A 64746-nucleotide genomic window follows, 5' to 3' on the forward strand; every position below is an offset into this window, starting at 1 on the left:
AGGTTTCAAATTAACAATAATCACAAATCCAGGAGGAAAATGAATGCCCACAGATGATTTTGTAAAGTTCCAGGCAATATGAATAAATCCACACAAAGTGTTGTAATAATCCACAGATTGTAATAAAGTCACGATAACTCTCCCAATAGAATCTAATATGGCACTGTACAATTCTTGATATGTCTCATTACAGGTCTCATTACAGTTCTGATTAGCTTTGGACAGTTGGAGTATATATAGCTAAACCCTAATTCAAGAATATTGGAGAACCTTCTACTTCTAGAAATATCTAACTAAAAACAGTAAACAAATAAACACACAGAACTTTCTGGAAATATATCATTCTAGACCTCTAGTTATAATTAACATGTTTACAAACATATTTGTTTATACATGATAATATTCTAGAAAGGTCTATAACCTAAATCAATTATATGAACTTTATAGGATGTATCAATAATAAAGCTATAGGAGTTATCTCCCTTATCTCATAATTACATGTATTTAGTGTCATACATAACACACCCCTCCTTAAAGAAAAGAAAGCTTTCTTGAAAAAGGAAACTTTCTTGACATATCAAGTAATATTTAAATCCTTGATAAAGCATCAGCTAAAATATTGTCTTTCCCTTTGATATGTTTGATGTTAAGATTGTATTCTTGCAAAGTCAAACTCCACCTGAGAATTCTTTGATTTTTGTTTTTCATTTTCCCAATGAATGTTAAAGGGTTGTGGTCGGTGAAGACCAACACAGGCACAACTGTAGTGCAGAGATACACATCAAATTGGTTCAAGGCCAAAATCAGCGCTAAACATTCGTTCTCAATGGTGGAATAATTTCTCTGGTGTTTGTCAAACTTTTTCGAGAAATAACAAATTGGATGGTCAATTTTTTCAGAACCTTCTTGCATCAAAACAGCACCAACACCTACATCGCTGGTGTCAACAAACAGTTTAAATTGTTTATTAAAATCTGGAGCAGTTAGAAACTGGTGAGTTTGATAATATGGCTTTCAATTTCTCAAAGGCAGACTTACATTCGTCTGACCAGACAAATTTGACATTTTTCTTTAACAAAGCAGTAAGTGGAGCTGCTATAACAGAGAAATTTTGACAAAATTTTCTGTAATATCCAGCCATACCAAGAAATCTCATCAGCTCTCTCTTACTTCCAGGAGTTGGAAAATCTATAATGGATTCTACTTTGGCCTGAACAGGTTTAACCTGCCCCTGTCCTACAACATGGCCTAAAAATTCAACAGTTGCATGACAAAATTCACATTTCAATAAGTTTACAGTCAATTTCATAGTAGTGAGTCTCTCGAAGAATTCACGAATCCCGCGTAGATGGTCTTCCCACGTGTCGTGGTAGTTGATGACGTCATCAATGTATCCATCACAGCCTTCCAGGTCTGATATCACGCTGTTAAGAAGACGTTGAAAATGTTGCCGAGGCATTCTTCAAACCAAACGGCATAACTTTGTACTGGTACAAACCTTGTGAGGTTACAAATGCCGACACTTATTTAGCTCTTTCTGTTAATGGCACCTGTCAATATCCTTTCAACTAGTCAAACTTGCTTACGTACTTGGCTTTGCCAACTTTGTCAATACATGAGTCAATCCTTGGAATTGGATAAGAGTCTGTTTTACTGACAGAGTTTACTTTTCTGAAGTCAGTACAGAATCGGTATGTCTTGTCTGGTTTTGGCACCAGAACACATGGAGAGCTCCATTCACTTTTGCTTGGTTCAATAATATCATTGTCCAACATGTATTGAATTTCTTTCTTTAAATGTTCTTCTTTCAAAGGATTGACACGGTAAGGATGTTGCTTGACAGGTGTCGCATCCTCCACATCCACGTCGGGATAGATAGCATCTGTTTTGCCTGGTGTCTCCGGAAACAAATGTTTATACTCAAGTATCAAATCTTTCAGTTCATTGCGTTCCTTTTCTGATAGATGACATAGTTTCTTGTCCAAGTTCGCGAGCACATCTGAGTTCCGTAACTTAACACCACAGTATAAACCTACATCTTGTACACCACCATCTAAGTCTAATTTACAAATATCAGCTGTACTTTCACTTTGTGATGGTACAGAGGCGAAAGTAGCAATAGGTTGAGAGGTCTTGCTCTCTTCTCTATCTACATATTTCTTAAGCAAATTAACATGACATAATTGAGTTTTCTTGCGCCTCCCTGGAGTTTGTACAATGTAGTTAACATCATCGTCCTTTTTCTCAACAACATAAGGTCCAAAATATCTAGCTTGCAAAGGCTGACCCGGTATTGGTAATAGAGCCAAAATTTTGTCACCTGGATCAAAACTTCTTGCACGGGCATCTTTATCATACCATGTTTCCATTTTGGTTTGAGTAACGGCCAAATTTTCTTTTGCCAATTCACATGTCCTTGTCAACCTTTGCTTAAAATTAGACACATACTCTAAGAGATTCACTTTAGAATCTTCGTCCAAAATTTTGTCTTTCAAAATTTTCAAAGGACCACGTACAGTGTGTCCAAACACAAGTTCAAAGGGACTGAAACCAAATGATTCTTGTACAGATTCTCTAACGCCAAACAACAACATGTGTATACCTTCGTCCCAATCTCTTTTGTTTTCAAAACAATAAGATCTCATCATATTCTTCAATGTCTGATGAAAACGTTCTAAAGCACCCTGAGACTCTGGATGATAAGCACTAGACTTATACTGCTTGATCTGGAGCTGGTACATGACTTGTTGAAAAATACCAGACATGAAATTCGAACCTTGGTCCGATTGACCAAGCCTTGACTATGTTAGGGGCCTTAATATTCCTGAGTGGAATGGCTTCAGGAAAGCGTGTGGAAGCACACATATTAGTTAAAAGATACTCATTCCCAGACTTAGTTTTGGGTAGGGGACCTACACAGTCTATAATGACTCTACTAAATGGTTCCTCAAATGCTGGAATGGGGTGCAGAGGTGCCACAGGGATTTTCTGATTAGGTTTCTCTACCACCTGACAAGTATGACAAGACCTACAAAAATCAGCCACATCCCGTTTCAACTTAGGCCAAAAGAAGTGATCTAAGATCCTGTTATAGAGAGCAACCAACTAAATTATTTTACATAGACCACAGTGTTAAACTTTGTTTAAGTTTTGTACTGTATTATTAAAACAAAGGAATATTAGTTAGCTGTTGTGTTCTATGATTAAAGTCTAGGTTCTCATATAACACTAAATAGAAAAAAAAGTTTGGGTCCTTCTGCTCAAACTCCAACCAGGGTAGCTTTATTGAAATCAGGCGCATTTTGCACTAAAAAATCCTGAAATTCTAATGCGTTTACCTATTCATTATCAAAGTTGATATTTTGAACCTAAATCTCAATATGAATTTCCAAATTCATATCATGGTTATCTAGGAATAATTACCTACAGAAAACATTTTTACTTTTGAAATTGGCCCTGCAGATAGGGCGTTAGAATTTTACCTGCTGCCCCTATTGCATGATCGTAAAAGGCGACTAATTTTAGGATCTTATCTTTTCTCTTCTTCCTAACTGACTTTATCCTTCCTAATGCCTCCCTTGGCACCGCCTCACTTTTGGCCTTGAGTTGAGCGTTTGCCCCTGTGAGGAAGGCTCTGGTTTCTGTCCCCTGGCCGAGACACACCAAAGTCTATAAAAGTGGTAGTTTCTGCTCCTGCTTAGCGCTCAGCAAAAAGGGAGTGGGACGACTGGTTCGCCCGTTGCCAGTATAATGTGACCGAGTGGGGTGGGGTGTGTTGCTTGGTGTCTTCGGCGGCATGGTCCAGTGATATAGCACTATAAAAAGGGCAAAAGTTCCACTATACAAGAAGACACAACATGAATATACCGCAGTCTCCCGAAAAAACGCACCTCGCACAACATACACGCAACAACACCGCATACATGGGAGGCCGTCCTTACATGACACATAGCTGTTAATAGGACGTTAATTAATCAAACAAACAAACAAACAAAATAATCTCAACAGACACTTTAGAACCTTCCACAATATCACTAAGTTTCTGACTAGGCTTTGACATAGCTAACACAGAAGGAACTGACTGTTTACGCCTTTGCTCCTTACGCTGGAGAGAATAACATTCAGACATAGTATGCCCTACTTTCTTGCAGTAATTACAAACAGGACTAGAAGGATACCCCACACCTGCCCTATGATCTGTTTTAGAATCGGACTTAGTCTTATCACCTACATTAGGTTTGTCGTTATAAGGGCCACTAAAGGTTGGGTTCCTAGGCTGACCAAATTTACTAGCATCTGTGGTACTGTTTTTGTTTTTAGCAAATGAGCCTTTGTGGGTGAGAGCGTAATCATCAGCCATTGTAGCTGCTTCACTAAGTATTTCAACTTTTCTCTCATCTAAGTGAGTTTTTATGTTTGTGTGGACACAACGTTTAAACTCCTCTATCAACAATAATTGCCTTAATTGACTGAAATCCTCATCAATTTCTTTAGAATCACACCACCTATTAAATAATTGTTCTTTTTCTCTGGCAAATTCTACATGAGTTTGTTCATCTCTCTTTCTCGAGTTTCGAAATTTCTGGCGGTAAGCCTCAGGAACTAACTCATAAGCTTTCAAAATAGCTTTCTTGACTACTTGGTAATTTGAAATCTCATCTACAGACAAAGAAGAATAAATGTCTCTAGCTTTACCAATCAAGACACTCTGAAGAAGCATTAAGCTTATCTTCAGGCCATTTCATACTATCAGCTATTTTCTCAAAATGCATAAAATACTTGTCAACTTCTTTCTCTTGAAAAGGAGGAACTAACCTTATGTTTCTACTAACATCAAAACCTCTGTTTCCTTGTAAACCCCTAAAAGTTGGATTACTTGAACTGTCCTGAGAAGCTAGCTCTAATTCTTTAATTCTAAGTTCTGTTTCAGCTTGAATTTTCTGCTTCTCTAGTTCTAACATCTGATCTCTCTCGATCTCTTTTCTTTTTCTTTTAATTCTCTTTCAATTTCTTTTTCTCTTTACTCTCTTTCTATTTCTCTTTCTCTCATTGCCTTTTCTTTGTCTATCTCCATTTGTCTTAGTTTCATTTCATGTTCAAGTTCCATTTGTCTAATTTGAATTTCTGAACTGACTGTTTCCTCTATACTATCTAATGCACTAGAGTCAAATTTGCCATTGTCAACAAAATATCTTATAATTACATTCCGAATTTCAGCTTTCCTCAAATAGTTTTGATAGTAAGGCCTAAATGTTTACTCAATAACAGTAAATCCTTCTTATTAACTTGCAAAAGAACATCCAGGGATGGCGCTTTAACAAACTGTTCTACCTCCATAGTAGTCATGTTTATCTAGCTGTTGGTTTCAAATGTAAAATGTTTTTACACAAATTTTGAAAAAAAAAATTAATTTTTCAAAGTTAGAATTCACAAATTAAAATATCGATCTCGGACACGAGCCCCCAATTCTGTTACAAGCAAGAATAACAGAAATGAGAAACCAGCAGCTAAATTCAAAACACAATTTAATTATATATACAATATTATACAGAGATGGTTTACAATATCTAAAGTAATTGGTGGTGATACAAGAGTAATACGATGATTTAAAGTGTTACTTATCTGTATGCGAATGTCCTGGTATAATCCTTGATCCTTCCAGGTTTCAAATTAACAATAATCACAAATCCAGGAGGAAAATGAATGCCCACAGATGATTTGTAAAGTTCCAGGCAATATGAATAAATCCACACAAAGTGTTGTAATAATCCACAGATAAAGTCATAATAGCTCTCCCAATAGAATCTAATATGGCACTGTACAATTCTTGATATGTCTCATTACAGGTCTCATTACAGTTCTGATTAGCTTTGGAAAGTTGGAGTATATATAGCTCAACCCTAATTCAAGAATATTGGAGACCCTTCTACTTCTAGAAATATCTAACTAAAAAAAGTAAACAAATAAACACACAGAACTTTCTGGAAATAGATCACTCTAGAACTCTACTTATAATCAACATGTTTACAAACATATTTGTTTATACATGATAATATTCTAGAAAGTTCTATAACCTAAATCAATTTTATGAACTTTATAGGATGTATCAATAATAAAGCTATAGGAGTTATCTCCCTTATCTCATAACTACATGTATTTAGTGTCATACATAACAATATAATGTTGTTTTAATAAATAAAAAAAATAAGTCAAAATGTACCCCAATTCACATTGTCATACTTTCAGCATCTTTGATTAGAGGCCTTCATTGATAAACTAATATTGTAGTTAAGAAAATTGAGGATCTCGTTTTCTTTTCGGCCTCATTGACAAATTCTACAATCATATTGATATAACGTTTGATTCTACAATCATATTGATATAACGTTTGATTTAATTATCTAAAACCCGACCGATCGGGGGATCAGCTGACAAATTTGACACGGTACAGCAGATCCCGATTACGATTCCAAAGCTTTTAGACATAATAAATGGCCTAAGATGACGAACATTTTGCATTTAATACCACATAAAAGGATCATCAATGCGATCAGTTGGAAAAAAATTGAAGTGGGCGGAACTTTGCAATATAAGAAAGTAAGGAGTGATCTGATTGGCTTATAAGCCGGGCGATCTGAAATTACTCATTAAGACGAGGATTTCTGATAAATTGTAAGGGAATATACTATATGTATAGTTTTGCCGTTTTATTCAAGCTTTAATCTCCAGTAGATTCATGAAAAATAACATTATATCCCCAATTTAAAAACCAGAAATTATAACTGATTCCAAACGTTTCACATATTTAACACGAACCATTTAGAACATATGTACTTATGAGACCATTTACCAACATAGTAGGTTTCTAGTGAGCTTCAATCTGATAGAGTGAGCTTTTTCACACACAGAGATCGTCAGACAGTATCTACAAAATATTTGTAAACGCAGCAATAATGCAATATCATTAATATTAGAACACTGGAATAGCATCATCTCCTTGGTAGTGTGTCCCCAGGGAAAGTCACAGCGGGTAGGAAGTGTTACATTTGTATAGTGAACACTTCTACGCTAATAAGTGGACACTTGTTGTGTTTTAAAAAGGTCATGGGCATGTAACCTATATCTCACCGTTATATGAAACCTGTCTTTACTGTGTGTGGCGGAAGAACGGAAATAGACAAGATTATTTGAATAAGAAAACAGCTGCAATCAACGTCAATGTGGGATTGACATTAACCTATTTCTATAGTTTTCGTTACCGGAGTTATCTAACGATTCTATCGCGAATGTTAGCTGTACGAAATATGAATGTTAATGCTGGCTAGCGTTTACATGTGGTCTATTACAACGTGAGGAGCGTGCAGTAACGGGAATAGTTGTGTAAAGTAGTGATTGACTTATTTCAAAGTTTAAGCTGAATTTCCAAATGTTAACGTTTGCACCAAGTCGTGAAAACAACCAGAATTACCATAACGTCACATAATCTAGACATTTCGTCAGACATTTTAAAACTGTCCTTGGCGTTTGTAACGGAACATTGGACATAGAGAGGACGGGACCATATCGAACTAAGTGTATACTCAAGGGCAGACTTTGTGGAGCGAAGTCTCAGTAAAGATGAACATTTCTATGGATTATGTCCAGGCCGATAGCACCTACAACACTACCTTTAATCTAACAATATCTGATAACAGTGCAGACGTTTTACTGGAGCGAAACACAATTAACGGAACAAAAATAACTCTGAGTGGCGGATGTGCGGTAAGACTTCTGTTTTTGTATGATATTCTGATATTGTTTCATGTGTAATGAAATTGGCAAAAATATATCATTGGATTGCAACAGATATTTATTTTTGAAACTCTTGGTTTTAAACTTCAATCGATTGAGCCTACTTCCAGCGAAAACAGGCCGAATGTGATAATGTATCTTACCGCTATGCTAATTCACATTTCACAGTGTATTAACTTTATACCACTGTTTCATACTTCTTCTGAGTGTATGTTTGATCTATTTCTATTGGCGTGCTTTTGAGATCCTCGCTGGTAATATTCATGATAACGAAGCATAAGGTCTGCCTCTTATGTGTGCAATGTGTTGCGGTGTGTGTATGTTTGTTTTGTGGAGCTGTTTTATATTCTCGTCTTGTGTAATAGTGGACCTATTGCCCATGTTTTAGTGTTCTTCTGAAGAAAGCCACCAAGGACACCAAGCAAGCAATATAGACTGAAGGAAATACGCTCATATATAGAAATAGATCAAACATAATCTTGGAAGAAGTATGAAACAGTGTTATAAAGTTAATACAATGTGAATCATCATAGCGGTAAGATACATAGACACATTTAGCCCGTTTTGCTGAAAGTAGGCACAATCGAATATAGTTTGAAACCAAAAGTAGTAAAAAGAAATATGTTACAATATAATGATATAGCTTTGCCAATTGTATTAGTCTTTTATTGTGATTATCAGATATAAAATGTTATGGATTGAATAAAATGTAATACCCGTTTCTTATGGTGATATGAAATATTTTTGACAAGTATATTTTAGAAACAGTTATTAATAATAGCTTTAAAGGTAACAAATATCAAAAACCTTTTGCTCACCTCTATGTATATTTTGTATTTTTTTAATGACACGTAATACCGACATAGTAAACAAATATGTTTTATTAGCAACAATCATAGGAAAAACTGTGAATATAAGTGTCACAAATATTTGTAGTTTTAACTGCTATAATAAATGTACGCAATGTAAGCATACATTATCTTTTTATCATTAGAAACAACAGAGCGGAATCATGGACAATCTTACTTACTATTTATCACTTATGATACACCTTTAAGGTTACTATTTTCTGCAGGAGGATACTACTTCCAGTCTGTTTATCATTATTTAAATCAGAATTGTTCTTTTTAAAATTATGAAAACGAAATTAAGAAATCGCTTGTATTTTTGTGTCTTTTTATATATTTTTATAACAATACGCTAAAAAGAAATAAAACTTATTTTACAGTCAATTTTACGGACATACATGTATACTATATATTTTTTGTGCCCCTGTGATCCAGTCCCCAATATGCATGCAGCCTTTCGATATAACAAACAATACGTTCAATTATAACCCCAATAAATGCGGTAAAGTTACGTCATGGAATATGATTTAAATGGCAACTGATTTTATATGATGTAATATGAAAGTATCCACTAGCCTTAGTTATTTCATTGTAACGTTTGCAGCTCTCATCGACTTTTGTTGAAAATTCAAAACTTTATTTTTTCACAATGTTTAAAAAAAGAAACATTATCACTGTGACGAGAAGACGAGTTGAAAACACACTATCAGCTAATGTAACTTTTATTATTTAGTGGAAGGTGATTTTCTGCTGCTCTGTAGTCTTGTTCTATTAATTCGCTATTAAATCCCTATTTTATGCAGTTTTTACGATAAAATACTTTACAGCTAACAATCGTCTCGAGTAGTGTCAATTAAAGTTGTTTCAATGATACCTTGTGATGCCGTTTTTACAGTTTTCCAAAAACCATCGACCATTAAAATGCACTGCAGTTTGCAGATGTTGTGAATCTAAAACGGTGAATACCACCCAAGTAAATCTGATTAAAACACAGATCTTTTATATCACTGCGTTGGATGAGAGGATTTGACAACATCCCATTAGGGGTCATGTCCATGTAACCGTTGAAAATGGCCAATCAAACAATCTGATTAAAACACAGATCCTTATAACCACTACATTCAATAGTGGATCGGATCTGACAACATCCCACAAGGGGTCACGTTCGGATGACATTTTACAACGTGTACTTCATATCAAATGCATTTTCTTCACATTGCTACGTCAATTGATAACGTCATTTCGACCCAGTATACATATACATTTAGTTTCATTGTGCATTTTGGGCGAGATGACTACGTACACGAAAATAATTCGGACAGCTTTTTCGAACTATTTCGTCCCCAGTCAAGATTCTGGCAGTACAAATTTGATTGGCCATTTCCAAAGGTCATCTTGACGTGACCCCTAATGGGATGTTGTCCTATCCTCTTATCAAGCGTAGTGATAATAAGGATCTGTATTTTAATCAGATTGCCTGAAATTCACTGTCAAGATTTTGCAAGCAGCAATTTGATTGGCCATTTCCAAAGGTATGTTGTCAGATCCTCGTATCCAACGTAGTGATGATAAGTATCTGTATTTTAATCAGAAATTTGATGATAAGGATTTGTATTTTAATCAGATTGTGCAACTACCACACGTGGGATTCAATTTCGTGACCCAGAGGTGGAGGGCTTGCATTAAAATGTCGGGACATCTTAACCACTGGGTCACAAAATGGAGATATATTGATAGCATTTGTTTATTTGAAAGATTAAATTGACGTCTAATTTACAGGCAGTGTCATTTAATGCCAGTCTTCTGGGTATATAGTATAATGTGTGTAAATTGGACACCAGACAAGATATTAAAATCAAAACAAATCACCACATACCCATACTAGTGTTTAATTAAAAAGATGTTTGTAGCCAAAGAAGCCATCAAACAACATCTACAAGACACGACACAAACAAATTGTAGTCTCGCATAACACACCGCACATTTTATTCACGCTACACACTGCATGCATGGGAGGCCGTCCTTGCATGACCTTTGCTGTTAATATCACGATTATTAATCAAACAATGTCTTATCGGGATTAATATACTTGAGAACCATATGGTATATGATTTCCGCGGACAATTTTTTTTAGATCTTTTATAAAATCTTGAAAATAGATGAACAATATTACTGATTCAATCAAAACTACATTTCATCATTAGTATAAAAACTCGCGATACCAAAGGATATATGTCCCATGTGTCTAAAGCGAAGCAGACATTATTAACAATTTTATCAAGGCCAGCTGATCGTTTCTGTTTGAAATGTGATGTGATCAGATGCTGATGGAGTTACTATAATTGTATACGTATGAATCAGCCCTGTCCTTTAAGTCTATTGACATAAGATGTAAATATGTTTTTAATTTTTATTTTTATTTTTTTATTATAACTTATTGCCTTCTTTACATTTTAGGCTAAAGTTGGGTTTTTTTTTCAAAATTACAACACATCAACTTAACTAAGTGAAGTGTAATTTTCGATTCGAGAACATTACTATTTTGATATCCACAAAAAGATGCTGTCAAATTGAGAAATACAATAACTTTAAACAAAACAGAATAAGTTTAAAGTGTAGTACAATTAGATAAAACGGTTATCAAGTTAATGTTACAATATTGTATTTCAAATCTCCACAGTGTTTGTAAATTAAAGTCACTTACATGTATACAGATGTCTTCACCTAAGCTTATATAAGGCATAAAACTATTATTTTTACAATGTATCAACTCAATGATATAACAAACGTTTATAGGACATCGTATGTGATTGTACTTTTGAATAGTTTTCGCGGTTTAATTCACCATATCTCATGATTTTCATAATGCTGTATTACTACATTCTTGTTCGGTTATTGTACATGTGATCGATTTGTCTGTCTCAATGAGGTCTTCCATTCAGCATAAACTACATTCAAATGATTTTCATAAACATTTCATTTACAGTTTAATCGAATTGGGATTTAAAGTCTTCTCTGATGAGTGTTGAATATTCTTATGAATTTAATAATAATAAAACGCGCACGTCTAATAGTAGTGTATGTTGTACCAAAGAATTTGTGTGACATTTGTATGGTAAATATTCAATGGATAATTGTCATAGCTATCTATGTTTCTCTCCTATGGATTTATCAACCATGGCTTTGTTCACTACTTCCCTGTTTTGACAGCAAAATATGTGAACTGATCCCAGATTATTGAATATTCATGACTCAATGTTTCCGTTGTCACAATTCAGAGCCCGTGTGAGAAATTTAGCCTGCTGATAAGCGTGGAAATGTTTTCAGGTCAAACCTATTATGTCATTTAAAAATCATTCACTTTGGTAAATTACATCGTCACAACCCGGTACTGGTTGAGATACTAGACAAGCATTGTAATCGAGATTCCCTGTGTAAACCTATCTTAACTATATCATAATTAACAATAGAAATCAACTGACTTTAACTGTGCAGATTTTATATTGATCAGAGATGAATTTTTCAACGTCTCCGACATGTTAACTCTTTTTCATGTGGTGAGAATCTTTGTTATTTTTATGTATTTAAAAGAAATGTTTAATTAAGCAGATTATTTCAAATCGTCTACAAAGCACTATTATATTTCCCCAGCAGTTTCTGAGAAGCTTCCATAGTCGAAAGCCTTGAGGACAGCCTATCACAACAGGAGGTCACTCTTACACAAAGAGGATAGGAGGTGTAACAACAGATAGCAATGTTGACAATTATCAACATATTACTCTCGCTCAGCACTTTCAACTTTCTGTAATATCATCGCTTTGGTATATATACTACATTCCCTCTCAGACATTATCGACATTTATGATGGGGTTTCAATTTGACGTTTTTTCCTGACAAGATAACACTGTTTTATTTTTTTTAAATACTTCACAATCCAACAGACAGTCATTCAACAGGCCGGGTAACGAGTGACAGAGATTTTGTCATATCAGTTCTCTGATGTTGTGCGTTCAACCATTAGATAAAATGAAAGATCCCCTCCATGTCATATCGAGAGGAGCATGAGTAACACTATATGGTCGAATGATGTAGTGGTTAAACCATTCGCCATTCACCTACTAGCCTATCCGGCTTTTTAACAGCTGCGTAGATTGAGTATAAGTTCTGAAATACAACAGACATTGGTTTTTATTACTACTTGATGTGTAATCAGCTCTATCAACGTTTTTTTTTTATTAAAATTAACGTCCTATAAACATTCAGGGCCATGTAAGGACGGTCTCCCATTTATGCAGTGTGTAGCGTGTGTGAAGTGCGAGATGCGTGTTTTGAGATACTGCGGAATATTTGTTTAATGTCTTCTTGTAAAGTGGAACAGTTGCCCTTTTTATAGTGCTATATCACTGAAGCATGCCGCCGAAGACGACTCCCGGACACATAAAAGTGACAACGGGCGAACCAGTCGACCACTATCTTTATGCTGAGCACTATGTAGTATCAGGAACTACCAGAGGCTCGATCAACTGACTCTTGACTTATCATTAGATTGATTAAATGCATACCCTTATTTTATAGGGGGAACTTAATTCAGTTACCCTATTCCAACACAAACAATATGATAAAAAAACACAATTTACTAGAATACAGTTATTGAATGGGTATGATGGAAATAACACTTTTAATGTTCCCCGATACATAAACTAAACAACTAGTTTGTGTCGAGGGGGGATATAAAAGTATTATTTTCCCAAATAAACCCATTCAATAAGCGTTTCATTATACCGTTGAAAAACAATTTGTACTGTCCATATCGGTTACCAATTTTACGAGAGAATCCTCGTTTAAGTTGTCGAATCTGGATCACCTTTTCTGGTTTTTAGGTCATCTGACCGAAGGTCAGGATGACCTATTGTCATCGTGTTTCGTCCGTCGTCGTGCGCCGTCCGCCGTCCGCCGTGCGTCGTGCGTAAGACTATTTATACAAAAGCCTACTCCTCCTTCATCCTTTGATGGATATTATCCATATTTGGTTTGAAGCATCATTAGGGAAGGACAATCATATTTTATATAAATGAGCCTGGTCCGACCCCTAGGGGCTGAGATGTGGGCACCAAAAGGGCAAATTTACTTATTTTAAGCTTTAAAATCCTACTCCTCCTTCATCCTTGGATGGATCTCATCCATATTTGGTGTGAAACTTCATTGGGGAAGGACAATCATATTTTATATAAATGAGCTTGGTCCGACCCCTAGGGTCAGAGGGGCAGGGCCTCAAAAGGGCAAATTTTCTTAATTTTAGCTTTAAAATCCTACTCCTCCTTCATCCTTGAATGGATTTCATCCATATTTGGTGTGAAACTTGATTAGGGAAGGACAATCATATTTTATATAAATGAGCCTGGTCCGACCCCTAGGGTCAGAGGGGAGGGGCCACAAAAGGGCAAATTTTCTTAATTTTAGCTTTAAAATCCTACTCCTCCTTCATCCTTGGATGGATTTCATCCATATTTGGTTTGAAACATCATTGGGAAAGGACAATCATATTTTATATAAATGAGCCTGGTCCGACCCCTAGGGGCTGAGGGGTGGGGCCCCAAAAGGGCAAATTTTCTTATTTTAGCTTTAAAATCCTACTCCTCCTTCATCCTTGGATGGATTTCATCCATATTTAGTGTGAAACATCATTAGGTAAGGACATTCATATTTTATATATTTGAGATAGGTGTGACCCCTAGGGGCTGAGGGGTGGGGCCCCAAAAGGGCGAATTTTCTTATTTTAAGCTTTAAAATCCTACTCCTCCTTCATCCTTGGATGGATTTCATCCATATTTGGTGTGAAACATTATTGATGAAGGACAATCATATTTTATATAAATGAGCCTGGTCCGACCCCTAGGGTCAGAGGGGAGGGGCCACAAATGGGCAAATTTTCTTAATTTTAGCTTTAAAATCCTATCCTCCTTCATCCTTGGATGGATTTCATCTATATTTAGTGTAAAACATCATTTGGGATGGACAATCATATTTTATATAAATGAGCCTAGTCCAACCCCTAGTGGCTGAGGGGTGGGGCCCCCAAAGGGCAAATTTTCTTAATTTTAGCTTTAAAATCCTACTCCTCCTTCATCCTTGGATGGATTTCATCTATATTTAGTGTAAAACATTATTGGGGAAGGATAATCATATTTGATGTAAATGACCGTGGTCCAACCCCTAGGGGCTGAGGGGTTGGGCCCCAAATGGGCAAATTTTCTTAATTTTAGCTTTAAAATCCTATCCTCCTTCATCCTTGGATGGATTTCATCCATATTTGATGTGAAACATCATTGGGAACTGACAATCATATTTGATATAAATGAGCCTGGTCCGACCCCTAGGGGCTGAGAGGTGGGGCCCAAAATGGGGAAGTTTTCTTAATTTTAGCTTTAAAATCCTTCTCCTTCTTCATCCTTGGATGGATTTCATCCATATTTGTTGTGAAACATCATTGGGGAAGTACAACATATTACAAATGAGCCTTGTCCGACCACTAGGGGCTGAGGAGTGGGGCCCCAAATGGGGAAATTTTCTTAATTTTAGCTTTAAAATCCTACTCCTCCTCCATCCTTGGATGAATTTTATCCATATTTGGTGTGAAGCATCATTGGGGAAACACAATTATATTTTATATAAATGAGTCTGGTCTGAGCCCTAGGAACTGAGGGGTGGGGCCCCAAAAGGGCAAATTTTCTTAATTTTAGCTGGCTCACTTCCTGTTTTAAGGTTTCAGTCTCCGATCTCAATGAAAATTGGTCTATAGGGGTTTTAATTGATGCCGAACAACATGCAAACATTTTCGTAAAGATTTTGGTATTCCAAGATGGCCGCTGGCCCACTTCCTGTTTTAAGGTTTCAGTCTCCGATCTCAATGAAAATTGGTCTATAGGGGTTTTAATTGATGCCGAACAACATGCAAACATTTTCTTAAAGATTTTGGTATTCCAAGATGGCCGCTGGCCCACTTCCTGTTTTAAGGTTTCAGTCTCTGATCTTAATGAAAATTGGTCTATAGTGGTTTTAATTGATTCAGAAGGGGGAACTTTAGGTAAGGACAATCATAATTTATAAAGGACCGAGGTAAGACCCATGGGGATAGTATGACCGAGGTCCAAAATGGGAGCTTTGCTGAAATTTGGCTTTAAAATCCGACTCCTCCTTATATTAATCCTTGAATGGGTTTCGACCATATTTGGATGAAGGGCTACCAAGTTTGTTCAACAAATGACGTTTACCTTTTTCAGAAACTTACATATTCAACTAAGGAGTTCCTTGTATTGTTTATATTAATTGTTAACCAATACTTTATACTGTGACTTTGTTGTTTTGTGCCATGAGTCAGATGACCGTTAAGGCCCATGGGCCTCTTGCTTTTACTGGAAACGAATATACAGTCAGAGAGGTTCCGAATGAAGTACACCAAATGCGTTATACAATTAAATTCATGATTAAGTAAAAATCCGTGAAAAATTGAATGCAGGCAAACAGCAATCTGATTAAAACACAGATAGTCATAACCACTCCTTTCAATCTCACAATATCCCATAAGGGGTCACGTCCAGATGACCTTTTTACCACGTGTACTTCAGATCACATACATTTTCTACACATTGCTACGTCAATTGATAACGCCATTTCGTCCCAGTATACATAGGCATTTAGCCTTATTAAGTTAAGATTCTGGCAGTGCCAATTTGATTGGCACTCTCGAAAGGTCATTTGAACGTGACCCCTAATGGGATGTTGTCAGATCCTTTATACGTAGTGATAATATGGATTTGTATTTTAATCAGACTGCATTGACTTGGAATTAACTTTTGAGCACCACATATGCGAAAAAGTAAACAAAGCAAATAAGATTTTTGGACTTTAAAGAAGAACATTTCATGAGCTATAAAACTTTTCTTCCTTTATACAAAAGCCTATTAAGAACACATCTTGATTGTGCAAGATATGTGTGGGCACCAATCAAGATAAATTATATAGACAAAATTGAATCTGTACTTTAATTAGACTGACATAATCAGTATATATATAGTTTAATTAGACCAACATACTCCGTATATATATACCTTAATTAGACTGACATACTCAGTATATATATACTTTAATTAGACTAACATACTCAGTATATATATACTTTAATTAGACTGACATACTCAGTATATATATACTTTAATTAGACTAACATACTCAGTATATATATACTTTAATTAGACTGACATACTCGGTATATATATAATTTAATTAGACTAACATACTCAGTATATATATATACTTTAATAAGACTGACATAATCAGTATATATATAGTTTAATTAGACCAACATACTCCGTATATATATACCTTAATTAGACTGACATACTCAGTATATATATACTTTAATTAGACTAACATACTCAGTATATATATACTTTAATTAGACTGACATACTCAGTATATATATACTTTAATTAGACTGACATACTCAGTCAGTATATATATATACTTTAATTAGACTGACATACTCAGTATATATATACTTTAATTAGACTGACATACTCAGTATATATATACTTTAATTAGACTGACATACTTCATAGGATTCGAGCAGATCAGTTAGAACTGATTAAAATCACAAACAGCCTTTATGACAAGGATTTGTGCATATTTTTTTTTTTAATTTTGGAAAGATGTTGGATGCAGACAGGTCGGTCGAGGTCGTACAAAAATTATCTTCCAACAACACATAAGACAACAGTAGAGGAAACATCTTTACAATACGAACTGTCAAACGGTGGAATAGCTTAACAGAGGACACTGTGTCTGCTCAAATCATGAACACATGTAAAAACAGACTTGATAAATTCTTGTTTTAACATGATATTATATATTACTAAAGGACAACCATACCATAACCGGGAAATTAACTATAATGTAATTAATTGTTATTATATTTGAGTCCAGTGTAGAGGAGCATGTGTTACTGTACTAGAAAAATTACTATACTATTATACTATACTATTCGTCTGCTTTTGTTTTTGATAGACAAAAAGTATTGTTTGTCAGCGGTGAAACATCTTTAAGAAAAGTGATGTTTTCCATCACAAAGGAAGTCCCATAAAAGTAGTTCCTGCTAATATGCGAACCCAACATTCCGTACTGTACATGTGTTATTCGATTCAACATGTATGTGATAAATATACATAAACAACCTGTCTTTAAAGTGAAAGTAATGTGTTATGTTTGTTTTCATAGGAAATCGACAAGAGTAACAATCTATTCCCTTTTATCTCAATTTATGTCGTAGGCTTAAAGCAAGATTTGAAAAAAAAAGCGATGCCATCGGCAATCCGAGTCACGTAAAGCTGGAATATCTACTAAAAGGGTGATTAGTTGATCATCATATAATGTTCCGTCACTTTGACAGCAAATGATGATGGGTTCTCGATAACGTAAACTCTTGCGTGATAATACACCATTCGTATTTAAGGAAGTGTCACCAAATGAGGACATTATGTTACATATCAATTGTAATCTATGCGCAGGAGTTATTGCTACATACATGTACATGTTACATTTCGAATCGGTAAAATAAATCAAAGTACTGAGAGTACTTTTGTAAGCTTGACTGACATCAAAACAATGAATTGATACTTAAGCATTAAACTATCTTCCTATGGCTTCTATATAGACCATAGATGCAATAGGAAGGTAGTTTAATGTTTATATTTACATTATTTATTCATTTCAGGGTTTCTGATTAACATTGTTTAAGCTGGACCAGGAAAACCGTTTGTCAACGACGATTTAATCCACGATATGGAACAGCCATTTTGATGGTGATCGTCAACAATAGTGACGTCATAATAGTCAGGTTTTGGGTGTCAGTTATACCGTCCTATACTTCACTTTGCCTTGGTTAGTTTATATAATAGAAGTGACACGTAAATGTAAATTAGAATTTTTGTTTGTTAAGCTAATCTGCCACAAAGGTTCAGGATGACCTATAGTCATCATGCTCCGCCGTGCGTAAACATCTCACATTTTTTATCTTCTCCAATTCTACTAGTGCAATGTAGCTGAAACTTGGCTGAAGTTATCCTGACATAGTCTCAATCAGGTGTCATTTTTTTCCGAAATCCACGATGGTCGCCACAGCCACTATTTTGAAAAACCATTTTGAACTGGGGTTTTTTCAAACTCAAGATGGACGTCATAATATGTAATTCTGTCTAACTCCGTTACGCTATTACATAATCAAATTTATAGATATTAATTTGGTCACACTATGAGAGTGCGATAGAACAATTGAGAGTTTCGACAACCCTGTGTTAATTTTGTCGTTTTAACAAACATATTCAACAAAAAGTCAAATCACATTTAGATTCATCAACTATACAAGAAGACACAACATGAATATACCGCAGTTTCCCAAAACACGCATCTCGCACTACATACACGCAACACTGCATATATGGGAGGCCGTCCTTACATGACCTGTTAATAGGACGTTAATTAATCAAACAAACAAACAAAAATTCATCAACAAGATAACGAAAACTTATTATAGTTGGAGGTTGATGCTCGGGTCGTTATTGAATGTGGAATGATTTATATATTTGCAGTGGACGTTACCCATACAACAGGTGATACTTGGTGTGGAGCTGGTCCTGTCAGTGATGTTGAATGGAACAGTCATTTTCCTGATTCTAAGGAATGGAAAACGAAATAAGATGTCTTTCTTCGTCTTCCATTTAGCTATGTCAGGTAGTTCTCTGATTAATTCATTCATAATCCCCAAATATCCCTAAAATGAAGTGAAAGTATTTGTTGATTAATTAGTCTGCATGCCCTATGAACTTCTCAAACTGAGAAAATTGCAAACATGTGTTGGTTGGTTGATACTATTAACGTCCAGTCAGGGTCATTTAAAAACGGCCTTCTGTATGCGACGTGTTGATGTATGAATGTCTTTTATATTGGGAGGCTGCGGGATAATCTTGTTGATTTGCATGCTACATTTTTGTAACGATTGGTCAACAAGATGGCCACTGACCGCCATCTTGGATTTTGATAGTTGAAGTGTAATGTAAGACTTTTTAGACTTCTTATATGTAGATAATTAGAGTTTTTTACCGCTTATTCTTCAAAATTACTCAAGGGATCTGTCTCAAACATCATATGTAGGTTCCTCTAAGACCCTTATTACTCATCTTGCATTTTAGAACTGATCGATCAACAATATGGTTGACCAGCAACCATCTTGGATTTTGATAGATGAAGGTTGTTACCGTTATTTCTCAGAAAGTACTTAAGGTCTCATTCTCAAATTTTATATGTATAGGGTCTACATAGGCCCTAGATTTGCATGATACATTTTATGAGCGCTTGGTCAACAAGATGCGACAGAACGCCATCGACAGATCTCTGGGATCTGATCCTTTGGATCTGTTTTATTTCCGACTAATTAACAGCTATGGTAAGGCTTCCCGGTGACTTGAGTGTGTGCAGTGCAAGATGCTTGTTTTGGGGTGTGTTGTGTCTTCTTGGATTACAAGCCACAAACCCCACATTTATTTGAACACGAACAAACTAGTCCCAATTCCATTGTGCTGGCCGATAAGTAGGCTGATTTGTATCGGTGGCAAGGGACAGAACCGAGAGCCAATCTGATTACAATACAGAACCTTATTATCACTGCGTTGGATAATAGGATCTGACAACATCCCATTAGGGGTCATGTCCAGGTGACCTTTGGAATAGCCAATCAAATTGCTGCTGCCAGGACTTTAAAGGGGACGAAATTGTTTGAAAAGGATGTCAGAATTATTTTCGTGTGCATCTAGCTTTGTTGAGCTGTTTGGGCGAGATAGAAGCCTATCGCCCAAACAGCACAACAAAGCTAGATGTATATGTATACTGGGATGAAATGTCGTTGTCAATTGATGTAGCAATGTGTAGAATACGCATTGAATCTGAAGTACACGTGGTATAAAGGTCACCCGAACATGACCCCTTATGGGATGTTGTTAGATCCTCTATTGAACAGAGTGGTTAAAGGATCTGTATTTCAATCAGATTGAACAGAGAGCCTACCTCACAGGGACAAGCTGTCAAAATATTGTCATCATTATAATCATAATTAGAATAAGACGTTCAACAAATTGCAGTACATCATTCTCCGATATGTATTTACACGATTCTCTTTTCAGATTTCTCGATGGCCATATTCTTCATTTTACCGTTCTTCATCACCCGTCTGGTGGGACAGTGGTATGCTGGTTACGTGCCCTGTAAGATGTACATGTACCTTAACCAGCTAGCTCTGTACTCGTCCACGTATATGTTGGTAGTAATGAGTGTCGATCGAGTCTACGCCATCGCCAGGCCTCTGTCGGCCACCAGACGGGGGTTAATGTATCGTCGTTTTCTTGTCCTGTTGGCATGGGCAATAGCGGCTTGTATTGCTTTCAAGGACTTAATTTATTCAGATTTAATGGAAAACGGAAATCTAAAGATGTGTGAAACAGTTTATCCATCTTATCTGGTGAGTTATAGCACTTTAATTGATAAACAAAAAAAGATCAGTAAGCAAAATAAATGTATTAATATTACACTTATTGAGCCTTTATCTACTACCTACCACCTCTTTCGTCTACTATCATCAGTTTTAATTGTTGTTTACAGGTAGGAAGATTGCATTTCGTACGACGTAAGCGCTATTTTGTGACACTGATATGATTTTTGCTAAGAACTTTAATCTTGAGTTAAAACACAATGTCATATAGATTTTCAAGTTGAACATAAAAATATAGTATAGTGTGACCGGGTGGGGTGTGTTGCAGGTGTCTTCGGCGGCATGCTTCAGTGATATAGCACTATAAAAAGGGCAATAGTTCCACTATAAACAAGAAGACACAACATGAATATACCGCAGTCTCCCAAAACACGCACCTCGCACAACATACACGCAACACACCGCATACATGGGAGGCCGTCCTTAACATGACCATAGCTGTTAATAGGACGTTAATCAATCAAACAAACAAACAAAAACTATTTCTGAACACCCTCTAAAACTTCTGAGTGGCTAATATGAATATGTGTTACAGGTATACACTCAACAAATAATAAATTAACACTTACAATATTTAATTGTAGTACATTTTGAATAATTGGAATATGATTTTGATAATATTTTCTTATCAACAGTATCCCATTCATCGATTCTAAATGACTCTTTTTTTCTTATACTTCTTATACTGTAATGATGATCAAATCAAATATATTGGTTGAATTTCAGTTGTGTGTGGCGTCTTACAGTAAACAACAATATACTGGTACCACTGGTATCATTGACCTTAACTATTGGCGATCAATATGTATAATTCATGTGTTATATATCGTAAATATTCGGTAAACGCGTTTTGTGAAATATATTTTTGATTATTTTAAAATTAGTTCGGCTGTCGTTTTCTTTTAGAAAAAGCCCTTTATCACCCTAGAGGCTGTCGTTAATTTTTTTCTACCCGCCGTCATCGTGACGATCTGCTATGGATGGATAGTCTATGTTGTCTCTCGACGAAACAAATATTCTATCAACAAAGACCAACGTACGCAAAGTAAGTAGTGGATTTCTTGGTTTCCCCGTTATTCATGCAATAAGCAATTATTTTATAATTCTTCGCTCAATTTTATATTTTGCAAAAAAATGTAATTGATTATTTAATAGGTCGGATATAAACTTGGAGGTTTAATACCGTGAATACATTTTAACAAAATTTAGCTCTGTACATTATCTAGTGCTTCAGACAATATATAGCTTTATAATGGGCCTTCACAGTATTGTCTACCGTATGCGTTGGGCCAGTAATTTAAATCCATGTCATACTAGTCTTACTTAATATTTCGCATATTTACACAATATGAAAATGTGCAATCTGATTAAAATGCAGATCCTTATACCCACTCCGTTATGTGAAGGATCTGACAATATCCCATAGGGGGTCACGTCCAGATGACCTTTATACCACGAGGTCTTCATATCGGATACATTTTCTACACCTTTTCATATCCATTGAAATAATATTTCGTCCCAGTATACATATACAATTAGCTTTATTGTGCTCTTTGGGCGAGATGACTACGTAAACCAAAATAATTCTGACAATTTTTTCAAAATATTTCGTCCCTGAAATTCACTGTCAAAAATTTTGCAAGTAGCAATTTGATTTAATATTTTCAAAGGTCACCTGGACATGACCCCTAATGGGATTTTTTCTCAGATCCTCTTATCAAACGTAGTGATAATAAGGATCTGTATTTTAAGATAATGGTAATACTATGTATGTATTTGCTTAATTTCAAAGTAACTATAATATTTCCTAAACAAAACATACAGTTGATTCTTAATTGAGCTTAAGCGATCCCCATGTTTATTATTATATGTATGTCCTTTTAATAACCAGGTTCAAAGTTAGAAACAATTGCCATTTAAGTCGAATGCTAATGTTCAATCAACTCATACGGGGGTTTCGAGATACATACGTGACGTGGATAATCGCTGGAACGAGAGGCATCTGTATCTCGAAACCCCTGCATTTGTCTTTTTTATTTGTAGGGGATCGAAATAGACACACTAAACCTGTTGATGTTATCACGAGGGCTAAAATACGGAGTACAAAAATCATGTTTGTAGTAGTATCGGGTAGGTATATTAGCGCTAACATACGGAGTACCAAAGTCATGTTTGTAGTGGTATCAGGTAAGTTTACTAGGGCTAACATATGGAGTACAAAAGTCATGTTTGTAGGAGTATCAGGTAGGTATATTAGGGCTAACATACGGAGTACCAAAGTCATATTTGTAGTGGTATCAGGTAAGTATATTAGGGCTCACAGTCATTTTTGTAGGAGTACAGGTAGGTACCATATGGAGTAAGTCATGTTTGTAGGAGTATCAGGTAGGTATATTAGGGCTAAACATATGGAGTACCAAAGTCATGTTTGTAGGAGTATCAGGGTTTATTAGGGCTAACATAGGAGTACCAAAGGGCTAACAGGCTATGGAGTACCAAAGTCATGTTTGTAGGAGTATCAGGTAGTTATATTAGGGCTAACATATGGAGTACCAAAGTCTTGTTTGTATGAGTATCAGGTAGGTATATTAGGGCTAACATACGGAGTACCAAAGTCATGATTGTAGTAGTATCGGGTAAGTTTATTATGGCTAACAAAGTAAGTACCAAAGTCATATTTGTAGCAATAGAAAGGTAAATTTATACCGAGTACATAAATGATGTATGGAATGTGGAGTATTATGATTGTACCGAAATGATGTATGAGAATAAAGCAATCTGATTAAAATGCAGATCCTTATACCCACTCCGTTATATAAAGGATCTGACAATAATCCCATAGGGGGTCACGTTCCAGATGACCTCTATACCGCGTGGTCTTCATATCAGATACATTTTCTACACCTTGTCACATCCATTGAAAACGATATTTCGTCACAGTATACTTATACAATTAGTCTTACAGTGCTCTTTGGGCGAGATGACTACGTAAACCAAAATAAATTTTGACAGTTTTTTTTTCAAAATATTTCGTCCCTGAAATTCATTATAAAGATTTTGGAAATAGCAATTTGATTATGGCTATTTTCAAAGGTCCCTTAGACAAGACCCCCTAATGGGATTTATCAGGTCCTCTTTTATCAAACGTAGTGAAAATAGTCAAGTATCTATAATCACATTGCAGATAAAGGGAGTACTATGTAGATGTGACGGTGTGTGCTTAATTTAAATAAATTAATATTTCCAAAACATGTATGAGAATAAAGGGAGTTGGTTAATGTGACGGTGTGTGTGTGATTGAACCGAAATGTGTATTAGTGTATGGGATATGGTAATGTGACGGTGTGTGGGTCCTGTTGATTGTACCGAAAGGATGTATGAGATAAAGGGAGTTGGGGTGTTGAATGTGACGGTGTGGTGGGGTTTGATTGTACCGAAATGATGTATGAGATAAAGGTAGTTGGTTGATATGACTGTGTGGGGTTTGATTGTATCGAAATGGTGTATGAGATAAAGAGAGTTGTTTAATGTGACGGTGTGGGGTTTGATTGTATCGAAATGATGTATGAGATAAAGAGTTTGGTTGATGTGACGGTGTGGGGTGTGATTGTACCGAAATGATGTATGAGATAAAGGGAGTTGGTTGATGTGACGGTGTGGGTGTTATTGTACCGAAATGATGTATGAGATAAAGGGAGTTGGTTGATGTGACGGTGTGGGGTGTGATTGTACCGAAATGATGTATGAGATAAAGGGAGTTGGTTGATGTGACGGTGTGGGTGTGTGATTGTACCGAAATGATGTATGAGATAAAGGGAGTTGGTTGATGTGACGGGTGTGGGAGTGATTGTACCGAAATGATGTATGAGATAAGATAAAGGGAGTTGGTTGATGTGACGGTGTGGGGTGTGATTGTACCGAAATGATGTATGAGATAAAGGGAGTTGGTTGATGTGACGGTGTGGGGTGTGATTGTACCGAAATGATGTATGAGATAAAGGGAGTTGGTTTAATGTGACGGTGTTGGGGTTTGATTGTACCGAAATGATGTATGAGATAAAGGGAGTTGGTTATGTGTGACGGTGTGGGGTGTTATTGTACCGAAATGATGTATGAGATAAAGGGAGTTGGTTTTATATGTGACGGTGTGTGAGTGTTGATTGTACCGAAATGATGTATGAGATAAAGGGAGTTGGTTGATGTGACGATGTGTGGTTTGATTGTACCGAAATGATGTATGAGATAAAGAGAGTTGGTTGATGTGACGATGTGGTGTTGTGATTGTACCGAAATGATGTATGAGATAAAGAGGAGTTGGTTGAATGTGACGGTGTGTGAGTGTGATTGTACCGAAATGATGTATGAGATAAAGGGAGTTGGTTGATGTGACGGTGTGGTTGGTTTGATTGTACCGAAATGATGTATGAGATAAAGGGAGTTGGTTGATGTGACGGTGTGGGTGTTGATTGTACCGAAATGATGTATGAGATAAAGGGAGTTGGTAGATGTGACGGTGTGGGTGTGATTGTACCTAAATGATGTATGAAATAAAGAGAGTTGGTAGATGTGACGGGTGTGGGGTTTTGATTGTACCGAAATGATGTATGAGATAAAGGGAGTTGGTAGATGTGACGGTGTGGGGTTTGATTGTACCGAAATTGATGTATGAGATAAAGGGAGTTTGGTAGATGTGACGACTGTGGGGTTTGATTGTACCGAAATGATGTATGAGATAAAGGGAGTTGGTAGATGTGACGTGTGGGGTTTGATTGTACCGAAATGATGTATGAGATAAAGGGAGTTGGTAGATGTGACGGTGTGGGGTTTGATTGTACCGAAATGATGTATGAGATAAAGGAGTTGGTTGATGTGACGGTGTGGGGTTTGATTGTACCGAAATGATGTATGAGATAAAGGGAGTTGGTTGATGTGACGGTGTGGGGTTGATTGTACCGAAATGATGTATGAGATAAAGGTAGTTGGTGTTGATGTGACGGTGTGGGGTTTGATTGTACCGAAATGATGTATGAGATAAAGGAGTTGGTATATGACTGTGTGGGGTTTGATTGTACCGAAATGATGTATGAGATAAAGGAGTTGGTTGATGTGACGTGTGTGGGGTTTGATTGTACCGAAATGATGTATGAGATAAAGGGAGTGTGGTTGATGTGACGGTGTGGGTGTTTGATTGTACCGAAATGATGTATGAGATAAAGGGAGTTGTGTTGATGTGACGGTGTGGGGTGTTGATTGTACCGAAATGATGTATGAGATAAAGGGGAGTTGTTGATGTGACGGTGTGGGTTGTGATTGTACCGAAATGATGTATGAGATAAAGGGAGTTGGTTGATGTGACGGTGTGTGGGGTGTGATTGTACCGAAATGATGTATGAGATAAAGGGAGTTTTGTTGATGTGACGGTGTGGGTGTGATTGTACCGAAATGATGTATGAGATAAAGGGAGTTGGTTGATGTGACGGTGTGGGGATTGTATTGTACCGAAATGATGTATGAGATAAAGGGAGTTGGTTGATGTGACGGTGTGTGGTTGTGATTTGTACCGAAATGATGTATGAGATAAAGGGAGTTGGTTGATGTGACGGTGTGGGGTTTGATTGTACCGAAATGATGTATGAGATAAAGGGAGTTGGTTGATGTGACGGTGTGGGATGTGATTGTACCGAAATGATGTATGAGATAAAGGGAGTTGGTTGATGTGACGGTGTGGGGTGTGATTGTACCGAAATGATGTATGAGATAAAGGAGTTGGTGGATGTGACGGTGTGGGGTGTTGATTGTACCGAAATGATGTATGAGATAAAGGAGTTGGTAGATGTGACGGTGTGGGGTGTGATTGTACCGAAATGATGTATGAGATAAAGGGAGTTGGTTGATGTGACGGTGTGGGGTGTGATTATACCGAAATGATGTATGAGATAAAGGGAGTTGGTAGATGTGACGGTGTGGGGTGTGATTGTACCGAAATGATGTATGAGATAAAGGGAGTTGGTTGATGTGACGGTGTGGGGTGTGATTGTACCGAAATGATGTATGAGATAAAGGGAGTTGGTTGATGTGACGGTGTGGGGTGTGATTGTACCGAAATGATGTATGAGATAAAGGGAGTTGGTTGATGTGACGGTGTGGGGTTTGATTGTACCGAAATGATGTATGAGATAAAGGGAGTTGGTTGATGTGACGGTGTGGGGTGTGATTGTACCGAAATGATGTATGAGATAAAGGGAGTTGGTTGATGTGACGGTGTGGGGTGTGATTGTACCGAAATGATGTATGAGATAAAGGGAGTTGGTTGATGTGACGGTGTGGGGTGTGATTGTACCGAAATGATGTATGAGATAAAGGGATGTTGGTAGATGTGACGGTGTGGGGTGTGATTGTACCGAAATGATGTATGAGATAAAGGGAGTTGGTAGATGTGACGGTGTGGGGTTGTGATTGTACCGAAATGATGTATGAGATAAAGGAGAGTTGGTTGATGTGACGGTGTGGGGGTGTGATTGTACCGAATGATGTATGTTGAGATAAAGGGAGATGGTTGATATGACGGTGTGGGGTGTGATTGTACCGAAATGATGTATGAGATAAAGGAGTGGTGTTGATGTGACGGTGTGGGGTGTGATTGTACCGAAATGATGTATGAGATAAAGGGAGTTGGTTGATGTGACGGTGTGGGATATGATTGTACCGACATGATGTATGAGATAAAGGGAGTTGGTTGATGTGACGGTGTGGGGTGTGATTGTACCGAAATGATGTATGAGATAAAGGGAGTTGGTTGATGTGACGGTGTGGGGTGTAATTATACCGAAATGATGTATGAGATAAAGAGAGTTGGTTGATGTGACGGTGTTGGATGTGATTGTACCGAAATGATGTATGAGATACAGGGAGTTGGTAGATGTGACGGTGTGGGGTGTGATTGCACTGTGTCTTTGGTGGCATGCTTCAATGAGATTACACTACAAAAGGCAGGATTACAAGGGGGCACAACTCCAGCAAAATACTGCTGGCTCCTTTGATACACTTTATACACACAACACAACCCATTAGTCCTATCACCTAAACAACTGTGATAGGTCAGCACTGTTTCACTACGATAACGCTTTGTGAATCTATCCATTTGTGCCATGAGATACATCTATATCTATCAATCGGTATAATATTAATCCAATCTGATTAAAATACTGATGGTTTGTTATCTATCTTCACTACGTTTGATAAGAAGGTTCGCGACATCCCATTAGGGGTCACGTTCTGTTGACCTTAAAAATGGCCTATCCAAATACATTGCTGTTTGCAAAAGCTGTCAGAATAATGTCCGTGCCTGTACTGATACCGCCCATTGAGCGCGAAAAAATAAAATGTATATGCATACTGGGACAAAATGGCGATCACAATCGATGTAGCAAGGTGTAGAACATGCATTTGATCTGTTGTACAGGTGATATAAAGATCATCAGAATATGACCCCGTATGAAATGTTGTCAGATCCTTTATTTGATGGAGTGGTTGTAAGGATTGGTATGTTAATCCGATTGGGGTGTCCTGTACGATATCCATGATGGCATGCTTCAGTGAGATTATATGACTCTTTCTTTATGAAGGATAGGGATATTCTATCCGAGGGTCACAAAATGTACTAAAACCCGAGGCTTGATATCCATGATGACATGCTTCAGGGAGATAACACTATAAAAAGGGAAGGGTTTAGAATCAGATTAGAACAGTCTGTTTGTAACGGAGTGAGAATAAGCTTATTTACTTTAATCAGATCGCTATAACAATCACAATTATCATCATTAGAGTATAAAATTGTTTCTAGCATTAGCAGTACAGTTAGTCAAAACACAATAAGCAATGCAGAACAAAACTCATGGCATCGATAACCGTCCTTTGGGTGATGGGGAATAACTCTTTCCATGATGAAATCAATAGATTTAATGCTGCGCTCTCAGATAGGCTTTGCCTAAAACTATTTTACGTTGCATTTTCAGTGTTCCTGCTATGCTGGAGCCCTCACACATTTATCTTCATGCTGACGATATACAGAATAGTACCATTCACCTGTGTCCAATTCATCATATTTCCGTTCGCGCCACTGAATAGTATAGCCAATCCGATCGTGTTTCTTGCATTTAACTACAAAACTTTGCGTGGACAGATAAACGCAGGAAGTGACGTGAACAGAACCAGTATGAAATCAGCGTTTACTCTTTTATCACGTAAAAACACAGATGGTTCTCAATCTAAGTAAATTATAGATCCTTACTTCGTTTTATTCCGTCTTTGCATATTACAGAGTTAGCTCGCAAGTAGGTAGGTATCCATTGTCACATCATTATTGTTTTGAGCGCAATTCACCACAAAGTATTACATTGCCTTCGCAAATACATGACCTCACAATCAATACCTTCCCGCAAAGGTAGATAACTCTGTAATATGCATATACATTGTAGTTCAGTTCAGTGCATTTTTCAACTTGTTGCATCAACATAAAAGGTCATTTCATCATAGCATACATATGAAAAGATCAGGCGCTCTGTGCAATAATGTGCGAAATGATTGCGTATTCGTCAGGAAATTTGAAAGTAATATTCGATTGGTCAATTTGAACTGTTCAGAATGTCACGCGGTATGTGATGTTTTCAGATTCTCTGTGGAAAGGATTGAGACTTGGAGTGTTTATTTTAACATGTTAATGACATACATTATTTTCCATAGTAGTAGCTATAATACTGATGCTCACTTGTTCCATATATACAGATTATCATTTGTCGGTGGTGTAGAATCTTTAACCCTGATGTTGTTTACTATTTGTTGATTGTAAATCTTAGTAGAGTCTGACATTTTCATTTGATTATTCTGATGACATATACAACGTTCTAATTGTGTTGTTCCTTTGATAAATAAACTGGTTTTCCATTTCAACATCAATCTTAAATGACTGCCGAAAAAACATGTGAATGCCAACATAAGAAGTTGATGGCAGCCATGCACAAAAAAAGTCAATTGCATTTCAAAGGCCCGCTAACTTTCCGAAACAAAAACTAAATGTTTCTTGAAATGCAAAAATAACATAAGAAACGATTGACTAATGTGACGTTACAACAACAAACAATAACGCAAGTTTCGATGTTTCGTCGTCCGATGCAGTGATAGTCAACTAATATGCAGTAATTAGAACAACGGCGTGAAACATAATACGACCAGCAGTATTTTAATTAACATTTAATTTATTTTAATTACATTGTTCAAAAGGTGATGACAAGTGCAGTATTAACGTTACGCTAATTTTTTATCAATCTCGTTTTACATTACCAATTTAAAAATCACAATCTGTTTCAAAGATAGTGGGCCTTTAAGGCCATCTGGTTGATAATATGTTTACTCTTAATTACAAATTTTGAATTATATTTATAGATACAAAAAGACATGTGATTGAGTACACTCTGAAACATATTCTTCAGGTTAGTAAGAAAAGTTATATGATCCAACACAGGCAATACGTCGGTTTCGAGATCCCAAAACGACGTGGGTAACGAACATTTATCGTCGATTAGACCTACCATCCGGTAATTATGACGTCATCATTTGACGTGATTTTCGTGACGTCATAATCACCGGAAGGTGGAAATAATCGACGGTAAATTTTATTTTACCCACGTCATTTTAGGATCTCAAAACCCTCGTATTAGATTTTTCGTGACATTTCGGTAACCACACACTTACATCCATTGGGCGTTACTGACTGGTAGAGCGAGTCATGACGCATACTTTGTTAACTTTTGTTAGATATTTATATAGCATGTGCTAGTCTAAGAGCGTTTTAATACCACCGTTATGATAGCATTGTATGATAATATCAATTTACGCGTCTAGATTACCTAGCGATCTTTATTTGAACTCCCATTTTGTTTACAAATCGACAATACTCAATGGCTACTCAACACTCAAGACGATATTTTCTATTACAATAATTTATTTATTTTATATACAACAAACGGATTGGACATTATACTATGTTTACTTAAGTCTATTCCTGATTATTGATTAATAGCATATATTTATTATGTATAATTCTTCATTGAGTTCATTGTCATATTATATGCAATAGCATTAGCTTTGGTACTTGGATAAAGGGGGACAACTCCAAATTGCATACATTACGGGAAATATAGATAGCCAACATTAATAGTTTTAATCTTTATTTATCTAATTAAATCATACCGAATACAAGTGTAAGTAAATGAACAATAACACAGCCTCGTGATATATAATTATTAACAGAAAGTACGAGAAAACAAAACATGATAAAGTTGAAGTTGAGGTCGATTGTGGAATATAGCTATTTTAGAATATTTACATATCTATATAGGAGTCATTCTCAGAAATGTTCCAAATCCAACAAAGAAAACTGAAAAAAATACCTCAATAAATAGATAACTTTGGTTCAGAAACTTAAAGAATGATCATTGTAGATATCAAAAATAACATTGGTAATTCCTGATAAGCTGACCCAATTAGTTACTATGACGACCAAAATAGCACGTCAAGGTCAAATGTCCATGGTGTTACAATATTTAAATAATATGATATCCTGTTTAAAAATATGTTAATGTAATTAATAACTGTTAATTTCATTTGATATTTTATGTTAATGTAATAGTTCATATCAAATTACATGACTTTAATACTCTGTAATCAGCTGACAAATAATATCTCACCAGTCAACATCCTTGATCTTTTATAGCATACAAATACTTTTCATTTTATTATATAAAATGACTCAAAAAGATTATTCTTTTGAGATAAAGATTTTATTTTTATCTTTCAATAATTTGAAATTTTTTTGTTTCTTAACCTGCTCTATATTTCATCTTAAACTTATCAGTTTGCAATATTTTTGTCCCTGTAACACTATGGACATTGATTAAATACCGCTGCCAAAGGTAACACAACAGACATTTATCCATGGTTTTGCCAGATTGAAATGTGTTGTACAGTTCTTGATCATCATAATGAAACTCATTAGAGATTAAAAATGGACTAGGTAGACATAATACTATGATATCAAAGAGTTTCGAATATGTCTTATGTTACAAATGGAGTAAAAAACAGTATTTTGGTGTCCTTGTCTATGGTATTACCATGTTGTCCATAGTGTTACCAAGACTAAATGTGTTTTATTGAAAATACATGTCATGGTTCAAAATAATTGGTAACACCATGGACACTGAAATGTTCATTGATAGCTAAACTCGTCATTGATTTGATTTAATTTTTTTGTATTGTTGATTTTTTCAAGACATTTAAATGTAGTATAAAACAAAAAGCAATCATTCATCATCAATCATCATTATCACCATCATCATTATCATCATGATTATCAATTTTCAATATCTTATCGTTATCATTATCATCATCATTATCAATATCTTATCATTATCATCATCATGAATATCATCATTATTATCTACATCTTATAATTATCATCATCATAATTACCAGAATCATTATCAACATTATTATCATCATGATTATTATCAGTATTATCAACATCATTAATATAAATTCATTATCATCATCATCATCCTCATAATCGTCATATTTCCGGAGATAATTAGAAATATTACCTTCAAAATCATCATCATCCTTATCATATCAACCATTATCATCATTCATAAACGTACATATACACCGTTATGCACACTCTTATACACACATTATCACACTTTCACTTACAAATACACACGGTCTCTCACCTTCATTCACACACAGATTCATACTCAGATACATTTATCAATGGAATAGGACAACTGGTTCGCCCGTTGTCAATATCTGTGACCAGGTGGGATGTGTTGCTTGATGTCTTCGGTGGCGTGCTTCAGTGATATAGCACTATAAAAAGGGCAAGAGTTCAACTATACAAGAAAAACGCACACGTAAATATAATAAAGCAAACCAAATCGTACTAAAATTGCGTTGACCTCTGAAAAAAATGACGGTGCCCTTTTGAATACATGAAGAAGCAATCAATACATACCCAAAATGACAGATAACTATGTCATATTCAAATGCAGATTATTATAACAAATGAAATAAGACATGGCTAATATAATATGACATTTAGTTACAAGTCTATTGGAGAAATACACCATCATCTGTCGACTTCGAAGTCAAACGTTCCCTGGACTCGTCGATTTCCTCATCTTAAGTTGTCTTTACTTGAGTATTTTCGTCAATATCTTTTTCACCAACATAAACATCTTGTAATTCGTCAGAGACTGGTATCATGGGAGCGTGGACCTGTACCATTGGTATAGAGGTATTGTCAATGAAGACTTGTTCGTTGTGATAGTCTCTAGCCGGGACACAATGTTCACTCGATGATAAATCGTATACCTCCTGGCTGATCTCGGCTCCACCGTCGCCATCATCTTTTCTATCTAATAGTAAATGAGATTCTTCCTCATTTTCCTCCAACTCCCTGCTGGTGATTGTCTGAAATGATCAGTACGCATAAGATAAGGAAACACCTACTTTTAAATGAGATTTCATGTGTCTTTTTTTTATTCCTTTAACATATTTTAATAAATATATCATATTTCTTGTTTCTTGATGAATAAAATTTACATTTCATCGACTTTTTTATATTTGTCATGAGTGCAATCACGAGAGTGACCAATATAAAAGTGTTTACCTCACGAGATAATATATAACAGATATTCATCAAGAAACAAGGAATATTCAATTGATTACATTCTTTTAAGTGTTTTGTCAATAATGAACCTTCTGATACTAGTAGTACCTACTCTGTTGCTATACCTATTTACTCCATCTCGCATGACTAATATTGTCAAAAAATATATATAAAGTATACTGTACAGAATAGACTTGTGAAATAAGATGTTGTGTACGTGAATATCTGTATGTTTGTGAGGCTGCGGTATATTTATATCATGTTTCCTTGCAAAAGTCTTTTGTGGCCATGATTACCATTGATCTGTGGCGTGTAAATAATAATTTGAAGGTTCAGTAAGTAGCGAAGAATATTAGAAGAGTGTCCAGTTTGTTTATTCGCTACCTTTGTTATCTCATATTAGTAATTCTAGATTTTCTTTTAATTATTGGAAAGCAAAATGTGACTTATTTTGAGCTGCAATTGTATTACGTACACGTTTTTAACCTTTTGTAACACTGATACAAAATGTAAATAGTATGTACAATGTTGACACATTAATTTCCTAACCAGGAGAAATTAAAGATTCAATTATTATTTTCAATCAAGATGTCAGACATAATACGGGGGTTTCGAAATCCAAAAATGACGTGGGTATAGCACTATTTACCGTCGACTTGTCCCACTTTCCGGTGATTATGACGTCGTCATTTGGCGTGATTTTTTGTGACGTCATACTCACTGGAAGGTAGGACTAATCGACAGTAAATAGTACTTAACCCACGTCGTTTTGGGATCTCAAAACCCCGTATTGACCAATCCGAAACGTTTATCGGCGTCACATATCAAAGGTTACAATATCGGGTCAACACAGAGCTTACCTGGTACATCGGACTTCTGTATATGATTAGGCGGCATACACACACCAACACAACTAAACTCACAGCCAAAAAGATGAAGCCGGAAATTAGAGTACCATCTGTCAGTGATATGCAATGTTTCTTTGTCACATCAAGGAATGAAATTGGAGGGCATTCGTGTACACATCGGTCTTTATATATAAGCATATCCTTTGCCAATTTGCATTCCTTTACTTTTATACAGTTGTTTTTTTGGTCTATCAGGTATGAATCTCCGCATTCTTTATCACACACAGCACCCACTAGCAGATTGTCCCGTTTGAATGGATGAGACGGCGGATATTTGTTAACACATATCTTATCCGTAGCAATATATAAATCACTATTACAGGATGACGTACAATAAAATCCTTCGACGTATTGAGAAGGTTTACAGTTTTGATGGCATTCTTTAGGAAAAGGCTCTGTATAAAATCTATGTTTATCTGTAAAAGGATGCGACACTGGACACTGATCTACACATTCGTTTACTACATGATATTTGCTGCATTTCCGTACACAGTTTAAAGACTGAATGTATTGACCCTTCAGACAAGTTTTACGACATATGTTCCCACTTGACGAACTTTCAGTATACTTATATTCCCTCGGACAATATTTAGAACCGGTACATTTGTTATTTATAATTACCTGTCCACCAGAACAAGAGGTCACACACGTTTTGTTTTGTTCCACAAAACCATGAGTACACGTACTACCACAAACAGTCCCCTTCTGTTGAGGTGACCACAACTTCATGGCCGGTGGACACGATTTTGTACACACGTTACTCACCAGGAAACGGGAGTCTGGTGGACACTTTTGGATACATGCATTGTTTGATATAACGTACGGTTGTGGACAGTCTTTTAGACATTGCTTTTTTACAGGATGGAAGAATGGATAACTAGAACCACATGTAGCCACACAAGTTTGACCTTTGGAATACGGCTTCGATACAGGACAATTATGTAAACATTTGTCCCCAGAAATGAATCGGGGTTTTAAACATGTCTTTTCGCATCTGAACAACTTTTCATTGTTTGAATACATATAGCGAAACTTGTGCGTCGTCGGACATCGTTGTAAGCAGGAAAGGTTCCCACGGAAAGAGACAAGGGGGTCCGGACATTGTTTATAACATTTATTAGATATTGTGTAAGTGTTTGCTGGACACTCCTTGACGCACTGACTCCGTCCTGCCCTCTCGTGGTATACAAAGCTGTGAGACTCTGGGCATCGGGCTACACATGAAGAGTTTATTGAAAAATTTGGACAGAGCGGAACACAATTGACATCTAATGAGAACAAGTTATAATCCTTACAGCTAGACACACATTGATATCTATATCGATAAGTTGATCTTGTAATGTTAAACTTGTGTGAATATGGACATCTTTCCAAGCACGATCCATTGAAGTAAATCGCAGACTCAGGACATGTTTTAACACACGTACCGTTGAATTCCAGTTGATATGAACTATACTTCGGACAGTTCTTCACGCATGTGATCGTATTCCAGAATGAATCATCAGGTAAATGTAAAGGATGAGTAGATGGACATTTACTATGGCATGTACTATTGAATATGAATGGTAATTTCGCTGGGCAGGACCACATGCATGTATTATTATAAATCACATTATCGGATGATGGACAATCGGTAACACATGTTCCTCGATAGTTAAGCTTTCCAACCTCGGAACAGTTTCCTAGACATGTGTTGTTATATAAATAGCAGTTGAATGGACAAGTACCAAAACACGTATTGTTACAGAGATAAGGTCTGGGGTTCACGCATGACTGAACACATATTTTGATTTCCAACGGACTAAACATCCATTTAGATTTGATTTCTTTTACCCCTTGAAATGGATGACTTATTGGACACTTGTCGACACACGAACCATTGAAAACAAGCAGCGCGGCAGGACAACGTGAGACACACTCTCCTTGCAACGCAAGCAAATGGTTCGGACATTGATTAACACATTCATTTTGAAGTACTTGATATCCAGTTGGGCACTGTACCACACATGTACTATTGAAGATATACCGTGTATTTGATGGACAGTATTGAACACAAGATGTACCATACGCAACCAAATGTGGCGGACAATTCGGAACACATGTTTCTTGATGAACAAATCTGCGTTATTCCGAACATTGTTGAACGCACCTTCTATTATCGATTTTCAATCCCGGTATACATCTGTCAACGCATGTTGTACCGTCGATGACTGTTCCATCAGGGCAAGAAGGGAGGCAAACAGGCGTTTTGAACAGAGGCAGTCGTTTTGACAGGACATACACAAATGGCATAGGTTCTGGACATTTTCTAACACACGACATATTATAGAGGAAATCAGACCCTCGCGGACATTGGACACGGCATTTTGCGTTATGTATGTTGGTAAACACTGGACAATTGTCTAAACAGAGACTTGTGTTCCATACTTCAAGTTCGAACATACCCTCCGACTGACAGGAATCCACACATTTCGTTCTCGTTCTAAACTTACCTTGGGGACACGCATTCACACATATATTCCTATGAAGAACGTGACCGGTAGAACAATTTTGTACACAGTGATTATCCTCAGTGTAAGGGTACATCAATGGACAAGTTGCGACACAAGTATTGTTGATAATTTTAGGTCTCTGGTTTGAACACGTATAAACACACGACTGCTCCTCAATAAACTTTCCTTGGGGACAAGTTGTTACGCATTGGTATTCATCACACAAGGGCTTTTTCGAAAAGCAAAATCCCGCCTCGCATATCAAATTTATTTTCTCGACTTGACCTTCAGAAGCTTTGTCGTTTTGGCAAGACCCTGATATCGCTCCGTTGCCAATAGGACCGAATGATAGACAAACATTTTTAAACGAAAATGGTGCAAATTCTGGACACTCATCTGTGTCCGTACAATTTGACGAGAATTCAATCTGGAGGGTACTGTCTGGACATTCAGCTAGTAGGTGACCATTGTGATGGAATAATACGCTGGCGTCTGTAACGTTATAAGGATGTTGCTGTAAAACACAAGTATATAAACATAAATGTTATTTTGACCCGTATATTGTCATAAAATAATGAAGTATATATGTCACAATTTGATTAAAATACAGATCCTAATTTTTTATTAACAAATTTTAAATTATAGTGAGCTCAATTTAAATGGTTTAAATTTATTTCAATTATTTTAATAAGTTTTAAAAAAAATTCCACGTATATAATTATATACAATTGCTTAACCTCGTAACTTTTAAAAAATAACTCACTCGTGTGAAATAAATGCCATATCCAACAACTACTCGCTGTGTAACCTTTATTCATCCTAGTTTTAAAAAAGCCCTCGAATTGTACAATATCTTGACTAATCTACAGTTTTCGGTGTTTCTGCTAATATATACACAGGACTGATGTTACGGGTAACGTAATTTTAATTTGATTATACAGTCAACCCTGTCTATAAAGTCCACCCAAGGGAGGAAAATGGTCCTTATAGCCAGGTGGTCTTTATACAATATACACAGATTTCAATTCGGTTGGAATGGGTCGTTTGGGTCCCTATACCGGTTGTCTTATCAAGGAGGTTGTCTTGACACAGAGGTGACCGCTACAGTAGGTGAAATTTTAATCGGGATATATTTTTTTTATTTTGTCTTGTTTCCCTTCAAAGTGAGTAATTTTTAAAAGTTACCCCTTTTGAGGCACCCAGAAAAAAATGTGTTGAGTATGGTGATAAGCATTGGTCAATAACGATACCAAATTGATCGATAATACTTTAGTATTACGCAATTCCTCAACAGTGTTTACATTTAACAGGCAACATGTACCCTGTTTGACATGTCAATCGATTTTATCGAAAACATTTATTCTCTTATCATGTTTTATATAATGCAAGCAGGGTGATACAAGCACGTCTACAAGTGAGTTAAAAATAGGTTTTATCTTAACAACAAAATCAAAATAATAGATATGAATTGATAATATTTCAATACAGATATATCACAGATAGATATAAATTGTTTTATAGGTGTATTATACATTTTTATTTCATAGTTATGACAAATTTGGGACAAGGAAGTAATTCCAACCGTGTGGACAAAACAAAATTGTCAAATTTTCGAGGCGATCTGCCCCTTTATCACCACATACAAAATGAACACGATTACATAATAGGATACGAACAGTAATGCGGGACAAAGTAGACAAATATTAAACTATATAGCACAGTGGAGCGCAATTAACCCTTCGGCAAGTGGCAGCTGAAGGCCGGATGTACAAAAATGTATCCATGCTGTTCGGCAGAACGCTATGACAAAGAGATATCCCTCTAGACAAACAAGAAGTAAAAACAGAGGGAACAGCCACTAGATATCACAGTCACAAACAACTTACCTTGGTAAGTATGAACGCAGTCATTATGATGAAAGCGTGGAGTTTGTTTCTATCCTTAAATTTATCTGTCATTTTTGTTTGTTTTTCGCAGATAACCGCCTCTACCACATACAAGTATTTTCACCAAAACCACAGTGACAGACGTGGGCTTGTAGTGATTGTCAATAAACGTCTGCTTACAACCCAAGGTACGGTAACGTATAAACATTTAACGACCAGGGATCGAAAATAATTTTTGATAGATTGGTAGACCGTTGCAAAGCAATTGCATAGACTAAATGCGGGGTCACTATTAATAATATTTTGCATACATTTGAGTTTGTTCAATATCCATAGACTTTACAGAACGAATAATAAAGTCCAAGGCGTATTAAACGGACATACTATGTGATAAAATGCGTTCATCTCTATTTTTAGGTCACCTGAGACGAAGTCTCAAGAGACCTTTTCTAATCGCCTTTTGTCCGTCGTCGTGCGTCGTCCGTCGTGCGTCGAATGTCCGTAAACAATTTACATTTTCGACTTCTTCTCCAAAACTGCTGAAACAATTTCAATGAAATTATGCACAAACCTTCTAAGGCATAAGGCCAATCGAAATTGTGAATTATATGGTCCCCATCCCCAGGAGGGCTGTGGGAGGGGCCAAAAGGGGTAAAATTGAGTAAAATTTCAAAAATCTTCCTCACTACTCACAGATGTGGTAGAATCAAACTCTTCATAGATAGAAAGGTCTTAAGGTCCTTTACAAAAATTGTGAATTATATGACCCTGGGGTCTCTAGTTTCCCCCTGGGGAGGAGGTTAAGTTTACTATAATTTGTCTTGGGAAAACACATTTTTGAGCATTATCTGGTCATTTGTAATAGGAAATGAGTCAAATGTTGTCAGAATTATCAGTATGAGGTGGCCATTTAATCCTATTAACAAATTTTCTATGACTGACCCCCAGGGGCCTTAGGGGCGGGGTCAAAAGGGGTCAAATAGGCTAAAACTTCAAAAATCTTCTGAAATTCTGAAAAAGTAGAATCAAATACTTTTCATAAATAGAAAGGTCTTAAGGTTCTTTACAAAAATTGTGAATTATATGACCCTGGGGTCTCACGTCCCCCCCTGGGGAGGGGGTCAAGTTTACTATAGTTTATATAGGGAAAACACATTTATGAGCATTTTTTGTTCAATTGTCATTGGAAACGAGTTAAATTTGGTTAGAATTATTAGCCTTAGATAGCATTTTAACATAATATCCATATTGGTCCAGGCTGACTACCTGGGGCAGAGGGGCGGGGCCAAAAAAGGTCAAATAGACTAAAACTTCAAAAATATTCTTCTAAAATTCTGGAAATGGTAGAATCAAATGCACTTTATAGATGAAAAGGTCTTAAAGTTTGTTTTATAAAAATTGTAAATTATATGACCCTGGGGTCTCATGTTTCCCCTTGGGGAGGGGGTCAAGTTTACTATTGTTTATATAGGAAAAACACATTAATGAGCATTTTTTGCTCAATTTTCATAGGAAATGAGTCAAACTTGGTTAGACTTATTAGTCTGAGATAGCATTTTAATATCATATCCACATTGGTCCTGGCCGACCCCCTTGGGCCAAAGGGGCGGGACTAAAAAAGGGTCAAATAGGCTAAAAATTCCAAAACTCTTCTAAAATTCTGGAAATAGTAGAATCAAATAATTATGGATGGAAAGGTCTTAAGGTGTTTTATAGAAATTGTGAATTATATGACCTTGGGGTCTCACGATACCCCCTGCGGAGGGGTCAAGTTTACTTTAGTTTATATAGGAAAAACATATTTGTGAACATTATTTGCCCAATTTTCATAGGAAATTAGTCAAACTTGATTAGAATTATTAGCCTAAGATATAGCATTTTAACATCCATATCCGTCCTCAATGACCCCCTGGGGGACCAGAGGGGCAGGACCAAACAGGGTCAAAATGATTAAAATTTCAAAAAATACCTCTACTTTTACAGGTTTGAAGGAAGCAAATACTCTTTATAGTCTAAAAAGTCAAATTTATAAGTCACTGTTTAGTATATGCTATTAGACCGACGAGACATTAGCTAAAACATGTTATATTGAAACTGAGCTTTGAAACGTTCATTCCTAAAACGAAAGATGGAAATGTGTGCCGGTGTGACAACCATCATTATATCCCATTTCACATAATACGGAGAAATTCTACTTGTTCAATTGAGGAATCACTGTCCACTACTGAGGAATAGATTCCCATTCAACGAAAACTAATTTTGAGACGTTGAATGAAAATGAAATAGTGCAATCTTACATGAACCTGAAAAGTGGATTATAATGTCATGAGTGCTAGATTTTGGATGGACAACACGAGGCTTATATACCGAGGTTTGATTATTTGTCTCTCATACGATAAAATTACAATTTTATCGCGCCGTCATCACATAAATCTCGTTAAACGGTTAATTGATGATGTCATTGCCAATGCATGCAGGTATTCATAACGTTACGCAATGTCAAGTTATGTAAGATAGAGTAATCATTTCCCTAGCATCAACGGAATAATTTTGTTTAGTGTGGGAATGGTAGAAAGGAAAACTTAACATAACCATTGAGTTTCTTCTGATGTAGGTGATGATCTAGTGTTTGAAGATACGATCAGAGCTCTGCAGCAGTAGGAATATGATGTTACAGTTGCAACCTCAATTCTGATTGAAATACATATCCTGATTTTCAGTACACAAAATTGTTTTTAAAATGTTATCAGAATTGTTATTGTGAACGTAGTCATGTCACTGAAATAACACAACATATATGAGTAAATACTAGGACAAAATTCCGTTTTAAATGATGTAGCAAGTTGTAGAAAATGCATTTGATAAGAGGTATAGAACGTGACCTTTAATGGGATATTGTCATGTCCTCTATAAACGGAGTTGTTATCAGGAACTGTATTTTATTCATATTGATAACAGTTGAACATGATGGACAGATATGTTTATTCTGACTGACCCCTGTAGGGTTAAGAAGCGGGGTCAAGTTTTCAAACCCTATATATCTATATATAGTAGAATCACATATAATGGTCGGAAAAATATACATATTACTATACTGCCGTGGAGACGTCCATTTGATTAGGTTTATATAGACACTATAGTTTGGGGTATTGATTCTTGTGAGAAATATCAGAGATAAATGTGGAATATTACGGACAAGTTGATTCAATCTCATTCCATATAGGGAACTTTAATAAATTTATTCTGGAGTAAAACTAGAAACTCAATCCTGTTCAATGACAGTAATAGCTTAAAAGGAAGTAACGTTGTTATAGAAGTAAAATTAAACTGATTCGTCTGCTCCTGTTTTTGAGGGATAAAATGACCATTCGTCGGCGGTAATTACGTCCCTGCCGAAATCTAGAAACTATAACGACCTTGGTGACCATTAATGCATCAGGGAATTTTGTTTATGTTTGCAGTCAATTATGGATGAAGCGTCAGCACCACTTCTTAGATCTGAAAATGACCTAACAGAACAAAACGATCCGGGGAATGACAGAATTCTGCTACCTGATAAGAATTACCACGTCTTTATATCATACAGCTCTAAGGATGGTGACTTCGTGCAGAAACTACACATTCATTTGGAAAGGAAGCTGAAATTCAAGTAATTTTTTTTTCAATTATGAATATGTTTGCAAAGGGCAATACCTTCGAAGGTTACTGTCCGATAATTATGAATTTCAATCATACCCGCAATTTTACTATAGTTAGTCTGTGTACAGTTACATTTAGCTTAGTGAATATTTACTGGTGTTCCAAGGTCCAAACATTATTACTATCGTAAAACTCCTGATTACTGTCCGATATTTCATAAGTAACCGCGTTAACAAGGTACGATGATAATTATTATTGCAAAGAAAAATCTGATTAAAATATAGATCCTTGCTATCACTACGTTTGATCAGAGGAACATCCCATTAGGGGTCACATTCTGTCCAATCAAATTGGTGCCTTCAAAAAGTCCTAATTAATGAAATATTAGAATAGAGGTAACAATTTTTGCAGATTTTGCCTGTAAATATTGGGTTTGATAATCCTTGCAATACTTTTATAGTCTGCATTTAGTAGTGTAAAGGCCGCAATTTTTTTAAATCTTCTCTTTCACCTTTTTTTGAATAGTAGCTTCAGTATTCCCTTACCCTGAGATTTAGTCAGATAATTATATTTAAACACATTATATTACATCCAGAAATTCTTGCTTAATTATTTCCCAGTATTTTTTGTAAATTTCTGCAATAATTTCATCCTCTCCTGGAGATTTATTGTTTTTAAGAGTTCTTAAAGCTGTGTATATTACTTCATCTTCTTTATCCCTGTCTTTTTTCTCTTTATCATCTTCACATATTTTATTTTCAATGAATTGTGTTAAACATTCTACATTCTCTTTATCCCATCCTTCAGTTTTAAAAATTATACAGTTCAAAAAGTTTATCTTCAGATTCTATGTTGGCTGATATAATTCTGCCATTACAACATTTGTGTTTTTCTGAGACTTTTACTGTAAAAATGTTTTTCCATAAATTTGCTGAATTAGTGCCATTATTCCACATGCTTCCATCTCCCTTAGTTATGTCTTTCCATTGTTTGCATGAGATTTGGTCCGTGTCTGTGCAGTGTGTTTCTTGCATAATGTTATATCTATGTTTTGGCTTTGTAACCAATACATCACCTTTTCTCTTTTCTCGCTGTCTCTCAAACCATTTACATTACTACTGCTAATAGCTACATAATATTTGTTTGCAGATGGCATTATGACTAATGTCTATGATGAAGGAACACTTTTCAAAGATACCTATACAGGTGTACACTGTGTTGAAATAGAAAATATAGAAGAATACTAAACATACGACAGATACAGGGTAATTCACATTGTAGGTTTGTGTTTGCATTGAGAAAATTAAGCAGCAATTTTCTGTGTTTTTTTTTAATAATCTATCCTCTGGTGGAGTGGAATCGTCACTTAACATACGTTTTTTAAAATTTGGATCTACTGGGCTTTTGGGCCCTTCATCGTTATTTGCAATAACGATTGCTAGCACGTATGAATTCCCACATGACACTCCACATTTGTTTGCCCCATCTTTGGGGTGGCGTTCTTCGCGATATCTTAACCACTCTGCCACCGCGGCTGCAGTGGTTCGTAATCTTACTGATAATAATATAGGAATATAGCAAGTGTTTTGTTTTCTGAGACTAGTTTATGTAATAAATAATTATATGAAGGGAACCAAAGATCATATCAATTTTGGCTCTGATCAAAAGATTAAGAAGGGGTCAAAAAGGAGAAAGGGTATACATATAATTCACTGAAATCCTTGGGGAACTGTTAACCACAAAAGATGAAAACGACATAACTGCTCAAGATACACGTTGTAAACTGGGGTCCTAACGTTTATATCAGGGTTTGAATTCTCATCTGTCTTTTTATGGGATAGCTATTCGATACTTAAACTTAACCCACTACGCCTTAAAAGATCCAGGTGTTCAAGCGGGATAAAAAGACAAACAATAAAGATATTAAGGGATTAGAACCTCTAACTTAATGCGCATTTGACCGATTTTATAATTACAGGTGTATGTTAGCTGATCATCACTTCACACCAGGGATTTCTGTGGTAGACAACATTTCAAATTCAATCGACCAATGCGAAAAATCCTTGTTTATCGTATCCAAGAGCTTTTTGGACAGTGGATACTGTGGGAGAGAGGTGGACCTGGCATTTACGTATGCGATGGATAACAGACAGAAAGACTACGTCATAATACTGAAGCTTGACGACAGTGAGTTGGACAGAAAACTGCGCGATCGGACATATATCAATGGAACTGACCTCGACATTGAGTCAATTGGACGGAAATTTGAAATGGCATTTACTGGGAATGGTGAACATGGTGAGAACTTGTCTTTCTTTTAAAACTAACATTTTGAGAAAAGTCGTTGAATATTATCCTCTGGCCGAGATATAATATAAAATTGGCAGTTTCGTTTCCTGCTAAGTGTAATCAGTATAAGATATATACATGGGATGTGCTGGTTTCATGTTTTCAGAACAATATGATACATGTAGCATAGGATGTGCTATGCAGTGATTTTACGGCAAATTTAAATGCCACTTTCACTAAAAAGGAAACACAATACCACAGTCTCCCACCCCTCGGTCAACGGGGATCGGGTCAGCCTTATTTAAAAGCATCAGACTCCTTCGGTAGTGACCCGCATTATATTTGCTTGCTCAGATATTCTAAAAATACATCTAAAGGGTCATGACAATTCTAGTTAAATATGAAAAACACGATTACCATTGTTTGTAAATGTTCAAAATTTAACACGAATACTTTCAAATTGAAACATATTTTAGAATCATCCTATTATGACGAGAGTTGCAAAAACGGAAAAGTTGTACTCCAAATATATCCAGTTGATTTGTCGTCTGATCTATGCGGGGGAATGGAGTATGTGTTTCCTGATCTATCTGAGGAGGACATGGAAATACTGAGGGGCGCACATATAGAGGTATAAATTTATCTCTGATTAAGTAAATCATGATAACAAATGTATAACATTTTCAAATATGCATATATATCGAGTCTTTGATTCTTCAACAGATTTAAACATTAATCTTACTTTTATAGATATGTATCATTCTATAATCAAATTGACAGGATATACAAATATCTTAACCTCGCAATAATTCTATTATTGAATACATTGGTTTTTTTTCAATCGGCTCTATAACAACTGACATGTCGTTTCATTTATGCTTCGATAGTGTTTCCGTATATCAATTAAAATATTGTTCCTTCTTTTAAGGATTCTGCAGCATGCTACAATTCAATTAAAAAGGACATCCATAGGACCCGACTGTTGAGTCAATATGCTTTGATCTCATTATCTAAAACCAGAAAAAGGAGATGTGCGATAGGTGGTATATTTCTAGGATTCCTAGCGTTTCTGTTGTCACTTTTATTCTTCCTCTACTGGAGCATTGGGGCACTCCATTTAGAAGACGGCAAAATCCCGTTCTGGGTGTTGGGCTCAATATTGTCTTTACCACTATGCGTGTTGATATGCCTAGTAGTTGTAACAAAATGGCAGAAAAGGATTAAAACAAGGGTAGGTTTAAACAATAAAAATATATCAATAAAGTTATCACAGCTACACAATGTTTTTTTACTGTGATCTTTTTTATGTTATGTGAACACGTGAAGGAAACGCAGCGTGGTCTTTTAGGGATTGTTTTTAATATATATTGAGTGTATGCAGTCGTAGACAGAAAACGGAAAGATATTTTTCATAGACGCGAAGATTCAGTCTATTCACAGTAGCTGATGTTATACGGCATTGAATATAAATAAACATCTAAATACTGTTACATGTAAAGTTATCGCACCATAAAAACTACTGTATACCTTATGGCATCAGTCTGTCTTTGGAAAATATCCTCATAATCTAACCAATATAATAGAATGCAACATTTGAAATTTAAAGATGCTCCACCGCCGACAGAGCATAAATGATGTTCATTAATTGAACTATAATTGGTGTTTTATCGTGTATATATATGTCTAATTAACACAAAAAATAATATAAAATAATTTATTTTGCCTTTGGTGCATGCGCAATCAGTACTTCATTCCATATAGGATATAGTGCCACGGAATTTTTTCGGGATGCAATTAATTATTTTTCATATCTTTAACTTGAAGTAAAATTAGAAGCTCAAACTTTTCAATGTTGGTAATGGTGTAAAGTAAGTAACTTCTGTAACTGAAGAAAAATACTAAATCGTCTGCTCATGTTTTTGATAGTGAAAAAATACCATTTGTCGGCGGTGGAGCATCTTTAAGTACTGGGAAAGAACAATTTACAATATATTTGTGCAAAAAAGAAGTCCTATAAACCGTGATTTTGTTTACAAAAAAATAATCAAAATCTGATGATACAAAAACAAAGACTTTTCATTTATTTATCGATAGAAACAATTTCTGTAACCATATCACGCCACTTTAAAATGTCAACTTTTTATTTATATATCAAGATACATGGAGGTCTTCAATCCATAGCTCTGGCACAAATGAAGCTCAGAAGAAACAAGTACATTATCTTCCCTGTGATGCAGAACTATTCCATTAATTTCCATGTCACGGACTTACATGTATCCTTTACTGTCAATAAAATAATTTTAAGAATTATGAAGGTATATTAATCGAAATAGCATATATATATATGCAATCGCTTGTGTAATCCTTAACAGAGTAAACAGATTACATTTTTATATTACGACATTAACCCCTGTTGGGTAAGTGACATATAAATCATACTTTTGTAATAAAAGCATAATATGAAAATAAAGTAAATGATAAAATGAATCGTTTATACAATCCGTACGCTCAATTAATTCACTTCAAATACAGCTACATTTATGGTGTTCAAATACTTAGCAATCTTATAATAAGTGAAATTTTATTATTGTTTTCTTTTATTGTTATGTTTTATAGAAATACTTTAAAGAACGTGTGGAGTGGTCTAATACGTCAGAAGAACGTATCAATGTAAGTACAGCTGTATAGGTATACCGTGTTTTTTATGGATACTTTATGATATGTTAATGCCAGCAGATATCTTTTCAATAACATAATGGTCACACTACATGCTATATTTATCCTAATTATTATAATGGGATTGTCCAGACCAACTACATATTATGTTATGAACAGTTTCTCGCTTCCCTTCCTTAACTTCTTTCTTTCAACTAGTGTTAGCAATATAGAAAACCACATATCGAGTCTGAATATATGTGAGTATATAAGTTTTAAAAATATATTGTGACATATCAGTCTACAAAAGTGGTAAACTTTCGCCATACAACCATAAATTAAAGGAGTTAGGTGACTGGTTTGCCTGCTGTCAATGATCGAATAGATTGTGCTGTTCGGTGGATTGCACTATAAAAATAGCAAGTTCCCACTTAAGGATTGATTGTCACATTGACTGATATAGAAAGTCAATCTCGTGTAAACGAAGTATTCTGCGAAGCAGTTCGTGTGCTATATGCACATAACCTGAAGTAAAACCGAGCACCTGTGTATATGGCATGCGATGCAGGAAATTAAAAGATCCTTTCGCGATCGAAGCTCGATAAAAAGTATTACTAAATGTGTAGATCATTGGAAGACTTATGTTAATACTCAAATTAACTCAGTCTGTTTATAATTTGAGCGTGTATTAAAGGAATCTATTGTTACTGTCCATATCCAGTGTACGTAGATGCCTAGTGAACGCCACTGGGTTGGAATGTTCATTGTTTCCCCGGGTGGCTTGAGCCAATGTCAGCATGTTTCGTTTACAAAGAATACGCACTGTTTTAAATTGTCTGCATAGTACTGATAATTTCTAACTTTATTATCACTTATTAAGCATTTTTGTCCGTGATCCTATATCCACACCAATATCATCGCCGAGGAGCATTCATTCAAAACTGAGGCGGAGTAAAACTAGGTCATAATATAAACAATGTCAAAATGTATTTTTACGCATATCAGAGGTCAGCACGTAATGAAAATACAGACCCTTATACTCACTCTGTATCGTAGAGGATGTAACATCTCACATTATAGGTCCCGTTCTTGTGACCTTTCGAATTGAAAACTCCCATGTGTGCAATATGCTGCAGTGTGTGGATGTCCATGTTTTGGGAGGCTAGTCGTATATTCGTGTTTTGTGTCCTTGTAATATTGAAATTTTGTCCATTCCATAATACTATTTCACTGACTCATACCGCCGAAGACACCAAACGACACACCCCGCATGCTCTCACTGTACTGATAACGGGCAAACCAGTCGTCTCCCTCACTTTATCCTGAGCGCTAAGCAAAAGCAGAAACCACCATTTTTATAGACTATTGTGTGTCTCGGCCAGGGGACAGAACCAAATGATATGCAAGATATTTATATTTTCTAAGATAAAAGTCAAACTTCAATATGTACAAATACAAGTTGACCGCTTGACGATAATCTGATTAGTACCAAAGTGAAACATCCACAGCGAGGAAACAAACAAAATTTTAATTACATGTTTAGGCGTTGATCAATCTAATTAAAATACAGATCTTTATTATCACTATGTTGAATAAGAGGATCTCAGAAAATCCCTTTAGGGGTCATGTCAAGTTTACCTTTTGAAATGGCCAATAAAAGCTAATTGTATATGTAAATTCGGCGAATGGCGCTGTCAATTGATGTGATAATGTGTATAAAATGCATTTTTTATCTGAAGTACACGTGGTATAAAGGTCATCCGAACATAACGCCTTATGGGATGTTGTCAGATCCTCTATTGAATAAGGATCCGTATTGCAACCACATCGATTCGGTGATTAATTGATAATTCCTAAAGATTTCATCATACGGCTACTTAAAATATAATGTGCTCCCAAGTATACATATTTGATTAATGTAAATTACAATTATATCAAGTACCCATCGGTTTAGGTTTACCTGAATTCCGTTGCTTGAACATTTTAACAATTGTTTTTTTAATTTTGTTTGCTTGTTTTTTGTAAGGAATGGTGCGATGAGATGTTTAAACAGATGATTATACGGACATACTTCGAAAACAAGAGTGTCCCTATAACAAACACTCCAAGACATCCGACTTCAGAATCAGTACGCTGCTTTTGTCAGAGTTTAGATGAAATAGATGTGACAAAATACGAACCAGCGCCATCGGTGAGATATCATGCAAGTCATAAAAACCATATATAATATTTGTGATGTTATGTATTAGTAGTTTAGACGTATACTGTCACATATGTCTGCTAAATACGTGACGTAAGACAAATTTAAAGGATTTGTGCAGTCAAAAATGATAATTTCAGTTTATGCTGGAAATAGCTTTATTAGCACGTGTATAAACCTCTCCGTGTCGCATGCGACCGGAATAACCTGTAAGCCGTCGATATCTAGGTCAAATTTTCTAATCGCCCGATTATGCATATTTTCTAGCCCTAGACCGGAAGTGACGTTATAATAGTCCGTGGCTTATAGCTGTGCTATAACTGATGTGCTATTGTAGTGATTTTGAGAATATAGTTTGTTTTATTAGAAAGTTAATATATTTAGGAAAGATAGATGTTTTATTTAGTGTAAATAGGGAACATAGTTATCATAAAGTCAATCTGTTCTACTCAAGTACGGAGGCCTTTGAGTACTGTAAAAGCTGTATTAGTAATCTGGTATAGGTTTACGCATCTCGCTTTGGTTCGTAGATAGCACCTTGCCATTTAAATGCTATAGTTTACGGAGACACTGAAAGTCAGTTGTTTACCAGTAGTTGCCATCTATGTAAAGATATGTGCACGCTTTTGGTCAGTGTTGAGCATTGTGTTGTGTGTAGCTAACCGAATTAATTGAGATACAATTATTACGATACCGTAATATGTCTTACTGTCAAGCAGGTTAGGACATCCGTTAATTGGATTGTGATATGAATTATGGAAACCCCGTACATCTATGCTCTAGGTTTTTTTATTGTCACCTCCATTTTTAAAATGAAGATGTAAAAGCAAATGGAAATAAAATATCCCTGATCATACCTAGGTATATAAATTACATATATATATATCGTACACATGTAAAACAATAATGGAAGTTGACTTATTCAGAAACATAAATGGTTCTGAGAACTGTTTCAACTAAAGGTTTAATGTTAAAAAATATTCCAGTCAAGTACTGTAATTACGGAATCATGGCATATAACATTCTTCCGTAATTTCTAAGGTATTAGTGGGAATTCTAAACATGTATTTTCAACGTTTCGAATATACATGTATAGTCACACACGAAGGGTTACACCATTACCACACTACATATTCTTATTTAAATATCACTAATATATATATATATATTTGTAATGCCTGTATACAAGTAATTTCATTTTTCATTTTAAGACTTTATGTGGTTACTTTTTGGATTATACGATAAATGTTCATATATTATACTATTTAAATCTCGGTATGACATACAAAAGGATAGACAATAAACAATGGGCAACTTAAAAGCTTAAAATGACAATGGTTTTCTTAACTTGAATACATCGAAACCGAGAACCTGTCCTTATTATGGAAACAAAATTTTTTTTTTTTTCATTTGATAAATGTTTGTATTCATGATATTGGGAATTTGTCAAAATAAATGAAATAATAAGATAACACAGACAAAAAAAATCATAAAAATATATTTCTGTCATTATGCATTGCACATTAACCTTCATGCTTATCTTGAGACATGTTGACGAGTTTTGAAATATTAATTTGTTGATAATCTGATGCCTCAATAATGTTTACTACCAATTTTTAAAGGTCAGGATACTGTTAGGTGTACCGCATCATAAAATATTTTTCCCCTTTTACCTTTATAACTGATTAACCAACGTTCTTAGATAATGTTTATACATCAAAAACAACATGACTGTCAAACCATGTCAATACTTGGAATATACCTTTAAGATCACTATCAGGAAAATTATCAGGAAAACTGTGAAGGCATTTATTTTAAGGGCTTCGTGCCCGAAGTGCGAAGCGCTTCTAAAGTAATACATACCTGAACAATCAGGCCTGGAAACTTACGTTCCCAGTGGCCATTGTGGATTCATGGTAACATATCACAATGGATATGGTGATTTAAAGTAAAATCAATATAATACCAAACGGTTAAAATGCTCTTGTGATTCCGATGAGTATCCGGCAGAAGCTCAATTTTATCGCTCTAATTTGCAAACGTTCAAGTGTTTGGACCAGCTTCGAGTATAATCAGCTGACCAAACTTGAAATATCTGTTACGGAAAGTCAACGTCTTTCTTCTCAGATGAGGTTGAGGATAGGGTGAATAAGCAAATAAAAACAAACGAACACATTGTACCTTTTAAAACTTTGTTCAAAATATATAGAAGTTTCCAATCTTGCGTTATTAAGCAATGCTTTGTTTGCCAACATATTACGACAACTTAGTGTTGATTGGAATCCATTTGTAAAATCGTGCAAAATTGTCATTTAGATCATAGAATATTTCATTTATGATAGTAACATATTGATTTTCCTTAATTTCCCCTTAAAAAGCAATATCAACTCACATCCGTTAAAGTGATTTTCACAGCTTAAACCATCAACCTTATGGTTTTCAATAGATTACTGACGAAAACGTAGAATATCAAAATTTTCACCCAGTTACGGCGCATATAACGTTAAATTACCCTGGCCAACTATCTCCTTAAGAATTATCGATATCAAACTTTGAATGATACAATACAATAGCTCTTGAACGCTTACTGGTAAACAGCAATCAAAATGATTATGATTAATGACACAATTAAAACATTTGATGCTAACGAGATTGAATAGACTAAATATCGTTTAATTCTACAGGGTTTCATTTGAACTAATTTAACCTTATTTCATTTTGTAGACTACGGATACTGACCTATGCGAGGAAACATGTGTCCTACAGATTGTAGAAAACGAGGGAGAATCAGAACTTCACGTGATTGAGACGGGAAATACAGTATCTGGAAACTTACATGGTATTGACAATGTCAATTTTGAATCAACAGACGACGCTGATGAAACGCATGCGAAAATGGCTCAAAGTGAATCTCATTCTGATACAAGACGAGTGGAAGGAGATATCACACTGTCAGGAGGAGAGACATTGAACCTGAACGATATCCAACTTTTCCCGTTATTAAGCAGTACTGGTGAAAGCACCAATCAAATCTCTCAGGATGAGGAATTATGTTTTCGCGACGAAAAAAACATAGACGAGGAAACTTACGCTAAAACATGTGTGTAAAATATAAAGATAATAATATCTGTAGGGACTGTCCCCAGTTACCTTAATCGCATAGTGGTATGAAGAAATTTGCTTGCAAGATGTGTAAATCCATGTGGTGAAATTTCATAAGGGATTGTACAATGTAAATAACATTTCAACGGAATATTTTTCGAAATCCATACGCAAAGTCTCATCACTATGGCTTTGGAATTTCGAAAAGAATAATTGGCAAATCAGAAACTCAAGAATTAGTATGAAAACAAAGAAATAATTCAACTGTTTGGTTTGGATGAGGATTTTATTTGGTGGGGTTGGAAAACCGCCCACGCTCCGATTTTTTTGCCGTGCTAAATGTCTAGTTACATAACTACTTTATTTTTGATTTTTTTATCTATTTTGTATTTTTTTAAAGACAAAAAGGGCCTAAAATGATGTTCTATAAAAATAATTTGGATATTTGCTCAGGGGACCCCTTGTGTCCACCTTTTAAACATATTTCATATTAGGTCACCTGAGGCGAAATCTCAAGTGACCTATTTTAATTGCCTTTTGTTCGTCGTCGTGAGTCGTCCGTTGTGCGTCGTGTTTCCGTAAACAATTTACATTTTCGACTTCTTCTCAAAAACCGCTGAAGCTGTTTCAATGAAATTTAGCACAAAACTTCTAAGGCATAAGACCAATCAAAATTGTGAATTATATGACCCCCAACCCCCTGGGGGCTGTGGGAGGGTTCAAAATGTGTAAAATTGACTAATTGACTAAAATTTCAAAAATCTTCTTCTCCACTTACAGATGTGGTCGAATCAAATACTCTTCATAGATAGAAAGGTCTCAGGTTTCCCCCTGGTGAGGGGTTAAATTTACCATAGTTTATATGGGGAAAACACATTTTTGAGCATTAAATGGTCATTTATAATAGGAAATTAGTCAAATGTTGTCATAATTATCCCTATGAGATGGCCATTGAATGCTATTAACAAATTTTACATGACTGACCCCTCGGGGTTTTAGGGGCGGGGCCAAAATGGGTTAAAAGGCTAAAACTTCATAAACCTTCTTCTGAAATTCTAGAACTGGAAGAATCAAATACTCTTCATAGATGGAAAGGTCTTAAGGTCCTTTACACAATTGTGAATGATATGACTCTGGGGTCTTGTGTTTCCCCCTAGGGAGGGGTCAGGTTTACTATAGTTTATATAGGAAAAACACATTTATGAACATTATTTGCTTATTTTTCATAGGAAATTAGTCAAACCGGGTTAGAATTATTAGCCTGAATAGCATTATAACACCATATCCATATTGGTCAGGCCAACCCCCAGGGGTCAGAGGGGCGGGGTCAAAAGGGGTCAAAATGGTAAAAATCTTCTTCTGAATTCACAAATTTGATGGAACCAGATACTCTTGATACATTGGAAGGTCTCGAGGCCCTCTACAAAAATTGTGAATTATATGACCCTTGGGTCTCAGCTTTCCCACTGAGGGGGTTATTTTTACTATAGTTTATATAGGGAAAACACATTTTTGAGCATTATTTGGTCATTTATAATAGGAAATTAGTCAAATCTTCTTAAAAATATCCCTATGAGATGGCCATTGAATAGTATTAGCAAAATTCCATGTCGACCCCTAGGGGACTTAGGGGCGGGGCCAAATTGTGTCAAATATTTCTAAAATTCTGGAATTGGTAGAATCAATACTCTTCATAGATGGAAACGTCTTAAGGTCCTTTAAAAAATTGTGAACATCCCACTACATTTATGTATAAGTCATGTTCTAGTGACCATTGGAAAGGGTCAATCAAATTGCAGCCTCAAAAATCTTGAAAGTGAATTTCAGGGAACGACATAATTTGAAAAAGACGCTCAAGGGCCTTAGCGGTCATCTGACTACCTTGGCAACAGTCATATAGGAAAGGAATTAGATATGGTGGCCACTTTCGATTTGGAATCAACCCGAATTATAACAACACTTTCTCAAGGCCATGTCAGGTCGCACCGGTAGAATTTGCGAACAAGTTCATGATTTGGTAAAATCTCTTCGATAGAACCTATTAATTAACAACACTGGAAGACAGAAGTTGCTGAATATGCATTGCCTTCATCGGTGTCGTGGCCATGGACTTCCATTGAGTATAGATATCGTGTTCTGAGCCCCTTGACTCATAGCCATTACTGTAACCCCAGTAGGTGCGTTGATGCACATAGGTAGTGAGTTAGTTACGACATCGTCTCACGACCACTAGCTAGGTAGTATTGAACACTCATGACATAGGTAGGTCGTCAGTAGAGCTGGCAACACTGGTGTAAGCGACACACTCGCCGCAGTGAGCAGGCACCGATATTTAATGGCCACATTTTGTGTTGGTGTGTAGTTTTAGTCCTGTCCATTACACTAGGATCGTAGCATCAGTCTCGTTTGTCCCGTATGTGTGTTTTAGAGGGCTGTGATCAGCACTAGGTGTGTTGCGCTGTGCATACTAGTTGTTCATGTACATAGGGGTTGTCTCCCTTTACATAGTGTGTTGTAGTTCAGAGAGGTATTCGTTTATTACATGTGATGTACATAGAGCTTCGTATAGTGATACTGGTAGTAACCCTCATTATTTGTATATATTGGTTGCTGCAGTATAGTTAGCGATTCATAACAGGGACCAAAGTATATCTTGGTACGAACTCCAACCCGAAATGTTACCATTGTGTAACAGGGTATATATATATATATAGGTGATTGTTTTTACTATATTATATGTAATATTATGTAATAGAATATATATATTTGGTGTGCTGTCCAGAGAGAGAGATAGTGAAAGGGCTTTGAATGGGTCTGTGTCTGTATGTGATTCCTACTCACCTGTGTGTGCACGTGAAGGAGTGAGTATGTGTGTGAGAGTTGTTATGACAGGTGACCAGGGACAGGTTTTTTGATTGGTCAGGACGGGTGCCTAGTTTTACCCAGGTAAGGTTTTGTACTCACCTGGCACTCCGTTCCTGACCAGGTGACAGACCAGTTGGTTTCTCTTATTAGACAAGATTATTTAGAAGCTATCTGGTAAGTGTTTATTTTGTTTAAATTTGTAAGTTTATATATATAATTTTGTAATTAATATGTGTAGAGTTTGGATTTTTATATTATATCTAAAAAGTAATTGATATTTTGTCATTGAGCTATTTTTCAAGGTCATAGGTTATAATTGGTAATTCTATTTTCGAATTTATCCTTTCATGAATTTCTATTAAATTCATGATGGTTTAATATTCATCTGGCAAATTATTGTTTTAATCTTCTGTATAGCTTGAACTCCGGAGCAACTCCCGAAGGAATTTGGCAAACCTCCACACCATAGCTGTGGGGTGAGTGTGCGCTAGATTTTGAATATTATGTTTTAATGTGTAAATTGTAACTTATAATGTGCAAATGTGAGAAAGTGTTAATGAAATTGTATCGAAAGTTGGTTGACGTGACGATGTGGGATGTGATTGTACCGAAATGATGTATGAGATAAAGGGAGTTGGTTGATGTGACGGTGTGGGGTGTGATTGTACCGAAATGATGTATGAGATAAAGGGAGTTGGTTGATGTGACGGTGTGGGGTGTGATTGTACCGAAATGATGTATGAGATAAAGGGAGTTGGTTGATGTGACGGTGTGGGATGTGATTGTACCGAAATGATGTATGAGATAAAGGGAGTTGGTTGATGTGACGGTGTGGGGTGTGATTGTACCGAAATGATGTATGAGATAAAGGGAGTTGGTTGATGTGACGGTGTGGGGTGTGATTGTACCGAAATGATGTATGAGATAAAGGGAGTTGGTTGATGTGACGGTGTGGGGTGTGATTGTACCGAAATGATGTATGAGATAAAGGGAGTTGGTTGATGTGACGGTGTGGGGTGTGATTGTACCGAAATGATGTATGAGATAAAGGGAGTTGGTTGATGTGACGGTGTGGGGTGTGATTGTACCGAAATGATGTATGAGATAAAGGGAGTTGGTTGATGTGACGGTGTGGGGTGTGATTGTACCGAAATGATGTATGAGATAAAGGGAGTTGGTTGATGTGACGGTGTGGGGTGTGATTGTACCGAAATGATGTATCTGATAAAAGAAGGTGGTTGATGTGACGGTGTGGGGTGTGATTGTACCGAAATGATGTATGAGATAAAGGGAGTTGGTAGATGTGACGGTGTGGGGTGTGATTGTACCGAAATGATGTATGAGATAAAGGGAGTTGGTTGATGTGACGGTGTGGGATGTGATTGTACCGAAATGATGTATGAGATAAAGGGAGTTGGTTGATTTGACGATTTGGGGTGTTATTGTACGGTGTCTTTGGAGGCATGCTTCAATAAGATTACACTACAAAAGGCATGATTACAAGGGGGGCACAACTCCAGCAAAATACTGCAGGCTCCATTAATACACTTTATACACACAACACAACCCATTAGTCCTATCACAACTGTGATAGGTCAGCATTGTTTCGCTAAGATACCGCTTTGTGAATCTATTCATTTGTGCCATGTGAGACATCTATATCTATCAATCGGTATAATATTAATCCAATCTGCTTAAATACTGATTGTTTGTTATCTATCTTCACTACGTTTGATAAAAAGGTTCGCGACATCCCATTAGGGGTCACGTTATAAATGGCCTATCCGAATACATTGCTGATTGTAAAAGCTGTCAGAATAATGTCCATGCCTGTAGTGATACCGCCCAATGAGCGCGAAAAAATAAAATATATATGCATACTTGGACAAAATGGCGATCACAATCGATGTCGCAAGGTGTAGAAAATGCATTTGATCTGATGTACAGCTGATATAAAGATCATCAGAATATGACCTTGTATGAAATGTTGTCAGATCCTTTATTGAATGCAGTAGTTGTAAGGATCGGTATGTTAATCAGATTGGGTGTCCTGTACGATATCCATGATGACATGCTTCAGTGAATTATAAGACTCTTTCATATGTCGATATGAAGGATAGGGATATTCTACTCGAGGGTCACAAAATGTAGTACAGCCCGAGGCTTGATATCCATGATGGCATGCTTCAGTAAGATAACACTATAAAAAGGGTATAGAATCAGGGTAGAACAGTGTGTATTTAACGGAGTGAGAATAAACGTATTTACTTTAATCAGATCGCTATAACAATCACAATTATCATCATTAGAGTATAAAATTGTTTCTAGCATTAGCAGTACAGTTAGTCAAAACACAATAAGCAATGCAGAACAAAACTCATGGCATCGATAACCGTCCTTTGGGTGATGGGGAATAACTCTTTCCATGATAAAATCAATAGATTTAATGCTGCGCTCTCAGATAGGCTTTCCCTAAAACTATTTTACGTTGCATTTTCAGTGTTCCCGCTATGCTGGAGCCCTCACACATTTATCTTCATGCTGACGATATACAGAATAGTACCATTCACCTGTGTCCAATTCATCATATTTCCGTTCGCGCCACTGAATAGTATAGCCAATCCGATCGTGTTTCTTGCATTTAACTACAAAACTTTGCGTGGACAGATAAACGCAGGAAGTGACGTGAACAGAACCAGTACGAAATCTGCGTTTACTCTTTTATCACGTAAAACACAGATGGTTCTCAATCTAAGTAAATTATAGATCCTTACTTCGTTTTATTCCGTTTTTGCATATTAAAGAGTTAGCCCGCAAGTAGGTAGGTATCCATTGTCACATCATTATTGTTTTGAGCGCAATTCACCGAAAAGTATTACATTGCCCTCGCAAATACATGACCTCACAATCAATACCTTCCCGCAAAGGTAGATAACTCTGTAATATGTATACACATGATAGAGTTATACCCCTGTACATTGTGTTCAGTGCATTTTTCAACTGGTTGCATCAACGGAAAAGGCTATTTCATAATAGCATACATATAAAACGATCAGGCGCTCTGTGCAATAATGTGCGAAATGATTGCGCACCCGAAAAAAATATGACGAACTAATTCGCATCCGTCAGGAAATGTGAAAGTAACGATTCGATTGGTCAATTTGAATTTTGAACAGTCTTCAGAATGTCACACGGTATTTGATGTTTTCAGATTTTCTGTGAAGAGGAGTGAGACTTAGGATGTTTATTTTAACATGGTAATGACATACCTTATTTTCTATAGTAGTAGCTATAATACTGATGTTCACGAAACTTGTTCAATACATACAGATTATCATTTGTCGGTTGTGTAGAATCTTTAACCCTGATGTTGTTTACTATTTGTTGATTGTAAATCTTAAAGAGTCTGACATTCGCATTCGAAGTTGATGGCAGCCATGCAAAAAAAAGAATGTCAACTGCATTTCAAAGGCCAGCTAACTTTCCGAAACAAAACACTAAATGCTTCTTGAAATGCAAAAATAACATAAGAAACGTTAAATCGATTGACTGATGTGACGTTACAACAGCAAACAAATATTGGAAGTTTCGATGTTTTGCCGTCCGATGCAGTGATAGGCAGCAACTAATTTGCAGTAATTAAAACGACGGCGTGAAACATATTACGACCAGCAGTATTTTAATAAACATTTTTAGGTCATCTGACCCGAAGTGTCAGGATGACCTATTGTCATCATGCATCGTCCGTCGCCGTGCGCCGTGCGCCGTGCGTAAACTTTTCATTCAAACGACTTCTCAATAACCGATAGGCCCAGGTACTGATATTTGGCCTGTAGCATGCTGGGGTAAAGGGCTACCAAGTTTTTTTCTTCAAATAAATGACATTGACCTTCATTCAAGGTCACAGGGGTCAAATAGGCTAAACATCCTTTAAACAACTTCTTGTGAATAACTAAGAGGCCTAGAGACCTGATATTGGGCCCGTAACATGCTTGGATGAAGGGCTATCAAGTTTGTTCAAATGAATGACCTTGATCTCCATTCAAGGTCACAGGGGTCAAAAAGGCTAAAATCTTTAAACAACATCTTCTCAAAAACCAGTAGGCCCAGGGTACTGATATTGGGCATGTAGTATGTTGGGATGAAGGGCTACTAATTTTGTTCAAATAAATGACCTTGACCTTCATTCAAGGTCACAGTGGTGAAATAGGCTAAAATCATTAAACGACTTCTTCTCAAGAACAGAAAGGCCCAGGATATTCATATTGGGCCTGCAGCATGCTGGGATGAAGTGCTATAAAGTTTGCTAAAAGAAATGACCTTGACCTTCATTCAAGGTCAAAGGGGTCAAATTGGCTAAAATATTTTAAACGACTTCTTTATAATAAGTAGGAGGTCTAGAGACCTGATATTTGACCTGTGACATGCTGGGATGAAGGGCGATCAAGTTTGTTCAAATGAATGACCTTGATCTTCATTGAAGGTCACAGGGGTCAAATAGGCTTAAATCTTTAAACAATTTCTTCTCAAGAACCAAAAGTCGCAGGATACTCATATTGGGCCTGCAGCACGCTGGGATAAAGGGCTACCAAGTTTATTCAAATGAATGACCTTGACCTTCATTCAAGGTCACAGGGGTCAAAAAAGTTAAAATCATTAAACGACTTCTTGAGAATAACTAGAAGGCCTAGAGACCTGATATTGGGCCTGTGACAAGCTGGGATGAAGGGCTACCAAGTTTGTTCAAATGAATGACCTTGATCTTCATTCAAGGTCACAGAGGTCAAATATGCTAAAATATTTTAACGACTACATGGTGTTGTGCTAATACAAAAGATGTAGTCAGATGACAGTTAAGGCCCATGGGCCTCTTGTATTTATTTTAATTACATTGTTCAAAAGCTGGTGACAAGTGCAGTATTAACGTTACGCTATTTTTTTATCAATCTCGTTTTACATTACCAATTTAAAAATCACAATCTGTTTCAAAGATAGTGGGCCTTTAAGGTCATCTGGTTGATAATATGTTTACTCTTAATTACATATATTGAATTACATTTATAGATACAAAAAGACATGTAATTGAGCACATTCTGAAACATATTCTCAGGTTAGTAAGACAAGCTATATGATCCAACACAGGCAATACGTTGGTTTCGAGATCCCAAAACGACATGGGTAAAGTACAATTTATCGTCGATTAGTCCCATCATCCAGTAATTATGACAACATTTGACGCGAGTTTCGTGACGTCATAATTACCGGGAGGTGGTACTAATCGACAGTAAAATGTATTTCACCCAGGTCATTTTAGGATCTCAAAACCCCCGTATTAGATTTTTTTGTGACATTTCGATAACCACACTCTTATATCCATTGGGCGTTACTGACTAGTAGAGTGAGTCATGACGCATACTTTAATTGTTTTTGTTAGATATTTATAGAGCATGTGTTAGTCTAAGAGCGTTTTAATACCACCGTTATGATAGCATTGTATGATAACATTAGTTTGCGCGTCTAGATTACCTAGCGATCTTTATTTGAACTCCCATTTTGTTTACAAATCGACAATACTCAATGGCTACTCAACACTAAGACGATATTTTCTATTACAATGATTTATTTATTTTATGTACAACAAACGGGTTGGACATTATACATCTGTACTATGTTTATTTAAGTCCATTCCTAATTATTAATTAATAGCATATATTTATTATGTATAATTCTTCATTGAGTTCATTGTCATATTATATGCAATAAAATTAGCTTTGGTACTTGGCTAAAGGGGGACAACTCCAAATTGCACACATTACGGGAAATATAGATAGCCAACATTAATAGTTTTAATATTTATTTATTTATTTAAATTATACCGAATACAAGTGTAAGTAAATGAACAATAACACAGCCTCGTGATATATAATTATTAACAGAAAGTACGAGAAAACAAAACATGATAAAGTTGAAGTTGAGGTCGATTGTGGAATATAGCTATTTTAGAATATTTACATATCTATATACTATTAGGAGTCATTCTCAGAAATGTTCCAAATCCAACAAAGAAAACTGAAAAAATACCTCAATAAATAGATACCTTTGGTTCAGAAACTTAAAGAATGAACATTGTAGATATCAAAAATAATATTGGTAATTCCTGATAAGCTGACCCAATTAGTTATGTACTATGACGACCAAAAGGTCACATGTCAAGGTCAAATTTCCATGGTGTTACCATACTTAAATAATATAATATCCTGTTTTAAAATATATTAAGTAATTAATAACTGTTCATTTCATTTGATACTATGTCAAAGTAATAGTTCATATCAAATTATATGACTTTAATACTCTGTAATCAGCTGACAAATAATATATCTCACCAGTCAACATCCTTGATCTTTTATAGCATACAGATACTTTTCATTTTATTATATAAAATGACTCAAACAGATTATTCTTTTTAGACAAAGATTTTATTTTTGGCTTTCAATAATTTGAAAACATTTTGTTTCCTAACCTGCTCTATATTTCATCATTTTGAAATATTTTTGTCATTGATTGATAACCGCTGACAAAGGTCACAGAACAGACATTTGTCCATGGTGTTACCAGATTAAAATATTTTGTATAGTTCTTGATCATTATAATGAAATTCATTAGAGATTAAAAATGGACAAGGTAGTCATAATACTATGATATCAAAGAGTTTCGAATATATCTATTGTTACAAAAGGAGTAAAAAAAGCAGTATTTCTTTGTCCTTGTCTATGGTGTTACCTTGTTTGTCCATAGTGTTACCAAGACTAAATGTGGTAGTACTGTTGCCGATTATATTTGTGATTCATTATTTTATATTTTTTTTCATCTATGGAGATGTATACATCAGATATTATAACAATGTATGACAAGGTGTCTTCAATTTCTTCTTGTATGACTCTTTTATGTCAGTGGTGTTACTATCACTATTTGTATGACTCTTTTATGTCAGTGGTGTTACTATCACTATTTGTATGACTCTTTTATGTCAGTGGTGTTACTATCACTATTTGTATGACTCTTTTATGTCAGTGGTGTTACTATCACTTTTTGTATGACTCTTTTATGTCAGTGGTGTTACTATCACTTTTTGTATGACTCTTTTATGTCAGTGGTGTTACTATCACTATTTGTTAACACCGTAGACAGTAACATCACAGACGTTGTCTTCATTTTTTAAAGATTTTCATTTTTGTTCATCATCATAATACAATCAGTAGCATCTTAACTTGAACTAACTAGTAAAATACAACAGAGAGTTTTATTGAAAATACATGTCATGGTTCAAAATAATTGGTAACACCATGGACACTAAAATGATCATTGATAGCCGAACTCGTCATTGATTTGATTTTTTTTCAAGGCATTTCAATATAGTATAAAACAAAAAGCAATCATTCATCATCGATCATCATTATCAACATCTTATCATTATCATCATCATTATTGACATTTTAACATTATCATCATCATCAGTATCAATATCTTATCAACATCATCAGTATCAACATCTTATCATCATCATCATCATCATACATCATCATCATCATCATCATTAGCATCTTATCATCATCATCATCATTATCATCATCATTATCAACATTATTATCATCATGATTATCATCATTATTTTCAACATCATTAATGTCTTATCATTATCATCATCCTCATCATTATAATCGTCATATTTTCGGAGATAGTCAGAAATATTGCTATCAAAATCACCATCATCCTTATCATCATATCATCAAACATCATCATCATTATTGCCTTTCATAAACGTACACATACACCGTTATACTCTCTAAAACACACCTTATCACACTTTCGCCTACACATACACACAGTCTCTCACCTTCATTCACACACAAGTCACACTCAGATACACACGAGCATACACATGGAGAAACAAGAGCAATTTTACAAAAGGAAATGGAATACTGTATATGGAGATACAAAGCAAAAGAGGTTTAGATAGGAGGTAGGGAGATTCAATCACTGTAGTATAAGTATACTCTAGAGGAAGGATATTGTATTGAAATATTTTGGCTGGAAATGTATATCTTAGTTCGGCACTGAAAGGGTCAAAGACAAACTTAAACAATAGTGAAAATTGTCTGTAGTAATCAATCTATTATTAGTAATGACAGTCGATCTTTTTGTTAAAAAGTTTTTTTTTTTGACAAAACCTTTTAAAACTTTTAAATTTTTACCTACAAAACAAATACTAACTTAACATTTTATCACGCTTAGTTGATATTTTATTTAAGTATGAATTTGGGTCATTTCTCCCATAACAAGCCTATTTCCTGTGGTTGACCTATTTTGAATTGGAAAAAAAATCAACAAAATTCTCATTTTCAGAACGAAATGCATTAAAATTTACTTTCTTTGCTTCATATAGTCAGTTTTAACCCTCAAACATAACCTTTCTCTGTTAAAATATTTCTAAAAAGACAATATATAGAGAAGACAGCAATTTGGATAGATTGTGTTGTAAAATGAAGCAAATAAGCATGTTGAGAGCAGAAATAGTTATCAGAAACTTTGACGTCTATTATATGCCATGGAATGTGGCTTAACATCATTTATTTTTATAATCGTTTTCGGTTTGTGGTTTCTGACGAAAATATAGTGCTTAATATTTTATCTTAAATGTGTGAAATTGTAGGAAGTATTTAAATATATACTAGGCATTTTTACTAAAAAAATGGAC

General features: G+C 35.7%; 3 protein-coding genes and 1 long non-coding RNA gene across 4 annotated transcripts; 3 read left to right on the plus strand and 1 right to left on the minus strand.

The window, feature by feature from the left end:
- The first annotated feature begins 7102 nt into the window (after positions 1–7102).
- Positions 7103–30183, plus strand: LOC138310652 (neuropeptide S receptor-like). Its single transcript, XM_069251940.1, has 6 exons — positions 7103–7761; positions 19283–19424; positions 20870–21204; positions 22141–22279; positions 23278–23364; positions 29250–30183. The coding sequence occupies exons 1-6, from the start codon at positions 7618–7620 to the stop codon at positions 29507–29509; spliced, it is 1107 nt and encodes a 368-aa protein (XP_069108041.1). The 5' UTR covers positions 7103–7617; the 3' UTR covers positions 29510–30183.
- Positions 30184–30266: 83 nt separating this feature from the next.
- Positions 30267–39411, minus strand: LOC138310651 (proprotein convertase subtilisin/kexin type 5-like). The gene is made up of 3 exons (XM_069251939.1): positions 39242–39411; positions 34816–37869; positions 30267–33756 (listed from the first exon to the last, which is right to left on the minus strand). The coding sequence occupies exons 2-3, from the start codon at positions 36670–36672 to the stop codon at positions 33466–33468; spliced, it is 2148 nt and encodes a 715-aa protein (XP_069108040.1). The 5' UTR covers positions 36673–37869; positions 39242–39411; the 3' UTR covers positions 30267–33465.
- LOC138310654 (uncharacterized) lies at positions 38840–45168 on the plus strand. Its single transcript, XR_011206467.1, has 4 exons — positions 38840–39245; positions 39333–39429; positions 42703–42890; positions 44859–45168. It is a non-coding gene; the product is annotated as an uncharacterized lncRNA (long non-coding RNA).
- Positions 45169–45682: 514 nt separating this feature from the next.
- On the plus strand, positions 45683–56476 carry LOC138310615 (uncharacterized). Its single transcript, XM_069251895.1, has 7 exons — positions 45683–45800; positions 46098–46400; positions 47326–47442; positions 47551–47586; positions 47786–47839; positions 49851–50015; positions 52749–56476. Exons 1-7 carry the CDS (start codon positions 45735–45737, stop codon positions 53130–53132), a joined length of 1125 nt encoding a protein of 374 aa, XP_069107996.1. The 5' UTR covers positions 45683–45734; the 3' UTR covers positions 53133–56476.
- Positions 56477–64746: the final 8270 nt, after the last annotated feature.

The sequence above is a fragment of the Argopecten irradians genome, chromosome 16, assembly GCF_041381155.1.
Source record: "Argopecten irradians isolate NY chromosome 16, Ai_NY, whole genome shotgun sequence".
Classification (NCBI taxonomy): Eukaryota; Metazoa; Mollusca; class Bivalvia; order Pectinida; family Pectinidae; genus Argopecten; species Argopecten irradians.

Bases quoted from the DNA above. Each gene is read 5' to 3' on its own strand.
- LOC138310652 (XM_069251940.1), top strand. From the start codon at position 7,618: ATGAACATTTCTATGGATTATGTCCAGGCCGATAGCACCTACAACACT. The intron at 19,425-20,869 runs GTAGTTCTCTGA...TTCTCTTTTCAG, and splicing joins CTTCCATTTAGCTATGTCAG to ATTTCTCGATGGCCATATTC. The intron at 21,205-22,140 runs GTGAGTTATAGC...GTTTTCTTTTAG, and splicing joins CAGTTTATCCATCTTATCTG to AAAAAGCCCTTTATCACCCT.
- LOC138310651 (XM_069251939.1), bottom strand. From the start codon at position 36,672: ATGTTTAGTCCGTTGGAAATCAAAATATGTGTTCAGTCATGCGTGAAC. The intron at 33,757-34,815 runs GTAAGCTCTGTG...TGATCATTTCAG, and splicing joins ACAGAAGTCCGATGTACCAG to ACAATCACCAGCAGGGAGTT.
- LOC138310615 (XM_069251895.1), top strand. From the start codon at position 45,735: ATGGAGTATGTGTTTCCTGATCTATCTGAGGAGGACATGGAAATACTG. The intron at 46,401-47,325 runs GTAGGTTTAAAC...TTATATATCAAG, and splicing joins AGAAAAGGATTAAAACAAGG to ATACATGGAGGTCTTCAATC. The intron at 50,016-52,748 runs GTGAGATATCAT...TTCATTTTGTAG, and splicing joins AATACGAACCAGCGCCATCG to ACTACGGATACTGACCTATG.